We start from the raw sequence: 55,687 nt of genomic DNA, 5'->3' as shown, positions 1-55,687 counted from the left end.
TTTTACTAAATCGTATTTTCCTTGAAATGCATACTGTTTCCCAAATTATGTAAGGCTAGAAGTTACAGGGAATTAATTTTCTACTTGCCTTCCAACCAAATTTAATAAAACAATTTTCTGTTCAGTAACTAAAGTAGAATATCAATTTACCAACAAAAAAAAAAAGTAGAATATCAAACATCACATTTTTTTAATAAATATTTATAGAAAACTGGCATAAATTATCTTATGTAACATTTGACAGAGTTTTGAAAGAAAAGAGAAAGAGGGAAAAAAAGGTTTTATTTTAGATAAATATCCATTAATTTATATTTTAATACCAGAAATTAAATAATAAAACTTCTTATAATTTCTTATTTATTTTTATAACTATTATATAATTCTCTTAACTTTTTTTTAAAAATTATCCTCCCTCCCCTTTCCCTTTGAAATCCTCTATCCAAACATAACCTTCAAATAGACAACAGCATAGCTCCAAAAAGTATTTATCCTCGGTAATGCTACGTGAAGTGCTGTTGTTGTCAAGATAAATAACAGAAAATAATGAGTGTCTCGCTGGATGTGTTACAATACAGACATACAATACTCTTTAGGAAATGATGCAACAGGAATATTTAACATTTAAATATATTCTATATATATATAGTGTTCCTTTCTGCATAATAACATGGGTTATATAAGTATCATGTTACAACAGGAAAATAAAAATTTCAGCAAACACAGCAAAGAAGAGGAGAGAGAAAGTGGACTGATAAAAAAAAAAAAAAAAAAAAAAGTGAACCCTACCTCTTTACTGTGTCTGCGAGAAATTTTTTTTTCCTCCTGTAATATTATACTTATATAACCCTAATAGCATAATGTCATTCATGGAAACTTTTACAAAAACTATATACTGCTCTGCCTTTTCAACACAAACCTATGTTATTCTCCTATTCTTCATGAATGAATTACTAATGCCTGAGAGACTCGCTTTCAGAGATTGGTTCAATTGTGGTAGGTGAGCCCGTTGCAGAAGTAGCTGTAGAAATCGAATTCGTTGGTGTGTGTCCTTGAACTGCTAAAGGAGAAGGCTGCAACAGATTTGCATCAGGGGCCTTATCCTTAGAAGCATTCATGTTTACTTTTATCCTGCATTGGCAAGAGCTAGATCAATTTAATATGCTTCATACTAGTTTACCAAAAATAAAATAAAATAAAATGCTTCATACTACAAACTAACGGTGTTCTTTTACTGCCAAACTACACTAAACCAAATACCAAGAAAAGAGTTTGTCAACTTGCCACTAAGTTATCTAATTAAACTGGTGGCCTTAAGATGACAATTAAGAGGGAACCATTTTAGACTTACTTGTTATGGATATTGACATATTCATCAGTTTCATCTAGGATCTCCTCCTGAAATGCACAAAGATATAATGAAGATGGATCAGCATATACAACTGAATTAAAAGGCAATGATAGCATGAAACCTGTAGTTGCGTTTTCAACAAATCATAATATATGAAGCTAAAAGCTCTAGCAACAAAACAACCCATTCTAGCAATTTGTAACACCTACAAGAAAAAGGAAAGTAATCCTGTAGAAGTCAAATCACGTAGTTCTTTTTTCAATACACTATGAAGTACTACGTAAAAGAGGGCGAGCCTGGAGCAGTGGTAAAGTTGTTCTTTTGCGATTGAAAGGTCACGGATTCGAATCCAGAAAACAATCTCTTTGTAATTATCCAAGGGTAAGACTGCGTACAAGGATTGCCCTCACCCCACCTTTGCTAGTCAGGATTTAATGAAGAGTGATTTTTTTTTTAATAAAGTAGTACATAATCACAGAGGGCGAACCAGAGCAGTGGTAAAGCTGTTTCTTTGTGACTGAAAGGTCACGGGTTTGAATCCGGAAAAAAAGCCTCTTTGCAATTATTTGCAAAGGTAAGGCTCCGTACAAGGATTGCCCTCACCCCACAGTCCCACACTCGCTAGTCGGGTTTAATTGGGGAGTGGTTTTTGGTTTTAAAGTAGTACATAATCATCCATACTGAGCACACATGTGACAGGAATATTGGAGGGGAAGTTATGTGCAACTGCAGTAAAAACAAATGGTGCATAAACGGACAAAAAAACAAAAGGCAGATTTCATCATTGTGTTAGTGACAACCAGAGTCGTATCATCATCGTTAAAAATAAGTATATCAAAACATACATACATACAGGACTAAATAATGTGGAGCCCAAACCACTCATTCTAATTACATCATCAACATTAACAACACCTTAACCCCAAGCTAATTGGGGTCGGTGGTAGATGAACCCAATGATAAACAAGAGGAGATTAAAAAAAAATAAAAAAAAATAAAATATATAAATAAATAAATAAATATATTAACCCTAAACCACTCATTCTAATTAGTGTACATTAAAACATCTAACCTGAAGAAGTTCTTCGATGACATCCTCCATTGTAATAACACCAACAACCATTTCATTGGGTGGAAATATTGGCAGGGGGGCATTATCAATGTCCAGGATGCAATATGAACAACCTCTGTGTCGCTTTTTATAAGCAGTAGTTGCTGGTGGGCTTTTCTTGACCTGTGCACCGCCATCAATCTTAGTAATAGTAGTCAAAGTATCGCGTGACTCCAATTTAGCACCTATATTTGTGGCCACAGTCAGGTGAATAAGATAATCACCAAAAGTTTCACTGAGTAAATCAAACCACAAAGGTTCATGAGACCAAGGAATGCAATTGAGGCATATGTCTTAAAGATACAGAAAGGAAACTACAAACGTGAAGTAAAAACCATGTGGTGCTGAAAATGACCTTCCCAAAAGTAAACACAATTTCTGGGTACAAAAGCTTCATAAATTATCAGCAAGGTCAGCAAACAAGAGAAAAGATGACCCCTTCAAGGGAACTAAAGAACAATTTAGCGTATCCCGCTTTATGAGTTTAACAAAATAACAAATTGCTAACCATACATGATATTTCAAAAGCATGCTTTGTACAAAATGAAGTTTATTCTACTTTTATCTAAATCTTTACCTATATCTAAGGGTGTGGTTTCTCCTTTGTTCTTACAGCTGTCCTTAAACTCAAGTTGTTCCCCATCTTTAACTTTTTTGGGTGCTTCCCTTTTATCATTTAGATCCCTATACACAACTGCAATATGACTGTGACCCTTCTGAAATTCATTCAGTATATCATACAGAGGCATGTTCTCTGAAACACTGCAGGATGAAGAGGAAATCATGAATACCTAGTGATTGTCCGAGCATATCAACAACAATACACAATAGACAAAAATGCTAATACATATACCATCAAGTTCATAGGTAAGGATAATGTATCTCATCTCATGTGTATGAAAAAGAATTTACCGAGGAATTTTTCTAATGATCATTTTTCTTAGAGAAACTGCAGCCCTTGAATCAACCATAAAGAGATTTTTAACCTGTACGTATATAAGAGAACAAACCGTTCAATTACAATGCATAAGTGACATAATAGCAAATAGAAAGTGCAGGATTTCCAAATTTTTTTTTTGTTACTATCTATCACGCAACAAATCCATTTTATTTCAGAGTGCCTTGATGCTGATGTTCTATTACATTATAGGTATACCCTTCACATAATATCAGATCCATAATCTATCATTAGGTATATCATAAACAATAAAAACAATCAGGATACGATAGAAGGTTTCAAGCTTGACATCAATCCTCATAAACTTCTCCCCTCATCTACCCTTAATACTTCTGTGTAAAGATCAGATTTATATATTATTTATGCATTTCCTCTGAGCAACCATTATAACAATGGATCAAAAAACCAATTGTATATCAATAATCCTCATTAACGTTACTCACTACATACAATAAATTCAAATATCATATTCCAAAACTTTATATCTCAAAGTGATAAATTGATGCCAAGAATAATTGAGATAATCTACAGCAAGAGGGAAGGGGCAAGAAAGGCTAAACAATCATATGATAGTTTGAGGCAGCCAAACACACCAATGCACAAAAACTAATAGATAAATTGGAAACTTAACATGATAATTTTCACCACAATATCAAGTCCTATCCAATACGATTACAAGAATTGTAACAGAAGATTCCAAGTTGATTATGAGAATTATAACAGAAGATTATTAAATGGGCATTATTATTGGTACTAGCAATCTACAATCCCATGCATCCACTTACAAAATCTCAAAAGGAAGAAAAATTACCAGAACCAGTCCAATAATATTTGTTGGCTCTCCTGCATAAACTGGAACTCTACTATGACCTTTTGTCATTATTGAATTCAGTGTCTCCCTTCAGCGCAGAAACGGAGGACATTTTTAGAATAAAAGAAGACATAAAAATGGTGGAGAGAATAATAAAGAATTCATAAACCCACAAATTTAGAGTTGCATCCAGATCAAGGGAAAATGCCTTTGATATGGGAGTCATGGCATCTTTTGCAGTCTTCTCAGTCAATTCAAGTGCACCAGTTATGATGGTTGTCTCATCATGTGTTAAATCTCCTCCTTTACCAGCCTAGACAAGAAAGCAAAAGTATAGCCATGCTACGTTAGATCACAAAGCAGAGCCGTATTGAACGAACTGGAACATAAGTAATATAATTTCATAAACCCACATCAAAATATTACATAAACGCATCTTAAAACATTCAAATGAATATAAAGGCAACTGTTTGATTAATTCCTCTCGGGACTTGGAATTTCGAATTATATACCTCATTCCCATGAAAATTGACAAAAGTCTTGAGCTCGGCCCTCTTTAAAAGAGCAGCATGTCCTTTACCCAACATCCAATCAAGAACCTAGAATTATTACAATCTTCATCAAATATGTTTCATACAATATCATACTAATCATACATATATAGACACACTCTAAGCACACCTTGCTGATTGGATAAGAAATGGGCAAGAATACTAGAAGAAGAACACGAACAAGTGGGGCCAGTGTTGCTCCAACAGTCAATCCATATCGAGTACAAACTGCTTGCGGCAATATCTGTAGTATCACATTCAATTGGACAAAATTAGCAATCATGGAAGAAGGAACCTTACAAAAACAAGACAGCACAGGTTTGATTTTTGTTCCTCATCACCTCAATCAATATTTACCTCTCCAAACATGAGGATGAGGGTGACAGAAATCAAGACTGCTGCATAGGGAGGCACAAGCGCATCAAGAAAAATGGGAAGAGTCTGCAATGAAAAATGGAAAAGGAAGAGAGTGTTGTAATTAAGCAAAGGAAAGCATAACCAATTCCCCTCAATGAAAAGAAAAGAAAAAGAAAGTTAAATCAGTTTATTAAAGCAACAAGAGCATAACAGTACCTCCATGGCTAAGGAGTTTCCAATTAAAAGTGTGCAAAGCAGAAGATGCTGATTCTTAACCACCGGAAAAATTTTGGCTACAAAAAAGAGAAGAATAATCTATCTCAAACTAGAGATACACGATACATGAATAGACATATGATCTAAGTTGTTGATGACTTAAATTAACGAATTAAGAAGCAGGGAAAACGGCGTCGTACCAGCATGGATGCGATCCTGAGGACGACCAGACTTGATGAGAACCTCGAGGTCGACGAGACCCAAAGACATGAGACCGAGAGTGAGACCAGCCATTAGCCCCGCAAAGCACACCAACCCTACAATCACAACCAGGTACAACCAAAATTTTGTTTCACAGCACCGCACATCAGCCGCCATCTCTCTCTCTCTCTCTCTCTCTCTCTCTGGACACAACACACAGAACAGAACAGAACAGCTTGTTCTCTTTTATGTAAGGTCTCAAGTTAGGCGATGATGCTTTTCTTTTAACATTTTTTTTTTTTTAAATATGCTTTTGACATTTTTTAATGTTATACAAGATAACGTATCCTTCGTATTTATATATTAAAAATTAGGAAAAAATTACTCTTATATAATATAAGAGTTTTTTTTTTCAATAGATTCAATGAAAACTGTGATATTTTTTTATATATAAATTATGGATCTCATCATACGTCTGTTTAAAATATAAGATAGTTTCTTTCATACAACATGAGATTAAATATACTCTAAAAATTATATCAATATTTATTTTTTATATTTTTTCAAAGAGTAAGTTAGGTATATTTTGTGAGCTTTTTGACCTTTTTTCTTCTTATTAATTAATTAATAATTATTTTGCCTCTTATTTAAAACTATCTACCAATCTGTCCCTCTTTAATCGATTAACTTGAAAATTTAATCGATTAAATGGTCAAAACTGGAAAAAATGGTTGACTTGAAGATTTAATCGATTAAATCTTTAATTTAATCGATTAAATTTCCCTCTTAATTTATTTAATTGATTAAAACTTATATTTAATCGATTAAATATCTCTAATGAGCGTGAAAGCATTGATAAAATGGCAACTCTTAATAATACGCAATCAGCTCTTAATAAAATTTGTATTTAATAGGAGCTGATTGCGTTTTGTATTTAATAGGAGGTGATTGTATTTTGTATTTAATAATAAGAGGTGATTGTGTTTTGTATTTAATAAGAGATGATTGCGTTTTATTAAGAGTTGTCATTTTACGAGTTGGTATCAATACTTTCACGTTCATTTGAGATATTTAATCGATTAAATACAAGTTTTAATCGATTAAATAAATTAAGAAGGAGATTTAATCGATTAACTTGAAGATTTAATCGATTAAATCTTCAAGTCAACTATTTTTTTCAGTTTTGACCATTTAATCGATTAAATCTTCAAGTTAATCGATTAAAGAGGGACAGATTAGTAGATAATTCTGAGTAAGGGATAAAATAATTATTAATTAATTAATAAGAGGCAAAATGGTCAAATAGCCATATTTTGTGTGTATGATGATATGAGATAATAATTCTATCGTGATAATTGTATTCTTTTTTTTATATTACCACGTTATTACCTATCTTACCAACGTGGGAGAAAAAAGAAAGAAAGTAACATATAAGAATCAATTGCTTTTGCCTTTTTTTAACGAGCAGGTTGAACCGGTTTTCCCACTTGCCCAGCTGACTAATCGCTCATCAGTTTTCTCTACTGCCAAGCGTGTGCAACAAAATATTAAATCTTTATTAACGACAGATATTAAAATTGTTTTAATTGAAGAATAATATAATGTAATATGCTGTTCGACGGTGGTCAGAGTTGTGAGCATCAATTATTGGCCTTGCTGGTTAGTGGCAGGTGCTTTTCCGCGTGTAGAACACTTGATTAATTCATTTTTTAATGCATAAAACTGTAAATTGTCAATAAAAATATTTATCATTTTAAATAATATAAATTATATTAATTTATGAGGATTATTTCACTCATGTAATATGAGAGAAATTCTCTTATGTTAAAAGACAAATAAAATAAAACTCGTCAATTTAAAAAAGAAAAGAAAAAAAGAGACATATTTTTCGAAATGAGAGTAACATAAAAGACCTATCTCATACAACATAAGAGTATGATTTCTCTTAGTTTATAGACATAAAATGATATGGGTTTCACTAAAAAAAATAAAGACAAAAAAATAAAAATATAGATTCTATTTGTGTCTATAAAATAATACAATGTGTCATTTAAAATAACACACAATTTTTTCCAACTAATAAATAAGTTACGCTTTTCTTCTACGAAAGAAATGTACAAAATAACAATCATCATATTTTAAAATCATGGGTCATTGACGATTTTTGGGTCACCAAAATGTACTAACACGAGATAGGATGAAAATTTTGTATCAAAAGGAGTGGCAAATGGCGCGTTCTCCATGCGCCATTCTTTTGTTATAGTTTTTTCTTTTAAAAAATAGATTAATCAAATTGTGCTATGTATGATACTTTAATATTATCCTTTTATAAAATATTAAGGTGTTCGTGATTTGAATTGGATAAGTTTTGAAGTAAAAAATATCTAATCGGATCCGGATAAAATATAGGCCCGTCAAAGGCCCAATGACATACAAGGAAGCTCAATCTCATTAAGGATCCAGAGTAAAGCACGATGGTCAACATCGCGCACAAGACGCAATGCCCCCATTGCGCAGGGCAAGACGCGATGCTCCCATCGCGCATGAAACCGCCCTTTGATATAAGATCCAGAAATAAGGAAGCTTACTTAAGAACCAAGGCAAGCCCACCACGTCCCTAAACTAATAGACAAATGACAGCACCAGCTCGCCGCGACTTTATCAAAGATAGCTTGATCATTAGAAGATAAGGCTATCTCAGCGAGCTCCTTAATATTAATGGCTACACGACAAACAAGCTCCTCAACATTAAGCATAGCAACTCTATTACTTTGCCTCCAAGACAAAGCAAACTTGATCACTAAGTAACATCTCCCAAGCTGCTTATCACTTTACTATAAATACATACCTATTAACACAAAGGTACATGTCTTCTTCTACATAATTAAACCTGCTCGAACCAAATCTGACTTGAGCGTCGGAGTGTCTTGCAGGTACACCCCCCATCGCGTTCCATTGAAGACCCATGGGATAAAGCGGCCCAACTGCAAGATGCTCTGACCCAAGACTATTTCAGGCTGTGTAGAGGAAGATCACATGATCGGCCCAGTTGTAAAAACATGTTCCGATCATTGGCGCCGTCGGTGGGAAGCGATAAATTTCTACTCCCACCACCACGTGCAAAACCAACGCTGAAGAATACCAGGGAAGCTCTCATACTCTTACTTTTCTATCTCGCTATTATTTTCATACAACTTTGTACATTAATTCTTCTTGGACATGACATGCGCGATGCATATGAATTTTTACATGTTGAGGAAATGAATTTTTGGTACCCAGCTTCAAAACACGCTGCTATCTTGGTATCTCTCATATGCTTATGCGATTGCCACGAGAGGGCCACTTGGCTTCATGCATGTAACATAAAATAGCCATTTGGTTTCATGCATGTAGTGCGCACTAATTGGCTTCATGCATGTATTGCACATTGGTCAGTGCGCGATGATACACGGAAGCTGCGTGATGTTGAAACTTGCATGTGCGATGTAGAAACTTGAATGTGAGATGATACATATTATTCCCAGGTGTTGCATGTGAGAGCAACAAACTAAACTATTGGCGGTCAAGCTGTAGTGATGGTCCTATTTCCCGTAGTTCCATTATACCCTCCACCTCCTACAGCCCACGAAGGATTATTACGCCACATATGTGTCATATTTCCCATACCTTAAGTATTTTGAAAGAATGTTACTGAAAGACTTGTTATCACAACGATGATAAAAAAAAGGATGCCTAGATGCGAGATGATCCTACGTTCAGAGAGGCATAGACAAATAAAGAGTTTTCTTACAAACTGTGTGGACTCACCATCTGGACTCACCTTAAAGCTTACTAAATTTATCTATTTACCAGTCAAGGAAAATAATGTGCGATGCTACCAATAGGTCAGGATGCTTCAAAAGTTAAACATATTTTCAATCCATACTTATATTTACTATGAGATCTGTCAGTTACACCTCACGGTAATACAGAGCGGTGCTCAAGCCACTTTTAATCCATTACATCAACGTATGTGCTATGGTGTATGTAGATTGGTGTATCATTACATGCTATCCGAGGAGGGTACAACATCGCGCATGTACTAATTTTTAGCGCAATACACGTCAACCCACCCAAGGCTTTATTAGCACAGTGTTATACTCAAGGCTTCGTCAAGTTTGATGCATGAACACGTCCCATATGTGATCATAATTCATGAGAAGTCCTGCAGCCATTGTCTACCTTTATCGGGATAGTGCGCGATATAGATACTACTCGAAACCTGCTAATAAATATATGTATATATGCCTACAGTACAGTGCGCAGTGATATTACTCTTGGAAGTATAGGATTAAGTTGCTGCAAAAAGTTCCAAACGTCCACCGCCTACAGACCGTGTAGGTTTGTCGAGCTGAGTATAGGACCTATTTACTAGGCCTTAAGTTTTTCTTCATATTGTCGCGCCCATAATCGGTTTTTGGCCTTAAGTACTTGGACACCTTGGCCAACCTTTAAAACCTAGCTTTATATAAGGGCTATCGCGCCTTATGTGCCATGTACTGTCCATCTTGTAAAGTTGCGGTAAAGTTATCGCGCAAACTTCTTACACGATATAGTTGTGAAGCTGCAATCGAAAGCCAGACACGATATAGTTGTGAAGCTGCAATCGAAAGCCAGCTCAAATGACTTTGCGCGATATCATTTCGAGTACCCTATATATTACTATTAATATTACAAAGTATTGAGTGCTTAGGCTTGAACTGATCATTACCTAGTGCTTAGCAAAATATAGCATGATGAAGTTATCATATGGAGGATCAACTTGGGTACAGTTATCTATATAACACAAGTGCTTGCGCGGTGGCCATGAGAAAGCCATTGGGATTTACGCATATAAAAGGGAGTAGCTATTTGTCAGTCAGCGCTCCAACTAAAAGTCCAAACATGAAGACATACTCCACTTGATAAGGACATGGTTATACTTAGTGGCCATGATTATATTCGGTAACAATTTTTTCATTATAGTTGCTGAGTGAACTATTTTAAATATGGAAACCGATTTGACTTTTGCACAGAAGGCTATTAGGTTTGGTTTGGTAGAACAAGTGGATAAGACAAACTTTACAAGCCACATGTCACATAGAAGCACTACTCCGAAAATTGTTTGTTGTGGAACCAAAGTTCAGGCTACATTTTCTATCTCACATGCTATGACAAGATATAAAACATACATAGCATAAGGCTGTATGATCCATATACCAGTAGCTTCCACATACAGCCTACTGTATTCCCAAATAAAAAATTCATCCCGCAAGGTGCAGGGATATTACGTGTGTGCATATCTTGACCATACTACTACTGCAAGAAATATGGACCATCTTTACCATATTTGTCCGAAAGAGTGACAGGTATCGAGAGGCCTTATTTTGAGTTGGCCACATCACGTCTGTATAGCCTATTCGATTATTATGACTATTCTGCTAGTATACATCATATATCTTAGCATGATACTTAAAAGCAAGATTTATCTTGCAAATTGCAAACACAGTCCTAACGCGCGTAAGACTCATCTTAGTGCAATGCTCCATGAAAGATGATCATAACAGCTGCGCTGTATTTTGCCTTGTATTTTGTTGTGAAAGTTGCAGGACCTGTGAATATATGGGAAGATATGAGTCTCGCCTACAAGGATTCATGAACAGTGAAGATATTAAATCTCACTAGGAATGCAGATAGACTTAGAGCGCAATGAAGAAAATTAAAGGATCCTTCATAAGGATCCTCCAATTACAAGGATCCCTCATAAGGATCCTCCAACTAACAGGATCCCTCGTAAGGATCCTCCAATCAAAAGGATCCTCCAATCAAAAGGATCCCTCATAAGGATCCTCCAATTAGAAGGATCCCTCACAAGGATCCTCCAAGCAAAAGGATCTCTCATAAGGATCCTCCAATTACAAGGATCCCTCATAAGGATCCTCCAAGCAAAATGATCCCTCATAAAGATCCTCCAATTACAAGGATCTCTCATAAGGATCCTCCAATTACAAAGGATCCCCCTAAAGGATCCTCCAATCAAAAAGAGTGAAGGGAAGGTAACACCTTAATTGGTTAAAACTTCCTCCAAAGCGCGACACTTATCGCTACATATTCAGAAACATCAAGCCCCAAAACATGCACAAGGTATGCCAACTTTATAAACTATGAATTATGAATTGTATCAAAATGCAGGATCCAAATATGAAGCTCTCAAGCACCTATACAAAGTACAGACCATAGTTCCAGATAAAGGAACAAGCGCAATGAATTTTCCAGATTGATAAACAGATACGCCAACTCCCAAATTTATACATCTCACTACTCATGCTCTCAGCATAAGCAGCGAGCTGGGGGGCTACTGATCCAAATAAAATATAGGCCCGTCAGAGGCTAAATGACATACAAGGAAGCCCAATCTCATTAAAGATCCAGAGTAAAGCACGATGGTCAACATCGCGCACAAGACGCGATGCCCCCATTGCGCAGGGCAAGACACGATGCTCCCATCGCGCATGAAACCGCCCTTTGATATAAGATCCAGAAATAAGGAAGCTTACTTAAGAACCAAGGCAAGCCCACCACGTCTCTAAACTAATAGACAAATGACAGCACCAGCTCGCCGCGACTTTATCAAAGATAGCTTGATCATTAGGAGATGAGGTTATCTCAGCGAGCTCCTTAATATTAATGGCTACATGACAAACAAGCTCCTTGACATTAAACATGACAGCTCTATTACTTTGCCTCCAAGACAAAGCAAACTTGATCACCAAGTAACATCTCCCAAGCTACTTATCACTTTACTATAAATACATACCTATTAACACAAAGGTACATATCTTCTTCTACATAATTAAACCTGCTTGAACCAAATCTGACTTGAGCGTCGGAGTGTCTTGCAGGTACACCCCCCATCGCGTTCTATTGAAGACCCATGGGATAAAGTGGCCCAACTGCAAGATGCTCTGACCCAAGACGGTTCCAGGTTGTGTAGAGGAAGATCACATGATCGGCCCAGTTGTAAAAACCTGTTCCGATCATAATCCAATCCATATGATTTGATCATTTAATCATTCATTTGGTTTGGATGTATTTTTTCTTCAAATTCAACCCAATTTTATTATGTTTTGATTGGATCAGTTTTAGGTTTTTCGAAAAACTTAAAATTTCAGTTATACAAATCACTAGCTATATAAAAAATGAAGTTATACAAAGTTACAAACTATTGAAAATTTCAAATCTTCAAACTAAAACAAATTATCACCTACATGGATTCAAAACCAAACGAAAGAGACTACAGCGGAGTCGCGGACTGGAACAAAAGGGACAACAGAAAGTCGATTCTTCGGCAACAGAGGAGGCGAGTTAGTGTTAGCTATCGCATAGAGGAAACGAAAGGGACAACGACAATGGCGCGGTGGAGGGAGCCTTAGATTTTGGAATGAAAATGAGTTCTTAAAGACAGAGGATGTGCGATGCGGGTGGGTGTGAATTTAGAAATAGTCTACTATAGGTACAAAATTAAGGGAGTAACTGAGTAAGGGTTACTTAATTAGGGAAAGGGCATTAGCAAAATTTCAAAAATGATAAATACGTAATACTTTGAATTAGTTTGGATTAGATCGGTTTCCACAAACCAAATTGAAAACATATCTAATCTAATTATTATTATTTTTGGTTGTCAATTTTTCGGTTCGATCACCATAATTTGGATCGATTGATCAACACCCCTAAAAATACTCATATCTTATTTTTTTATGTGCTATCTTTTTTTTAGCATCAAGGTTTGAGCTTATGACCTTATACAAACTATCTCAACTCCTCACTTCTAAATCAATCCTAATGACTTTTTGTTATTGTTTTTGTTTTTCTATAAAATATGGATTACCCGGATTGTGTCATACTCATTTCTTTTCCATTATTCCTTTTGCAAAATATTCACGTTTTTCATTTATTTACTTTAAATATTAAATAATCAAAATTATATATATAGAGAGAGATGTAGGATCCTTTGACAGCAGTGTCAAATTTGAAATTTGACACCTCATCTGAGAGTCATTAGATCAAAAAAGATCAACGACTTTGATTTGTAAGCATGTGACACCATTGGTATTTTTTGATCTAATAGCTCTCAGATTAGGTGTCAAATTTTAAATTTGACACTGGTGTCAAATGATCCTATCTCACACACACACACAGATATATATATATATATATAAGGAAAACTTCAAAGAAAATCCTATAAGTTTTCTCATAATCACTTACCCCTCTTCTCGAAATTTTTAGTCATTTATACCCTTACTTAAAGTTTCTTTATCACTTATCCCATAACTTGATTTTCTATCCAAAATTAAAATTAACAAAGTTGATTTTTTTGAAAATGCCAAAACTACCCTTAAAACAACAAAAAAAACTATTCAAAGAGATTTGCGAGGAAATCCGCAACGAAAAATAGTTGCGAGTATAAAATTAGTGACGAAATTTTCATAGCAATTTTGTCGCTATACAAGTTTTTTTCTAGTATACGTAATCGATTAAGTGTTGAGAGTTTAATTAATCGATTATGTAATCGCTTAACTTACACCATCACCCAACAATGAAGCATAAGGTGTCTTCCTCTAGCTCAGACTCAGAGTACTTATCCTCATAGGAAGTAGATGCTAATACGTACGGAGGTTAATGACTCAAACATTTGCCTTTCTTTAGAGAAAGGGAACATTCTATTCGTGCCAATACCCATCATGTTCTTAAGACTCGAGATAAGGATTATTAATCTTTTTCATTTTTGTGTCGAGGATAATATTTTACACTAACTTAATGGGCAACAAAAGTTTAGATACTTCTATTATTGTTGAAATTGCATGTTTTTGCTTCATTACTTATCCAGTTTGAATAATTAAATAAAATATAGTTTATTTATTTATGTTATATCCCTGATTTTTTTAGCAAAGCTTGATGCATATTAGGGAAATATTTTTAATGTTATGGGAGTACCGAACTTGGTATTTCTTTTTACTAAAAATAATTTTTTTTTCCATCTTTACTCATGTTTTTTTTTATAATTCCTTTTAATTCCAATTTTTTTTTCTCTTTTAATATAGATATACCTATAGCTATTGCACCGAAAATTTTCTCACATATTAAGAACAATACAAAGAAAGCAGTCACATGATAGATTTTTGTGTCCTACTTAACAACCAATGCACAACATTGAAGAATTTGAGATATTTTATGGATAGAATAAAACAAATATTTTTAGAAAAAAATGTTTGTTCTTTTAAATAACACAACTTATGTCATTTCACTCTCACAAAGAGGTGAGACCCCACCTTTCTTTTTTGGTTCACTCTCTCCTCCTCTTTTATATATATCTTTCTCTTACTTAAAATGACATAACTTTATATTTTTTAAAATGACACACATTTTTCCCATATTTTTATGATACTTGTGGGTTATGCATTGTTTTGCATATATAAGCTGGATTAATAAGGGAGGAGCAAGACTTTTTAACTTGGGTTAGTGGTAAAAACTAAAAAAAACTTGAGATTTGTGATATCTTTTGAATTACTTTTTGGTCAGTATTTAAACAATAAAAAATATGTTATTTTTAATATATTGTCTCTTATTTTCTTTCTAGAAAAATCAACTGATTTAAGAGTCTGTTTGACTTAACTTATTTTAACTTAAAAAATACTTAAAAATATGAGCTTAAAAAATAAAGGTAAAATTATTTGGTAATTATATAAACTTTTTTGTTTAATGGCTACTTTAAAGTACAAGGTGAAAATCAATTATCTGGTAAAATAATCTATACAAGCCCTAATCTAATTAAAATTACCATAAAGGGTATATAATTATAAATCTCCATATGTTACTCAAGAAACTTCAGATAACCACAAATTAAATGTTGCTTAAAAATGAAAAAGATAGAGTCTGAAAAATGATAAATATTACTTTTTGATATATTTAAAAATAAAAGTGAATATGTTTATATACTAATAAAACTGACCAACTAGTTGCAAACTAGGAAAAAAAAGTGTGGAAAGCTTGTATTTAGTTATTAACCATTATTAAGAGGGTCGTTCATACTAAAATAAATTAAATTATAAAATACTTTATCTGTCGAGAGAGAAAAATTACAAATAAAAAAAAGTAATGAAATTTTAACATTTTTAGAAAGAGAGGATCGTAATTTATATTAAAAAAATAACACTAGGAAGTAGGAAACTAGGAACGAATATTCCTCTGAGTGAATAAACTTTTCAGCGGTATAATTTATAGGAACATGGGATTATATTATCTCAAAGTGGATCCGTTGAATACGCATTTATTGGCTTTTGCCTGCTCTTCCTTACATTATTAAATATTTGTAATCAGCTGGAAGGGCGGTTCTAGTGTCTGTTTGTCCATTTGTCTTTTAACGGAGTTAATTAAAAATGCCTATTTGTTTTTGTATGGATGGATCAGGCAGTGAATCCATTTGATTTGTGCTTGACGATTGACGATGAAAAATATAAAATTTTGGTTAAATAAGTATGCAGTCCTAGCTCGTTTTCCTATGTTTTTGTTATTTTATTTTTCTGAATTGCACATTTGGATACTACAATTTTTTTTTGAGTTAACTCAATGTTAATTAACTATTTGAAGCGAATTAGTTTCCTCGGTTATCCTCACAAGTTGGCTATAAGACGAAGTGCGGAGATATTTAAACCTCTCTCAAAGTTGAGTTGAGGTGACATCGATTCCGAGACTCGGCCATTTCCTTTTCACTTATTCAACTCCCTTGCTATTAGTTGAACTACTATTATTTGGTACTACAATTTCTTTTAATTACCACTTGACGGCTACGTAGAAGATTTGTTTTAATTCCGGAGAGTCGAGACAACCAAAGTAGGTTAGATGAGTGAATAGACGCAACAAGCGTTATAAGCCACACTCAACTGGGATAAATGCCATTGTTTCAACTTTCAAGAGCTTCGTGATGATTAGAATGCTTCCCTCTCTTTAGAGCGATTCCGCATGCGTTGCCATTTCAAGAGTACAAATTTTAAGTTACCAAAAAAGAATTCACATTCAGTTTATACCGAGTTTAAAGGGGAACAGTGGAAGAAATCTCAATTAATACATTATTGTTGACATCTTAGGATGGGCTGATGCAGAGATGTTTGCTTGAGGGGTAAGGTAATGGAGTGTGTACAGAGATGACCTTATTGAATGGTAAACATTAGGAGGTCGTTTGTATTGAATTTCGAAGAAAGTCTTTTTTATCACTTCTTTATTTTAAAAGTATTTTTTATAAAAGTTATAGCCATTTAGATTTTTAAAAAAATATTTATTTTTTGAAAAAAAATATTTGACTTTTGACTTATGCTTTTTTTAAAAGTTAAAATTTTTAGCTTTTGAAAAAAAAAATTTTTTTGACTTTTTTTATGACTTTTGCTTTTTTTAAAAGCAGTCATCCAAACAGACTTTTTTTCGAGAAGTGCTCTTTTTTTAAAAAAAAGCAGTTTCTGAAGAAAAAAAAAGTTCATCCAAACAGGCTCTAAAGCTTTTATTCGTATCCTGATCATAAATACAAATTAAAAAGGTAAATGCATTATATATTCCTCCCATTCTTAACAGACCAAAAAAAAAAAAAAAAACTCACAGCTAATGTGCATAAATTTTTTTTTGAGGTAAATTTGTTGCATATCAGATATATTTATTTTTAAAATTTAATAAATTAAGATTAAAATATATTTCAAATAAAGTAATGATCAATACAACTTAATTCATATTTAAAATACAAAATCAGCCTACCAAAAAAAAAAAAAATTACAAAATCATTTCGAATGATTTTTTTTCTTTCTTTTGTATCTATGATCACGTGACCTTGCAGGTTATCATATAGCAATTTACAATTTTGATGCCCAAAAAATATTTCAAGGGCCCTAAATCTTTGATTTTCGTTATAACGTCATGGGTTTTAGCATCCCACCAATTGTTTTCCCTTCTTCGTTGCTCGTCAATCATTCCTCTCAATTCCTTTCGTCTATCTTCTTCCTCTCAATTTCATATGATAGAAATTCCTTCCTTCGTTTGAATCTCCTTTGAATAACTTGGCGAATGGAGCAGGCAAGCTTCAGCTTTCACTTTATTGGACTAACATGTGAGGTATTTGTTGTCTGATTTTTGTGTGTGGTAGAGTTGAAAAGTTCTCATGATTTTTTATAAATATTCTCTACATTTTAGGAGTTAATGTTGAAAATGTATTATGCTTCTCAGCTCTTGCTTGGAGATACTGTGCATCTATCTAGGGAAAAAATTTGGGATTTTTGGTTTTCTTCCTGGTTTTGGAACAGAGTCTCTGGTGTGGGTGTGCCCTGTATCTGGCAATACTAAAATGAATTAGTGTTATGAAATATGCTAACACCAGTACACGATTGAAGTCACTACAATGGAAAGAGGAATAAGGGAAATGCTTACAAAGCATGTTGCACTGACTAGATTACATGCAAATGGACAGAAAGGAAATTAAAGAAAGAAAAATTGACACCTAAGTAATGGCTACTCAGAAGTATTCAAGAGCTTTTGGCTTCTCTCCCAAATGCCCAAGTCCAGTCCCAAAATGTCCAAGATCCCTCCAAAATGATGCCTCAGATGACTTAAAATCAAGATTTCAAGTAAGATCAGAAAGGGATTAAAAAATAAAATTAGTGTTTTAATACATTCTCACTGAACAGTTTTATAAAAATATTTAAATAAAAATATAGTTAATTTACAATTTGATTAGATAAATCAGCCAATTTAACTTTTAAAACATTTTGGGAATACATCTTCTTCTTTTTTTGGACTCTTTGGGAGTACACCTTTTAATCTCACGTCGTATTACCCAACTCTCAAGGGGAATCCAACATTGAAGAGATCTCTATCTACTAAGTGACCACGCGCAATAAAAGAATTTTTTGTTCAGTTTCAAACAGTATTATTAAATTCGGTATCGATTTAGTCGGGGTATTAAATTATTGATTGGATCGATAGATCATTAGTCACGTCAGTTTTGACCCGAATATATAAAAACATATATAAATATGAATATTTAAATTTAATTATATTCTTTATATCTAAAATAAGTTAAACAAAATTCTTTAAATAAACTCAAAAATTACTCGATCACATTTGTACAAGTTCATAAAACACAATTAAATAAAAATGCATGTTATTACTATATCAATTTAAATTGTAACTCAGCATCCCACAACATACCTCTCAATGACATTCAAAAGGTCATATGTTGTAAATTCATATTTTTTAAATTCATCTACATTGAAATGACATATGTCATATTCTCTTAATTTATTGTTCCGCAAATTGCTTCAGTATTGGAAGCTAAAATTTGATGTCATTGTAAAAGAGTATATTGCTAGAAAATAAAATTACAAATTTTTTTAAAATGCGTTCTATATTTTTTTTCTGATAAGATGAAACAATTTTAGTTTTTGGTTTTTTTTTTTCAAATGCATGACCCGACCGGTCATCGGGTTTGATCGGGTCCGATGCATGGCCAATCCGATGCTTAACTCGAACCGATCCGATAATCGATTCACCGAGTTTCGGGTCGATCCGGCCAGATCGGATCGGGTTTCACAACATTGGTTTCAAACCAAAACCTTAAACATTAAATTTATAGATCCTCACTCATATGATTTATGTTTAGTTCATTTTTTTTTTCCATATAAAACTGGGTTGAGTGTTTCTCATATTCCAGTAGATAAATTTAGTGTATATAAAAATGTGTGAAACCCATGCAAAGAAAAAAGAGAGAAAGAAAAAATATGAGGCTGATGCACTTATTCCTAACCATTTGTCTATAGACAATCTCACATAAAATTGTGTCATGAAAAGATTTATTCCCAATAAAACGCAAACCCAACCATGAGAGTATTTGCGTCGTAGCTTATACTGATGTGATTTTTTTTATTTTTTATTTTTTCTGAAAAACTTATACTCATTTGATTTACTTGATTGTTGTTGTTATGTTACCCAAATTGAGCCACCCACGTGACAACCAATGGTCACTTCCAGTGGGAACCCCAGAACGTCACTGTTGCTCTTGAAAAAAGACAGCCAAGACAGCGAAAGGCTCAGGAATTAGGATATGTAATTGTGGGAGTCGTGGACTGCATTGTTACCTAGCCTTTCATTAAGGTCAAGAAGCTGGATACGATTTAGGCATCCCTGAAGCGTTGGTTGTGTGTGGTTCTCTTTTACTTATCCCTACCCCAACAACTCTTTAAACTCCTCTATATATATAAATAACATCTCATTATCTTTTCCAGAAACCTCTTAATCCCCTATTTTGTGTTACACACAATCATGTCAGATCAAGTGAATGCCTTGCCTGAGGACCAAGCTGGGGCGGAGCTAAAGCTTCCAGAGCTGTTGCACAGTGACGCTGTTCGACAAGTTCATGCAACTATTGAAAAAGAATGGGAATTCCTTCAAAGATCAGCTTGCCAAACGGCTGCTATAAGGGCTCTGTGGAAGCATGTGATCCATGATCCACTCGCTGACTTATTAGCAGGGGAGACTTACTTGAGAAACCTCCATGAAAAGATAAAGAAAGACCATCTCAACAATGCGCGTGAAATTTCTGGAGTGATGATTGCGGTTCGAACCCTTTGGTTTGATTCTAAACTAGAACATGCTCTCTCTTCCCCCAATGGCAGAGAAGCACAGGTTGTTCTCCTTGGTGCAGGTTTGTGACACTCTGCTACACATGTTTTTAGTTTTGTCCAATATTTGCTAATTGATCAGCTAGCTGAGCTAAAAAAAATCAAGGACGTTTAGGTGAATTACGCTTTCACCATCATATTACAAGATATTTAATGCACAAATTCTTCATGATTTTGACAAATAATTGCTCATATCATCACTAGCCAGGACCATTCAGACACTTTTGGACCAAAGCCTTACAATTGACAAATTATATATACTGATACGTGCAACCTTTAATGTAGGAATGGACACGAGAGCATATCGTTTGAGTTGCTTAAAGGACAGCGATGTATTTGAGGTTGACTTTCCAGAAGTCTTGGAGGTGAAAAGCACCATTTTACAAGCGGCAAGGGAATCCACATACGAATCCCAACATTTTATGTCCAAAGCCAAATCCTTAACCACAGTGGCAGCTGACATAAGAGAAAATGACTGGATGGAAAAGCTTCAAATTGCAGGGTTTTTGCCACAGAAGAGCACGGTTTGGATTCTAGAAGGTCTCCTCTACTACTTGACCCAATCTCATGCCATGCAAGTGCTGAGGATTTTAGCCAACAAATGCGCTCTAACACACACAGTCCTCTTAGCAGACTTCATGAATAAGCCATCAACCACACTATTCAATTCAGCTTTTCAATTTTACAGCGATTGGCCAGATCATCTCTTGCCATCCATTGGCTTCACTAATGTAAAACTGTCACAAATTGGGGACCCAGATGCCCATTTTGGTCTCTTGAATGATCCGTTAAATCTCTTCAACAAGCTGCGCAGCTTGCCTAGGTCACTACAAACCAATCCAGACGATGGAACACCATGCTGTCGCTTGTACTTGGTGGAAGCTTCTGGTTCACCCGATCAAAGTGTTGCGCATTAAGGGCCAATTGTCCCCTTTCACGTCCACTCATAGCCTTGTCTAGATGCAACCCTGTTGATTGTATTGTAGAATAGCACAAGGAGAGTACATATCACATTTTGGAAAATTATTCCAATAGTTGTTGGCCAATCCATTGTTGTCAAAAACTAATATAAAACTATAAAAAAAAATGATACATGTTAGAACGCAGATAAAAATTTTGCTCATAAAAAATGCCACGTACTTTTCTTAATTCAACCCAAAACCTTAAGACAGGATCTGCTTTGTACTTTTCTTAATTTCACCTAAAAGTAAGACGGTGAGGTGACCTCGTGTCCTATACCAGATAAAAAATCACTTCAATCCAAAACCTTAAGACTATGGGTGAAGTTAAATTAATTATTTTATATTTCTCTAACATTTACTTAAACAAAAAACTAAACCAGGTTTTATACAAAAACAAAATTGAATCAGATTAACTTTTAACCCATTAACTTTTAAAAAAAAAAAACCTCGCAGGTGGTTGTTGTTGTAGAGAAAGAACAAGGTGAAGCCACTAATAAAAAGTTTGAATATCAAGCCGAAGTGGGTTTTGAATCAATCTATTATATTTTATTGCAAATGAACTTGTTATAGAAGTAAGAGAATAAGACATTGAGGACATATAACTGGTGCAAGATGATGTGTTTGATTTAAATTAATTGATATAATTTAGGAGTTATTAAATTTTATTCTTTTGATGTTTTGGAATTTGATTGTATAAGTTGTTAACTTTTTTTTTAAACTTATATCTTATATAATTATGTGATTTATATATTTTAAATATGAAGTTGTTCATTGAATTATGAGTAGTGACTTTTATATATATATATATATATATAAATTTGTATCTTAACCTTAAATAATAGAAACTTTACGTTGTTTCCTGTCATTTTTATGATTTACGTTCTACCATTTCCTTCTTTTTCTAAATAAAAACTTGATTTTGGCATCATTGACCCGTGTGATGTCGCTCGTACAATTGCTACAGCATTGGCGAAATGTTAGAGGGGACAAATATCTATAAAAAGTCTTTGAAGTAAAGCATGACACAATTTTTTTAAGTTAAATTTTTTTTTTATGTTATAATTAATTATAACTTAAAAAATAAAGTTAAAAATTATTTAATAATTATATAAAGGATTTATTATTTCTAAAAATAAATATATTTTTTATTTTCTGTACACTCGTAAAAGTGTATGATATACATTTTTTTTCTCTCTTTCCTCACATGGACCCACATATTTTTGTGTGCGTAAAAATTAAATTTTATTCTATAAAATAAGAAACATTAATCCCTTATATAAAAGTGTTATGAGAGTTTTGAAGAGGAAAAAAATTAAATAATTTATATTAGAATGAATTATTATGATAAAAAGTAAAATTATTAAATAACAGTAAAATTAAAAAAAATAAGAGAACTCTAATAAACTAATATATATATATAGAGTTTGATGTTTGTTATTTTAAATGACACAAATTATATCATTTTAAGAGAGAGATAGACACAAGGAACGAAAATCATGAAAGAGAAAGATGGTTGATTTTTTTTAAATTTAAATTTTAAATAAAAAAATATTATGTCTATCTTTCTCTTAAAATGACATAACTCATTTAAAATGACAAATATTTTTTTCAAATATATATATATATATATATATATATATATATATATATATCTTAAAAAAATACTCTTGAAAGCTTTTAACTTTTGCTGTTTTTATTTGTTAATAAGCTGATCAAACATCCGATTTATTGAACTGATAAAACTAAATCAACGAAGATCCAGCCGAACTGGTTGGAGCAATTTAAGAGAAAAAAAAGACATACATAGGCATCATTTCGAATTTTCTTTTTACGAAGCAGATGAAGTCATTTTAAATATTATATCACCTTACAACTCATTCTTTTAATGTAATTCTTAATACTACGAATTTATAAATTTGTGTATCCAGAAAAAAAAAATAATTTATAAATTTGATGTTTATTATTGAACTTAAAAATGTTATCACATTACTTAATTATAAATATGAATTACTTTATTACTGTTTTAATTCAATATTTATTATACATTTAAAACTAAAAAATATATAATTAATTTTTACCTATTAGACCAAGATTTAACCACAGATCAATAATTCGATGTCCTCATCAGATCAACCACAAGTCCAGTTTTGAAAACAGCAGTTTCTTGGTAATTCATAAGCAAATACCAGTTTTTTTTTACACACAAAAGCAAATACTAGGCAAATGTGTTCTCTAGCAAAAAATTTTAAAACATGATACCAAACATGGACATCCAAAAATACCACTTTCATTTGCCTATCTATCCTTAACAAAATCTTTTACCAAACACACTCTTAAAAAATTATTGGAGAGTTTATCATGTAGAGTATTTGCAAATCATGAATATACTCTTAAATATAAGAGTATAAAAGTCCAAAAGTGTCAAAATGGATTGAAGCTCACGGATCAGCCTGCAATATCCTATATTTAACATCCTATATTTAACCCTAACTCATTAGGTTTTTTTGTGATTTTGTAACTCTAACCCCCAAAATGCTTGTATTAGAATTTATTGGCAAAAATTTTTTCTTCATCAAAATTTAGATTATTTTAAATATATATATATATATATATATATATATATATATATATATATATATTTATAAATATAAAATTAATTAAAAACATAATATGATAACAAAAATATACTTTTACATATATAATTTTATAGAGTATATACAATAAATATATTTAATGAAGTTTGAAGACTTTTAAGTTATTTTAGTAATTTTACTTTTTTGTGGATCATGTATTTTATTAAAATACCTTACAATAAATATAACTTTATCTCTTGTTTTAATAGAAACATTAATCTTATAATAATAATAGTTAAAGAAAAAAACTAATTTAACTTTTAAATATATAGCATACTTATAATAGTTGTTCAATACTAATATTAAGATTGTTTTTTCACTATTTCTTTCGGTTTTCCACTAGACTCCTAGAGAGAAAAACTTTCATTCAATGACATCCTTTAACAACAAAATTTGGCAAAGATAGTAAAATCATTTTTCACTTATATTAAAATTTTACTTACATTTTCACCTGTAAATTTATGTGCAAATAATTTTTCATAAAAAATTTATATTGAATATAGAATATTTCATGAAAATATTAAATATTTATTTGTTAAAATCATTTTGAATGCGTTGAATTTGATAAAACAATAATTTTTTTGAAATTATGATTTTGGATTTTGGCTCACGAGGGCCTTTATTATTGTGCACCATTTGGCCCTACGGGCTTTTTGGACTTAATCCACTCGAGCTAGGATCTAACGGGATGGACTGACCCGTTTTGAGTTTTTGACAGCTATATATAAAACTATCAAGAGCATGAGCGTTTTCTCTACGAAACGATTCAGAGGATTAAATGCATTGAAAAACTTAGCAGATATGTAATGACAGAGTGCTTACGTATTTTAGATTGAGATTTGAGAGAACTAGTAAGCAGTAACTTGAGTAGGGCAAAAGCATATTTTGATATTCGAAGCAGTCAGTACATTGATGAGAGCAGAAAATTGCTGCTTACACGAATAGATTCCCTGTGGGACAAATGAAAGTATTAGCAAACAAATAATGCCCAAACCCAAGTTCAGATAGTGAGGTGGCTAAAAGTTTAGAGTAAGAAAGAGATTCAGATATTTTCGGTAATGAAATTGGGTAAAGTGTGTGTCATTTTAAAGGATATAAAGTTGTGTCATTTTAAGAAAGAGAAAGAGATAAATAAAGGAGGAGAAATAGTTGACCAAAAAAAAATAAAAGTGTGAGTCCCACCTCTTTATGAGAGTGAAATGATATAAATTGTGTCATTGAAAAAGATAAACACTTTTCCCAGTGAAATTATATACTAACGATAAAACTATCAAAAGCATGCGCGTTTTCTCTTCGAAACGATTCAGAGGATTAAATGCATTGAAAAACGTAGCCGATATGTATTGACAGAGTGCTTACATATTTTAGATTGAGATTTGAGAGAAGTAGTAAGTAGTAACTTGAGTAGGGCAAAAGCATATTTTGATATTCGAAGCAGTCAGTACATTGATGACAGCGGAAAATTGCTGCTTACACGAATAGATTCCCTGGGGGACAAATGAAAGTATTAGCAAACAAATAATGCCCAAACCCAAGTTCAGATAGTGAGGTGGCTAACAGTTTAGAGTAAGAACGAGATTCAGATATTTTTGTTAATAAAATTATATACTAACGATATTTGACAGCAAAATTTGTCATTGAAGTTTAAGATTATAGATATTGCCAACCTTTCACGTAATGGAAGTACTGCCAGTGATTTTTTTTATCTATGTTTTTTTTTACAAAAAAAAAGGTAAAGAAATCAAAGGAAAGTAGACATAACAAAACGCTAAATTCGAAAAATAAAGACAGAAGCACATACTAGCACAATTGTTTAAGGATCAACTTCCACTTCAAAAAGTAGGATAGGCTATCCTTTACAGTCAGATTTCAAGGCAATCCCTGATTCCCTGCTCAAATTTGTCGAGAGAAGATATTGTATCTGATAAAGCGTCAGCTATCTTTCTTCTGGGAAAAAAAAATGAGTGATTCAAGAGGCAAGCCATCGATTTGATAATCTAGCTAGGTAATAGGCACCAGAATAACACATATGAGCATTCCGAACTATAACAAGCAGCAATAACTTAGAATATAAAACTTCGGCTTCTAACAATTTAAAAAGGGAGAAACAAAAAGGACACCAAGACAGGCAATTAAATCAAGAGGAAAAACAAATATATAAATCCATATTTGTGTTTAGACTTAAGTTGGGACTTGGGGAAAAAACAAAAGTGGTTCTATAGTTAAAGAAGGGTAAGATATTGTTATATTTTAATCCATATCTTTATATCTTTCTAAACATTTATAAACAAGCAGTTCAAGGAGAGGCGGTCAAAGACATATCAGAAAGAACATAAAGCAACACATCATTATGCAAATCAAGACACTCAAAACTTCAGATAAAGCCCTTCCAATCCAAATACAAGAACATGTTATACGATTAGAAACAGACCAATAAATCTTGAGAAGGATCCGCTTATAAATCCAACCTACAACCATTCCAGCAACTTGACTGCTGCTTTTCAGAAATTTAGCATTTTTCAAAAGCTGTTTACCGGTTCCCCTCATTTTTGAACATTAAGACATAAAAAAACTAGAAGTCCATCATTAGTTGTTGCAGAACCTCAGGTCCCTCTCGTTCATCAAGAAATTAATTTCAAAAGGAGTTCAAACTAAGTTAGGCGTAACATGAAATACAATAGTAACAAAGTAATATGACAGTAGTGGATACTAACAATTTTTTGTTCGGTTGGGGGGCGGGGGTTGTTGTGAGCTAGGTTCAGTTTTTTTTTTTTTTTTCAAACAATCACATAAAGAATTTTCTTTAAAAAAGAATCAAGTCTTCCCCCATATTCCCGTATGCTACTATCAAAGAGATACCTATCTGATGCCAGTTGAATGTTGGTTTCGCTAGCCAGCCCACTGATAGAGGTAAAAGATCTGCATGATATGGAAGCAAATGAGAAGCAAGCATTTAACATCAGATGTTGCCAAATTATGTAATAAACATGCATTTTGGGGTCAAAGGGGTATTAAAAGGGAGGATAAAAAGGAAAAGAGAATGCAGATAATGCTTTAGGTATTATAATGCATGAAGATAGCATGTAAGAAATTTACAGGAAACAAAAAAAAGGTATTGTTTTAGCAAACAATCTAAAATCTACAAGATAGAATAGAAACTCAGCAATTCACTGTCAACTGTTAAGGAATAACTCTCCTAAAAGCTTAAGGAGATAGGTAAAAGCTCATGAATAGCTTTATTATATTTTTATCACACCCTTCCATGCAATAGCCACTTGGGCTTGAAGCGTGGACAATACAAGACCTTTTTACCATGCGCTATAATAGTATACGAGTTGCTCACTTGGTATTAAAAGCCGGAATACCATGGCAAGGAAAGCTTGAGCAATAAGTAAAGCCTCATGAATGATTTTATTACATATCTATCAGTTACCATGACACAAGGAAAACTCTTGAATATTATTCATAACTGAAAATAGGGATTTCATCTCCATTTACACATGGCAAGCCCTTTTATATGCATGATAAAACTAGACTGGCAAGTAAAAAATCTTCTACAACTTTTGAAATCTAAATATTATCCTCAAAGGAACATAATTATACCAGAATTACCGTAAATTTATCTAAAATAACTAAATCATATCTCTGAAACTAATTACTGCCAAAAATTTAACTCAATCATCAAAACCAAAATATAATTACATTTGACCTACCTTTGTCCAGCATCAAATTGGAAAAAAGAATGACGTTAGGAAAAGAATAAGTAGTCATTAAAAGTTTCTAATGTAGAATGAAGCAAAAGCTAAAATGCTGGGAATAAGATCCTGTCCACAAAAAGAATTAGATGCTGGAAACAAGATATACCAGATAAACATGCAAAAGAAAGGAGTCATTTTGCAACTACATTGCACTTCAATCTGTTTATTTTATTACAAAGAAATACCAACAGTGCAGCATGGCCATGGAGAACTACACTTAACTGGAAATACAACAATTTTGCACAACGTAACCAAAAACAATTCTTTCTGAAATCAGCTAGTTTCTTTAGATCTAAACAGAAAATTAAACCATTCAATTTCAAATCAATCATTAGCTTGTACATGTGAAGTAGACATTCAATATTCTCAAATAGTGTGGAGGCTTCCTATATTTATTTTAGTGCTTGGAACCATTGGGACTTAAAAAAATTAAACAATCAAAGTAAAGAAAGGATTTGAGGGACATTAGTCACTGCAGTAAGATACAGAACATAGATGCTGGGAAGTGGATACCTCACGAGATTATCTAGCAAAGCTTCAGCTTTCAACTTTACAGGATCCTTATTTCCAAGCAAGGAGGCAGCGTTCTTCACAATCAACCGAAACGTGCACACCTGTGCATTAAAAAGACAGTGGAGGCGAATTACGTCTCTGTCAGAACGTTTCTTTGCACTCGAGCTACCATGCTTTTCGGGAAAAGGAAGATAGAGAGGAATAAAGCATCCACCTTAACACATAACGATGATGTTAAAAGAAATTCGCGTGTTTAACACTATACCTATGGCTATCAGTCATCATTTGATGCCCCAAAGATAATAAAAACAATAATAATTGATGATTCATTGGAATCGTGAACTTGCAAGCATTTGATAATTGATACTCAATAACCATCGTCGTTTTATATTTTCCTATTATGTCTTCCATAACCTAATTAGTGAAACAAGCGAGACAATCAAACCTCTACGCCGGTGTTGGATTGGAAAGTGACAAAAGAATTCCTGTCCTGTGGGACGCAATCCCTTGCAGCTGATTTGAAGAGCTGCTGGAATTTCTGCAAATCTTCATCCGCATAAGCAGCGTCGGTTTCCGCTGCCGAATTAAACAGTAATAAGAAAAGAAGCAATTAATGTGCGCATGAATGTGGAGAGAAAAAGGAAAAGACGTACTGAGAAAGAGATAGGCAGATCGAAGGGTTTCGCGGGAGGCATCGACGGGGGCCAATAGGAACTTGGAGGCCTTCTTTTTTTGCTCTTTGAGCCAATCCTTTGGTCCTGCTGCGCATCAATTTCAGGAATTAGGGTTTTTCCAGAAATAATACTAAGTAACCAAGAAAGTGGAACAAGAGTGGCGGCGTGCGTACAGAAGCCAATGTCAATGGCGGAGGCAGGTGAAGGTGAAAAGAGAGAGAGGAACGAAAGCAAAGCAATATCTCTGCGAGAGAAACTCGGAAAGGGGGAATGGGAAGAGACGTTGCGTTTTGGAGGGAACAAAGCGCGCGCGGTGAATGTGGATAAAGAGGGAAAGGGAGAAAGGATAGCTGGGAATGGCATTGTTATTGCTTTGCTTCTGCAGTTAGAGCACACTTGTTCGAGGGTTGTTCTTACGGATCAGATTGTTTCCTATCCTAGTTAATTGGTCCTCTCCGCGTACATTTTCATTTTTCATACCGACATTTTTTGAGGGATGTGTTATCACACGCAGAAATTAAACCTTACATGTAACGTAACCAAAAAAGAAAAGAAAAATATAAAGAAATTAAACCTTACATAGACCCATTAAATGTGACATTTGTTCAGATTCTGAGTTCAAACCATAATTACCCTTTGTAGAAATCTATCTTATGTTTCAATTTCATTTAGTATAAATATTTTATTAAACTACAGTTAAATTATGATTTATAGTAAACTTTAATTATCCCCTTGATAATCCTTAATATCCAACCTAGTCCGATAACTTATGTTAACTTTAAACTAATATGATCAATGGAAATGAATCCTTCCATGTGAAAAATATATATGACATTATCATGTTGTGAGGAGATCACAACTATACAAAAGTAAATCAGTGATTATAATTTTGTAATTATCTATTTTACTAATTTATTTCTCTCTTCTTTTATTACCATTGATTCATCTTTTATATGATTATGATTTTTTACATAACTATGTCATTCTTTTTTCATAGAAGAGGATCCAAATCCTTGATCAAGTTTGTATATTTTGAAAATTCGAGTTTGAATTAGACCATTTTTTTTTTAGATACAGACCAACTTCAAATTGTCTCTGCTCTGTCTAAGTTATATAATATTTTAGTACTTGTATTATTTAAAAAAAATTAAAGATAAAAGACAATAATTTTTCACTTAAAATTATTATCTTATGTTAGGGAAAGGATATTATAACAACCAATTAATGTTATTACCAATCAATTTCACCATTAGATCGTTATGTTGATCCAACAATTATATTTATTTCCATCTTTGTATGGTTATGATTCCCCATATTTAATATTTATTTCTACCTTTGTATAGTTATGATTTTTCATATTTCACATTAAATACGGAGAATTATAACTATACAAATATAGAAATAAATATAACCGTTAGATCAAAATAATCGATCTAACGGTGAAATTGATTGGTAGTAACACTAATTGATTATTACAATATCCTATCCCCTATGTTATGTATAATATGATAACATTTTTTATATTGATGTAATCTATTTATTTTAAAGCATCCATTGGTTTTTATCTGGTTGATTAATATAATTCAAGTCAATGAAATTACCTCCTCATCCTAATTAATTACATATATTTGATTGGGATTTGTGGGTTATTGTCAAAGTTTACATTGTACACCATCATCTATCAGACATACACTATCACAATACCAAGAAACAGGCCGGACGTAGAGTTTGTAAGTGTCATCCCATGAAGTGTGATCACAAGACAAGTTCTGAATTAGCCCAATGGAATGTGTATTCATCCAAAACAAATACATTATTGCATAAACATTAACTTCAACGTTTTCAATTTTGTGTTTTTAAAATTTCATAACTTAGCTACATGATCTTAAATTTATATATTTTGCGTAAATCTCCTTCGGTTGAATTCTGATATAATAATCTGTTTAAGTCTAGGGTTTAGCCGTGATCATAAAAATAACTTGATCAAAATACAAAATTGAGTTCAGACATGTTTTGACTGGTGTCAATTGTCATGAGAATGGAGCATAACATGTTGTGCTGCATAGCATATTACGTGTAAGTAACCTAGTAGTCTAACATTTTTTTGTCTCAGTTCTAAAGTAATTTAAATTAATAAAAGTAAATTAATTAACAGACATAAATTAAATTTAATTGATTAATATTTTAAAATTAAATCAAATTACTTAACAGTTCAAAACAATTTTAACTTAACATAAACTAATTAAATAAAATTAATTAACACTCCTAAAAATAATTAATTACTAGTTCTAAAATAATTTAAATTAATATAAATTAAATTAATTAACAGACATAAATTAAATTTAATTCATTAACACTCGTAAATTAAATTACTTAACAATACAATTTTTTTTAACTTAACATAAACTAAATTAAATAAAATTAATTAACAGTTCTAAAATAATTTAAATTAATATAGACAAAATTAAATTGAATTAATTGACAAACATAAGTTAAATTTAATTCATTAATACTCCTAAATTAAATTAAATTACTTAACATATCAAATTTTTTTAGCTTAACATAAAGTAAATTAAATGAAATTAATTAATACTCCTAAAAATAATTAATTAACAGTTCTAAAATAATTTAAATTAATATAGAAAAATTAAACTGAATTAATTAACAAACACAAATTTAATTTAATTCATTAATACTCCTAAATTAAATTAAATTAATTAACACTCCTTCATTAAATTAAATTAATTAACAAACATAAAATAAATTAAATTTTCAGTCCTAAATTAAATTATTTTAACATAAGTTATTTAAAACTAAAATATTCAAACCAATATTAATTTTTCTTAAATCATTTTATTTCAAGATACAAAATTTAAATTATCCTATAGTTTATTAGACCACAACAATGCAAATCAACATTGGGCTACTTATTGTACTAAAAAAAAATTGGATTACTTACCCATAATATACTATGCAGCACAACATGTATGGTCACGTGTTATATTTGCTAGGCAGCATAGTTTAACACATGTCAAACACATAATATGTCAAGCTACCTAACGTTTTATGCTGCGTGCGTTGCACCCTGTAGCGATTTAGGAGACCATGAACATACTATCACATATTCACAACTAATTTATCAAGTGTTGTAACGAGTTAGGTGATGTATAATTTGAAAAAAAAAATTCGATCCGTGATATTGAAATAATTTCTTGTGAATAATGTGTCATTTTGTTGGGTGTCCCAACTTTTCTATACATATACGAAAAAATATGATCACGCACGTGAAGTAGATATTATCTCCCGAGAAACAATAAACCCAGTAACTAATAATGATAGTTCAGCCTACCTCACTCACATTCACCCGGGATAAAGACAAAGCTCGTGTTGATCGAGACAGAGAGAGAGAAAAAAAAAAAAAAAGGACGAGAAAAAAAGGAATGGCATCACCTGATTCCGATTCTGATCTGAGTACTGTGTATAAGGAACACAAAAATTGTGGTTGGGCGCTACTTATCCACGCCAGAATCAGAAAATCAGCAGAAAAAATGCAAAAAAGCGAGCACCAGTACGGCTCCTTCCTTTTCCTCCACGTGGCAGAGCATGCTCATCTCAACTCACGAACTCCCCTCTCTACCTTTCCATCGACGTCTCGCATTGCAAATCTAATCCATTCCCAAGTGCTAAGTGCTAACCCCTTCCGGTTTCCGTTCGTTTCCGCGATGCCTTATATTTGTTAGTATTTTTTTGTCAAAGGAAAAGGAATAATAGACAACTAGTTGGGAAATGCTAAGAACAAATAGGTGGTTGGCTCTATTGATAAATTAAGGATAGGGGAATTAATTCCTTCCCCAACATGTATTGATTATTATATCCAATTCGAGGATAGGAATAATCCTATTCCAAGGAATGCTACCTTCCAATTCCAATTAGGCAAAAAGTGGTAAATGCAGGTGAAGCTGCATTTCCAAGCTGTAATTGCATTTGCTAACTTTGCAATGCCAGCATCTGATTCCTTCCCATTCGCACTGATTCCAACCATCACCATGCCTATGCCTATGCCTATTTAATCACTGCACGATGCGAATTCGCAAGTGGCCTCTCTCATCCTCTCTCTCTAACTTCTCTCCTCAACTCACACCTCTTTTATCTTCTCGCCTTCGCTTTGCTTCTGGAATCTGCACCAAACCTCCTCGCTCCATCGCTAACACCACATCGCCAGGTTCGTTTTCCCTCTTTTTAACCGGATTTCTTGTGCTCTAAGCTTTTTTAAATTCTCTTATGATGTTAGCCCTGTACACGTGGACATGGTTAAGCAATTCGTTTTGTTCGGTCTTGATTTGTTCGAGATTGTAGAGGTAGCTAGCTATATAGCGTGAGATTTGAGATATGGATTGGTGGGAAAAATTAGATACTAGAAACCTAGAGGATTGCTCTTCTTAATTCATAAGTTGAATTTTTAGGTGTTTCTTGGAGCCTAGCTCGGGGAATTCCAAGACTAGGAACGTAGCCCCGTGCATTGTGCGCCATAATCCCTTCACAACCAAGGTAAGATGTCAAAAATCGTTTTCAAGGGAGGGGTTATCATTACTCTCTCTCTTTTTCTTCTTGTTTTCAAGTTCTTAGGATCTATGGATAAAATGATGCGAGTAATTAAGGTTTTTGGGTTGGTTACTTCACCAAATCTGTGTTGAATCATCAAATGTCTCTCCATTTTATTGGTCAGAAAGATTCAGCTAGCCTCAATTATCTGTATGAATGAATTTGTGCGCGTGATTCACATGTATCAGTTTTATTGCAATGAAACTCCTAGTTGTTTCCTTTTTGGTCTGAATACATATAGTTCAATGGGTTACTCTCGTTAAGCATGTCCAATGTCGAGAAAGCCAGGAGGTGGATGCATTTGCTTTTTGTAGATTTTGGACAAATGTCTTATTATCCTGCTTTTGTGGGATAGCATTTGGAAGGTTATGAAACTCAATCTAGTTTGACTGAAAATAGGTAGCGCATTAGGTTCATTGTTACTTTGTGTGGTCGTTATGTGTACCTAAGTGATTCCTATTTCAAACCATTACATGATTCTTTCTCCTGGGTTGAATCTATCAGGAGCTAAGCAGTTGCATGCTCAATATTCAATGGATGAGAACCATGGAATTGGCATACACGACCCAAGATCAGTGGATTTTCCTGGCAGTGATAATGGCAAAAGGCCACGTGTGTGGTCATCATCTCTTGAGCATGGATGGAAAACTGATATAGGCAAGCAGATATTTTGTAACCGGTCACTGAATATGAAGAACATTGTTGCTGTGGGATTTGACATGGATTATACTCTGGCACAATACAAGCCCGAAACTTTTGAATCTCTTGCTTATCAAGGCACAATTAAAAAGCTGGTTTATGATTTGGGATACCCGCAGGAGGTTTGTCCAATTAGTCTTATGGCACTTTTATCATGTTTGATTAATTTGTCATCTTTTTCTTGCAGTAATTATGATGGAAGTGCTGGTGTAATATGTGTTTTTTTCATAGATTTACTAACTTCCTATTGGTTCACTGTATTAAAGGATTTTATTTATTTGCATATTTTTTGCTGGTATAATCAATCTACATTCTTTTGTATTTTGGCTAAAACCCTTTTTCTCTTCCGCAGCTACTAAATTGGTCTTTTAACTGGAAGTACATGGTCAGGGGCTTGGTTCTTGACAAAAAAAGAGGCAACATCTTGAAGGTTAAGACTGGATAAATGTTCTCTTCACCACTTTAACCAGGGAAAAAATACATTAGCAGATTGCATGGAAAACTTTTTTTTTTTACTTTCTCTGTTTGATTGATGCTGGTTCTATGTATTTAGATGGACCGCCACAAGTATGTAAAAATAGCCTATCATGGATTTAAAGAGTTGTCGAAAGAAGAAAAAGTTGGGACCTATGGAAGTACTTTAGTACGTGATTCGTTTGATGAGCCAGACTATGCTCTAATTGATACACTCTTTTCGCTCGCGGAAGCCTACTTGTTTGCTCAACTGGTTGATTTTAAGGATAGCAATCCTGGAAAGACTCGAGAGGGTGTTGAGTAAGTCTTATTTGTCTTCATGATTTTTTTTTTGAGAATTTTATATGCTTTTATTTTCAAGGTCAGTCAACTACATTCTAGGACTTAGGCAATATTTGTTTTTATTTTTTTAACGGGAGGTAATCTTGGTTAGTTTTTTTTAAAGAATTGATTGTGTAATAATTTATCATTGATATATTACCTTCCAGGTAGATTTGGCTTCTTTATGGGTAAGGACATACCTAGAATATCATTAATGTTGACTTCGGCACCCTGCTGGGGCTTTAAAAGGCTAAGGCAGCTTGCTATTAACCCTGTTTGTACAAAGTACAGAACAATAGTTTTAGCTACTATTGCGACAAGAACAGTAGGCAGGTGAAATAAATGCATAGTTCTATAATTAATATTTTTAATATAAAAAGTCATATAATTAATTTTATTTTCCAAATATTTGGAAAATAATAGTTGGGTGTAAAAGAGAAATGAATGAGCATTCTATATATTTGTATAGAAACCATCGAACAGTCAATAAATAGATGAAAGCTTCATGATTGTATATTCTTTATCAATTGTCCTGCTCCTTCCAGTTATGCTCGCATGTACAAAGATGTTCGAGCTGCAGTTGATTTGTGCCACCGTGATGGAACGTTGAAGCAAATGGTTGCTAAGGATCCCAAAAGGTATGAATATAAAATCACTAACCTATCAAGTGAGAAATGGACAAACAATTTTTATGCTAGCAATAAGATCTCAAACATTAATTGTTTCTTTGTGAAAATTGTGTTCTTAAATTTCACATATCGTCTATGAATTCTTGATGAAATTATTCTGACTTGTTCTTTTTTTCTTTTTCTTTTTTAATTTTTTTTTTCACTTATCAGGTATATTAATGAAGACACCTCAATAGTACCCATGCTTGAAATGCTCAGAGAATCTGGACGCGCAACATTTTTAGTGACAAATAGGTAGTTATGAATTTTCTATGTATGCATATTGCATAGGAAAAATGTCATCAAGAAATAGTCCAATGTCCAACCATCTTGTGGTTATTGATAATTGATGGAACAATCATGTATAAACTTGTTTATAAGGCATTTTAAAACTTTTTAAAAACAAACACATAGTGCCTAGCGGGGATTTCTAACATGTTATATGATCCTTAATGTTCAAAAATAGTAGAGTTCAGTGAGTTACGGTATGTTGCAAGATTATAAGATAAGAATTGAAAAGTACTTTAAAATTTAAAATCAATTGATCTAACCGAAAATATTTCAATGAATAATTTCAAAAAACAGTGGCTCATTTCCTTCTCTACAGACATTTTAACTAATATTTTTCATACTTTCATATGTCATTTGCAGTTTATGGGACTATACCAACATTGTCATGAATTTCCTCTGTGGATCCAGTATTATAGGTGGCAGTTACAATTTTGGCTGGCTTCGATATTTTGATGTTGTTATCACTGGCAGGTCATGTTCTTATCTTAGCATATCTGCCTAGTTATATTTGTTTGGCTTCATTATTCTGCCTAATGTGAATATTCCCCTATATTGTCAAATTATGACCCTTGGATTTCTGTAATGCACAATTTCTGGTGCATGGAATTAAGAGACTTTCCAACTGTTTACTTTGGTCCTTCCTTGTGTTGTTTACTGAATTGCATTCGCAATTTGTTTTAGCCATACTAATACATGCCATCCTACCTTTGATGACACATCATGTATCATTCATTTTATGAACCTGATAATTTATAAGAAACATCCAATTCCAAACATATTTAGGATGCACTTTTGCAGTGTGTTTTTAATCTGTAAAGTTAACTTTTGGGACATCAACATCAACAAAACCTTTAACCCAAGATAATTGGGGTCAGTGGTAGATGAACCCAATGATAAATAAGAGGAGATTAAAAATAAAATAAATAAATAAATAAATATAATGTAAATAAATAAATAAAAATAAAAATAAAAATAAAAAATTGGGGAAGGGGGAAATAAGATAAAAGACAAGAAGGGGAAAAGAAAGAGAGGGGGGATTGACGAGGAAAAGGACTAAAAAAAGATTATCTGGAACATAGGAATAACAACGGGGTTAACATTCCACCCTGCTTATAGCTTTTCTCCATTCCGTTCTAAGACACACCGTCCGCCAATCTATATCCCACTCCATTAAGCCTTGTTTAACTACTTTTCTCCAGGTAAGTTTCGGTCTACCTCTACCTCTCTTTGTGTTGAGCTCTTGGTAACAAACTTTTGTTCTTATAGGAGCATCCAGGGGCCGTCTCGTTACGTGCTCAAACCACCTCAATCTATGTTCCCTCATCTTTTCAGTTACCGGTACTACTCCTACCTTTTGTCGAATATCTTCATTTCTTATCTTATCCATCCTCGTATAACCACACATCCACCTTAACATCCTCATTTCTGCTACTCCCATTTTATGCTTGTGTTGCCTATGTGCTGGCCAACATTCACCTCTATATAACATTGCAGGCTTTACTATAGAATTTTCCTTTAAGCTTAAGGGGAATTTTTCCGTCACACAAAAATCCAGATGCACTCCGCCATTTCATCCATTCTGCTCTAATTCTATGATTTACATCCTCATCAATCTCACCACCTTTTTGCAAAATTGATCCCAGGTATCTAAAAGCATCTTTCTTGGGTACCTCTTGGCCAAGTAGATGCACGGGATCTTGATCTCCATCTCTTACCAGAGAAAACTCACACTTCATATACTCAGTCTTGCTCCGGCTTAGCGTAAAACCTTTAGACTCCAAAGTGCTTATCCACAATTGAAGTTTCCTATTAACACCGTCTTTAGTCTCATCAATAAGCACAATATCATCTGCAAAAAACATACACCACAACACTTTCTCTTGAATGTCTTTTGTTAGTTCATCCATCACTAAGGCAAAGAGATAAGGACTCAGAGCCGAACCTTGGTGTACACTTACTGTAATAGGAAAATAACTTGATGTTCCATTACAAACTTTCACACATGTAGTAGCCCCATCATACATATCCTTAATTGCATTTACATACTTTGATGATACTTTTTTCTTCTCAAGAACCCATCTTAAAACTTTTCTTGGGACCTTGTCATATGCTTTCTCAAGATCTATGAACACCATATGTAAATCCTTCTTTTTTTCTTGATATCTTTCTATCAATTAACGTATCAAGAAGATAGCTTCTGTGGTACATCTTCTTGGCATAAATTCAAATTGATTTACAGAAACCTTGGCTCTCTCCTCAAACGATGTTCAATAACTCTCTCCCACAACTTCATAGTATGGCCGTAAGCTTAATGCCTCTATAGTTAGAATTCGGGTTTCTGAGAACACACAATAATATTGTAACATATAGAATTCCTTGCTAACCCGATCAAGTCTACTATTCTACAGTGCAAAGCCAGGATTTTTTCACGAGGAAACTCGTGCCAACCTATTTGAGGTTGTGCCTGAGACTGGAATGCTACTTAATACTGATAATGGCTCTCCTATGCCTGAGGTTAGCAATAGCACATCATTTTATTCACTTATTTAATGATCTTGTATAAAACTAGTGTCATCTCTCTCTCTCTTTATTATTATTTTTTAATTGAAAGGTGGGTAATATCTCAGCAAGGTTATTCTTAGAAGGGAAGAATCATGCTTGTCAAGTTTTCCAGGTAAAATCATCATCTTACATAAAATGAAAATCATTTTGTTTAGGTTTACGCAAAACAATTTGAAGTTAGTGTTATTTTAATACATAGTCGGTATACAATAAATGTTTGATAGCTCAGCATTTATGTAGTTATTATGAACATCTATTGTAGGGAGGCAACGTAGCTCATCTGCATAAACTACTTTCTATTGAATCAAGCTCACAGGTAATATTTTTCTCTTATGACTATATGTGTTGGTAACTTAAATAAATGTAAAATGGTAGTAAGTTACATCGTGGTGTTTCTGGTTTGAAGAGCTGATTATTTTGAATTATGGTTATTGATTGTAGGAATTCTAATACTTGAGGGTTGTTGGTATACTGAAGCTTCCTGTAAAAATCTGAATCTATATGTGTAGGTTCTGTATGTTGGGGATCACATTTATGGAGATATACTACGCAGCAAAAAGGTTCTTGGTATATCATATTAATCCTTACAACTATTCTATCAAATAGATTTGCATTATAATTCTAGCTTCCAGTAAATTTTGGTGTTACCTGTGGTTATGATAGGAGGAGTGCGGATAACTGATAATGTAATGTAGAAAATAAGACATTGATGGAATTTTTAATGAATCCACTTGATTCTTGTTTATGTGTGAAACCCAAATATTAACTCCTTTTGAAAATTTTGTATTTTTGTGGATTCTCCTTTAAGTGACTTAAATTTGATTGTGATGTAATGTGTTTGACGAGCAGGATGGAGAACAATGCTTGTAGTCCCAGAGCTTGAAAATGAGGTTAAACTCCAGTGGGAATCAAGGGGTACCCGCAAGGTGCTTATTGATTTTATTACCATTAGTATTATTTTTTATGATAAGGCTTAGCTTTATAAAAAATAAAAAAGGAAAAAAGAAATGTTTAATTCATGGATAAAGGACTTTATGTGGGCTTCTGACATTGTTTTAATGAGGTGTGCTTTTGCGTTCTTCTTATTCTCCTTCTGAATAGACACCTAACAAGCTAATACACATTGAGGAAGATATTTACATGAATATTCTTGTGCAGGAACTTCAATTCCTGAGGAGTGAGCGGGATCGCATTGAGGATGAAATACATCATTTGAAGTGGTTTCTCAAGTTAGTATAACTCTGGTCCTCTCATAAGTCCTTCCTTATTATATGATCACATTCTTAAAGAGTAGTGCACTATTTTTCAGATTCAAGAATCCAGATGCTGATGTCAAGCAGAATTTGTCTTCAGAACTTGATAAATTGGAGGTTTGGCCTTTGGGTCCATTCCCATGTCATGCATTGAAGTCCAATTTCAGACATTTGATAAGCTGCTATTTTTTTTGGCAGCTTGAAAGAGAGAGAGTGCGATTAAGTCATCAAGAAGCTCAAAGAAAATTACACCAAAGGGTAGAAAGTTCACCTGTCGACTTTTTCCATTATCTTTAGTTCTCTTTCTACTAGTCTCTTACGGTTATAATATATCCAATTCACATTGTAATTTGTATGAGAGATGTTGATTGTTTGTAAACTAAATCATTGCAGTTTCACGAGCCATGGGGACAGCTTATGAAAACTGGTTTTCAGAACTCTCGCTTTGCTCATCAGGTAAGACGCGACTCTCTTTGGTGGTTTAGGTGTACATGCTCCATTCTAAAACCTGTATACAACAGGAAATTGTACTTACAGTATCTTTCTAATTAGATTGGCTGCTAGGGAGGTTTACTAGTTGCAAATAGCATACCAACCCTTGCAAAACTATGCCTTAAAATATCAGATCAACTAAAGAACATGGTAAACCTATGCATCTTAATATAGCAATTTCAAGAAGAAACCTGTAAAAATGATTGATGTTTTTCTTCCTAAATAATAATATCAAATTGATCTCTTCGAATGGTAATTCTTTAAATGAACTTGCGTGATATGCCTGGTGCAGGTTGAGAGATTTGCCTGCCTTTATACTAGCCAAGTGTCTAACCTGGGCTTGTACTCTCCAGACAAGTATTACCGACCCAGTGAAGATTTTATGCAGCATGAATTTGGCATTCTGACTTCTCAGCCTGGGGAAATGTAAGTTTAGGAGTTTGGGGCAGCATTCCTTTGGGTTTAGAAAGCTAATTCTGAGCTGCCCCATGCTCCTGTTCCCCGTCTTCGTTCCCTGTTCTTTTTTCTTTTTCTTGAAATTGCTCGGTGTAGTAATTCAAAGCGCCGTATGATCTTTTAAACGTCTGCTACATGGGGGGAAAGGATACTGGGTTATAACGTTGTATAGGTTCGTCGGGTACTTTTACAGAAGTAAGTGGTGTTACGCTGTAGCAATTGCAAAATGAGTTTCTTCATTTATTATACTTGCAGATGGTAAGTAAGTGTTTGTTTAAAGAGTATATATAGTAGTATGGATTGGAGTATAAATGAGTTTTATACTTGCTAATATTTTAACTTATTATTATTTATTATCATATCATTCTATCCTAAATTAGAATAAAAATAATAAATAATATGTATCAAAATATTATTACTTAGTAGATGTTAATATAAAGTTTCTTTATACGGACAATGCATATTGATTAATTTTTAAATCAGGCCCTAGTATGTCGGAGCGTTCACTGTTTAATTTGGTTTTGTTCTGAAAAGAAAAGTCAATTCAACCAAATCGATTGACTTTTGTATAGAAAATTGATAGATTTGCTTATAATTAATCAGGTTGGTAAGATTTGGTCTAATCAGTTTTTGATCGAACATTCTATTTCTTAAATAAATTCATTGAACTTTACTTTTTCCTTTTCATATGACCTAATTAATAATATATTTGCCTAATTTTTTTAATAAAGTATCATAAATGAAAATATAATTATCGATAAGATGAAATTTAAATTATTTATAAGTATGTCAGTTTTATATATATATTCCGTTTGGTTTTACAAATAAAAAAGGATGAAGAAGCCAAACTAATCAATTTTTACAAAAAGAAAACGAAAAACTAAAATTAATTTTGTTTGATTATGTTTGTTGGCAAATTTTTTAGTTTAGGTTTTCTGACCGACTTAATATATGTCTACATCTCTTACCAGCCCATGCTAATGTATAAATAGGCGTAAAACGAGTTGCCCTATGTTCAGGATATGAAGTGTTATTTTTTTGGTGAAGCGTAATGCTTTCATAAATCATAATACTTAAAATTTCTCCTAAGCGTTAGGGAGAGAGATTCGAATCTCATCAGTAGTTGCCCTATGTTTCTGTTTTGGTAGATAATTGCTTAAATTTTGTTAAAAATTCTTTCTTCTTCCAACATTTGGATCTTTCTATTCATTTTCTTTGTCTGTGAATCCTATTCCCTAAATTCTTTCCATTCCACCCAGAATCAATAATTTTTTTTTTTTTTTTATTCCAGATAGGCTAATTATTCTCAAAATAGCACTTCCTCCTCAAGAAAATTTTCGGTATCAATTTATATCTGAACCTTGGTAGTAAAAAAACGTAAGATGCAGTATTGTAGTATTTTATTTCATTCGAATGAACCTCGCCGTCCTCGCAAATCATAAGAATGTGGGTTTTTAAGACTACGCCTAGGAAACAAACTCTTTTGATAGGATCCAATCTAATAAGATCTCCATCTCCCCCTTTCATAATCAGACATGAAAGTTCCCTCTCATCCAGCTAAAATAGTTATCTTGCTTCTCTTAGTGCTCATCTTGCCTCTCCATCTCTTGCATTTCCAATGGTTCAGGGAAAATTTCATTGGATGATATTTTTTGAGAAAATGAGTGATCATTTCCACCACTACCTTGTGAACTTACTCTTCCTGATTGTCTAAAGCCACTCGCACCCTCTGTGTTTGTATGTACTGTGGCAGTAGCACTCTCTGATGAGCTCTGTCTCCAGCTACCCAAGAATGCAAAGCTCCAAGATCTCCTAGATGAAGTTGTTCTCAACCTGGCTGAGCTATAATTTTCTTCTCTGACAAGCTTCACTGGATTTTCCAATGCTTTGAGAACATACCTCATAGGAGGGCGTTTAGAAGGCTTGGGATTCAAGCATGACCTGGCTACAATTGCCATTGCCCATACCTCTTCCAATAAGTCATCATCTACTATCAAAGATGGGTCAACAATCCTAGTCACCTGTTCTTTGTCATATATACTGATGTAAGACAGGGTTTGTTCTAACCACTCTTTAGTGGCCGCATCATCTGATTTGCTGACACCAAGATTTCCTGTAATGAGCTCGAGTAAAACCTTCCCGAAACAGTAGACATCATAGGGACATGAATCAAGTGATGAACCTGTTTTGTTGCCACAGCAAGAAAAGAAACAATAATGTAATGAGTTCTGTTTTAACTTTTAACAATTTCTAACAATAGAAAGGTTTTATGCATGTCCTTTTTCCACACCAGTATATATAGCAGGGCCACTAACATAGTTCCACGGAACAAACAGTGTACTGCTGCACCTTAAATCTCTTCCATAAACTGGTTCATTATTCTCTGTCTAGAAATTTCTCGCCATTAATTGAATGGATACTTGGACCAAAAATTATATTAAAAAAAATGTAAAGATGCAGGTCATGTTCATATCAATCAACTGGTGAAATCCACTCAGAATATGAGAAACTTGATAGAAAAAATTAAAGACTACCTAGAAAGATGCAAACCAATTTACTCACCAGAATTGCCTTGATCCAAAGATCTGTACATCACCAAAAAAAAAAATAAAAAAAAAATAGTCACAACTTTAAATATAATTTGGAGAATAAGTTTAAATACATCAATCACTAAATTAAAAGCAGGCAGTGACAACTCGTTTGTTTGCACTTCATGGCACTTGATTATAAGAAGCATTCTATCAATAAGAATGCAATCTTATCTACATCAATCAATTAACTACAAGTAAGCCAATTTTCAGTAACTTAGGACTGAAATATATCATTAGTTCAATTAACATGCGCCAGCAAGTAACTGCTACATTGATTTGGACCAGTTGTTTGGCCAGTGTTTAAAACCATTTAAAGCTTCAATGTGTTTAATTTTTTTGGTAAACACTTCAATATGTTTATAAATCATCATAGCATATCTTCGCCTTTAATATTCATTATAAAATAGCTACGCAAAGAATGCAACACTCACGATGATTTGCGGAAAATCCTTGTGATGACACTCTGATGAAGATCTCCTTGGGCAGTAACCTCGCTCAAACTTCCAAGTCGCACTTCAAATTTATCATCAAGAAGTATGCTGCTTGCTTGGACATCTCTACAAAAATCAAAAGAAAAATTTCATTAACTTGCAGTAGTGCAAAAGTTCTTAAAGGCCTCCACAATGTCTCACTTTACACATTGTTGACAAAGAACTTATATTTGAGACAGCCTTAAATTCAATTCCATGACATAATCTTATTTTTCCAATCATCATGAGACAGCCTTAAAAATCTAAATTACGATTGGTAGTACCTGTGAACTAGGGGAGGGCTGCACTCATGTAGGTAAGATAGGCCTTCAGCAGCTCCTATTGCAATTTTCAATCTCGTGATCCAATCCATAGACTTAAATTTATCATCGGAACAGGTGACTCTGTGCAAGGAAGTAGCAAAATCTCCATTTGGCATATACTTATAAATTAAAAATTTCTCATGCTCATTCTCCAAGCAGTGCCCCAAGAGGGGGACCAATCTTGCATGTGAAACCTTGCTTAATAGTAGTCCTAATTCCACCATGTATGATTCTTTCTTAAATAAATTTAAATCTACCTTTTTTACAACCGCTGTTACACCACCTTCCAAGGTTCCCCAGAAGAGGTCTCCAGAATGACCGTGTTTGATTAAATTTTCTTCAGCAAAGTTAGCAGTCAAATGAAGCATTTGCTCATATGAAAATGATTCTCCCGTGCCAGCTACAAACACAGGGTCCTTTGGAGGTGTAGGATTTTCCACTTCTGGAACAGGTCCCACATTTGCTGTCCCCCTTTGAATTCCGATGCTATTATGACCACTACATTGTTTTAGAAGCAGCATGAGCATGAGGACCAATACCAGAAGCACAATAAAGCCAAGCCCACCAAATATACCTGCCAGTATGAATATCTCTCGTTTGTTGTTCCCGGACTCAGAATCTAGCAAGGGCGATTGCGTTGGTTCTTTGACACCGGGACTAAAGGGTAATGCTCTCTCAACATAAAACACTCTACAATCCTCTAAATCCCTCTGGTTTGGAATCATCCGTAGGCAATTTCTATCAAGAGTAAAACTAGTACTAAATTTAAAACGACCAACATGCACCTCGCCTTGGAAATAATTACCGGACAAATCAATTGTTTTAAATTTGCTAGGCATTGTAATCAGAGGTCCATAGAACAAATTGTTTGAGAGATTGAATGTGGCACCAGCATAATTAACATTGCTTGAACTAGTGAGTTTAGGCAAGGGTCCAGTGAGGGTGTTGTTGGATACATCGAGAAAGTGCAAGTTGGGCCCGGAAAACAACGTAGCAGGAAGAGCACCATCAAAGGCATTCTCACTGAGAATGAGCATTTGAATCTTGGAAAACAAAAGATCTGGCAATGACCCAGATAGAGAATTCTTGCTAAGATCAAGTTTAACCAAGTTGTAAAGGTTACCCAGTTGAGGAGGAACCGAAGCAGTGAGGCCATTATCTGAAAGATTCAAAATTTGGAGATTAGAAAGGGCACCCAGATGAGGTGGAATGGACCCAGATAAAAAATTGGAAGAAAGATCAAGCCTTGTGAGATTAACAAGAAAAGAGAAAGAGTTAGGCACTGGTCCTGTCAACGAATTGTTAGAGAGATCAAGAACCGATAGCCCAGACAACCTTCCAAGTTCCGAAGGCATTCTACCAGTGAGACTATTGTCTGAGAGAATCAGAGTTTTCAACCCATTCAAACCCCCAAGCGACCCAGGAATCGGACCGGTGAGCCAGCAAGACCGGAGATCAAGCTTTTCGAGTTTCCTAAGGCTCTGTCCCAACCACTCGTGAATAGACCCATTCAGAGAAAAACCGGAAGCGCAGAACGAACCCAATAGGGTCAGATTCGCAAGAGAATCCACTGCAAACCGTGTTTGGAGACGACCGGCTCGGGTTCGGCTTAAACCGGTCAAATTGATGCCCACAACTCGACCGTTCTCGCACTGAACTCCGGTCCAGTGAAAGCACGGTTCGGCTTTTTTGACCCAATCCTTCCCACTAATCCCCAACGATGAACGTAGTTCCAGCAAAGTCCGCCATTCGGTTCTTGAGCTCAAACCCAAACCCATTCTTCTGCCTAAACCAAACTGAACAAACAACAAGATTATAACGGCCTTGAGCAGTCCACGATTCAGTTCCATGAAGAAACTCGAGTTTATGTTTATGTTTATGTTTATGTTTATGTTCGTCTTCATGTTGCTCTTGTTTTGTGATGTTTCATCGTCCTTCCCCTGCCGAACAAAATGATAACGTTTGTTTGTGTATGCAGCATGCAACAGTTTCTAACTCTATTAATCGAATTGAGCATATTTGGCATAAACCTAGAAAAAATTAAATAAAATTAAATAATACAAAACATACTAATTTCTGTGCTTGCTATTGGTAAGTAAACTCAGAATTCTTACCTCCAATTAGAAGCTCTGGTTTTGAATTTGATGCTGCTCTTCACTGCTCCCTCTTCTAAATTCTAACCCAAATCAATAAAAAAATAAAATAAAAAAATGTATGTGACTGTTGTATACTATTTTTTACTTATAATATAAGAAAGACAACAATTGTCTTTGGAATAAAACCAAACATTAAATTGCCATCTGTACCTATAAAGAGAATTGGTAGGATTTTAAAGATGGGAGGAAGTACATTAATGAAAGAAGCGGGTTGTTTCACTGTTGCCCAACCGCCAGAGAGACTCTGCTAGTGCTACCTTGGTCTTGGTCACTTTCAAATTCACCGTAATTATTAATGAGCCTTTGAAGCATGCAGTGTGTGCGTTGGGTTTTGAGTTTTTTTATGAAAGTGGTGGGTGGAGCTAGTGGTGTTCAAAATGTTCAAAAAAATCAAATCCATCCATAACCAAATCGCTCCACATTCTAAAAACTGGTTATTTTTAAAAATCGGTTTCATATGAAACTGCATTTTATTTTATAAACTAGTTATTTACCAAACCATACAATAATTGGTTATCCATAACCAAACTATTTTACAATTAAAGAACAAATAAGTATTATCTTTTATACTTAACATTAAAATGTGAAAATTACATAAATATGAATCATTTTTAAATGTGACATTATTAGAGAAGTTTCAAATACTAACAGAATTTATCGAAGAAAAATATTTCGTCGAAAATTTTGACAAAAATCATATTACGTAAAAAATAGAGACGAAATTTTTTTTCGTCGAAACTAGAGACGGAACAAGATTTGTCATAATCATTGGCATAAATTTTTTAGAGACACAATATTTCAGTCAAAATTCTTGATAGAATCTAAATTCCGTCGAAACTTTCGACATAAACAATTCTGTCAAACTTTTCAACGAAAAATAATTCTGTAAAAAAATTTGAAGAAACACATTTCCATAAAAAAAATTGATAGGAAATATTTTCGTCCAAATTTTCAACGAAAAACATTTCCAGACAAATTTTCAACAAAACACATTTAGAACGAAAATTTTGACCAAAAATATTTACGTAAATAATTTTGACGAAAAATATTTCTGTAAAAAATTTCGACGAAATTTTTTTTTATCAAAATTCTTTACGGAATCTAAATTCCCTCCAATCATTTCCCTCAAATTTTTTGACGAAAAATAATTTTATAAAACATTTTGACGAAAAACATTTTTGTCAAAATTTTTATCGAAATATTGTTCGTCAAAATTTTTTACAAATTTTTTTCATAGAAATGTGTTCAGTTAAAAATTTTGATGGAAATATTTTTTATCAAAAAACTTGACGAAAATATTTTTTGTCGAAAATTTTCGATGGAAATGTATTTCGTTAAAAATTTCGATGGAATTTTTTTTGTCAAAAAGATTAACGAAAATGTTTCCGTAGAAAACTTTCGTCGAAATTTGAATTCTGTAAAGTATTTTGATGAAATGATTTTCCGTCAAAAGTTTTCGAAGGAAATGTGTTTCGTGGAAAATTTTGTTAGAAATATTTTTCGTCAAAATTTTTGATGAATATGTTTTTTTGTGAAATATTTTGAGGGAAATTTTTTGACGAAATTTATATTCCGTAAAAAAATTCGACAAAATTTTTTTTGAGGGAAATGTTTTCCGTAAAAATAACGTGAAACAATTTCTATAAGAATCATTTCGTCCTGGGAGTTCCAAAACAATGAAGATTCTTGCAAGAAATAGTTGGTCAACTACCTATAACTGGGAGAAACAAACGACTACTTATAAAAATAGCACAATCCATCAAAAATTGATTTTGAATTTGTTAAAAAACCGGTTTTGAACTTGATAACCGGTTTTTGGTTCATAACCGGTATTGATTTAAAACCGGTTTTGATTGATTTTAAATCAAAACCGGTTATGAACCATAAACCGGTTTTGAAATCGATTTCAAACCGGTTTGGATAATAAAAACTGGTTTTAAAAAAAAAATGGTTTGGTTTGAAAATCAAACCATTTCAAACCGGTTCGGTTTGGATTTTTCCAAAACCGGTTATGAACCGCTCCATGCACACCCCTAGGTGGAGTTATTTATGATAGTTTCGGCATTTGAGGTTCTTCTCTGAGTAATTGGGTTGTGTCTAACGCAAATGCCAATTCACCCTCTGGATTTGTAAAGGGTTTCAGTTCCACTCAGTTGAATGACTCAGTGAGGCAAAGGCTCTTAAAAACAAAAAATAAAAAATTCCAGTGAGACTTTAATGATCAATCAACTGTTTGCAAACAAAATAATTGTGTGGAAATATCATAGGATCAGACAATCTGGTTTTTTGACCCTTTTACCCTTCATTAATTAATTAATAACTATTTTGCCCCTCATTCAAAACTATCTACCAATCTGCCCCTCTTTAATTGATTAACTTGAAGATTTAATCAATTAAATGGTCAAAACTGACAAAAATGGTTGACTTGAAGATTTAATCGATTAAATTTTCAACTTAATCGATTAAATCTCCAAAATATATCTCCAAAAATGGTTCCCTTCATTCAACGCCACCGCCACTTAAATCAAAAGGGTTCGACCCCACCATCGTTGTTGCCAACTCTTACCTCATATCGCGATTCTGTTTGTTGCCATAGATTGTCTTACTTACATGGTTATTCAGATTTTCCCAACGCCAGAGCCTCTCACTCTCTCAACTTTGTCTTTGGCTGTCTCGTCTTGTTTGGTGGTGGCTGTGAAGGAGGTTAGTTTCTCTTTTCATCTTCTTTTCTTTGTTTCACATGGCTTTTGGTTTCCAACATGCAGTTATTATTAATATTAAATATCATCTTATGTGTTTTTGTTTGTCCCTTAATTTTGATGGAATGGTGGATGATTTTCTTCAGTCTGCGGAACCTTTTGGACTCAAGTTTGATGGGGAGCTCTTTCTTGTGGAGCTTGTGCTTCAGCTCTAAAGGACTAAGGAGTAGTGGTGTTAACGGGCCGAGCCGAGCTTTGATCTTAACGGGCCAAGCCTGTATTTAAACGTGTCAGACTGGCCTTAGCCTGTTACCTGTTACGAATATAATATTAGTCTGTGGCCTGGTTCGTTTACAAAAAATAAAAGTTTGTCTCAAGCCTGTGGCCTGTTTATTTATTAAAAATAAAAACCTTACCTTCCAATTTGTAGCAGTATTTAGCCCATTAATCATGCACTAGTATATATTTTTTTGTAAGAAAATAATAACAACAACACTTTTACTTTATTTTACGTTGCTTTTCCTTAATTTTCTTCCACATTCTAAATTTTTTACATTAAATTTTCTTCCACATTCCTTATTATTCTAGATTTTTTACACTAGATTTGAACCCCTCCAATAAATTTTCTTCCACATTTTACATTAAATTTTCAAGTCAGTCATTTTTGTCAGTTTTGACCATTTAATCGATTAAATCTTCAAGTTAATCGATTAAAGAGGGACAGATTGGTAGATAGTTTTGAATGAGAGACAAAATGGTTATTAATTAATTAATAAAGGATAAAATGGTCAAAAACTCCAGACAATCTGCTCAACTTTGCCTTTTTTCTTTTGTACGCTTCAGAGTAGAAAGTTATGAATCAGCTCACCACAAAACTTTGTGCCCGTTTATTTCTTTCAAAGTTAACTACCATCCTTTCATAAAAAAACAAAAATATAAAAAGGCAACCTGAGGACTGGTCCTACTTCTATATTTCCATGTCTGTCTTTCATTTATTTTTTGGTACATATTTATATCTTTCATTTATTTTTTGGTACATATTTATATCTTTCATTTCAAGTTTCATTTCCACACTTCCTATTGAAATGTTATTTATTATTGTTATTATTTTTCGAATGTTTCACTTATTCACTCAATGACATCGTTTACAAATTTAATTATATTTATCAATATTTTGTTTTATTATAAGTAAAGAACATGGATCCAGATATAAGTAAAGAACATGGATCCAAAAGCAATGAACACCTTAAGGATCCATATTAGACTCTCATGACTAGCAATCAGGATCACAAGAACAAAAGAATTTCTAGTGTAGCTAAAAATACCAAGATATAAATAACAAAAACTATACATAGCTAACATAATTACGGTTCAAGCCAAACCTATATCTCTGAACTTTTTATGTTCTTCCTACAACTAGCCACATCACAAAACTCTCTCAAGTTTGCAGGAGAGAAACAGAAGGACTAGGATAAGCAGAAGCCTTTCTGGGAGCATCTGCACTACCTTTGTCAGCTATAGGGCGGCCAATGGGATGGCCGAGTACAGAACTGCTTTCACGATGCTCTTTCTGAACACCATTTTTTGTCTGCACGTCCTTTGATTCCTGAAGCAGCTCCAATGTTCTTACCACTTCATCCATATTTGGCCTCCTTTTAGGTTCTGCAGCAACACATTGCAAAGCAAGTGTGGCTGCTGCTTGAGCTCGAGTATGGGAATATTGTCCCTCAAGACGCAGATCCATTACTCGAAAAACTCAGCATTTGTTAGATAGGTAAGGTTTGGCCCATTCAACTAGGTTATGTTCTCCACGTGGTTGGTTCTTGTCTATAGCTCGTCTTCCTGATATTATTTCGAGAAGAACTACTCCGAAACTATATACATCACTCTTTGCAGTGAGATGACCTAGTGAAACAAAAAAAATTCCAGTTATGAAAATATAACAGACATCACTTCCTTGTTTGCATATTAATATGTAAAACTAAAAGCTGCTGAAACCCAGTAAATTCACAAATCATGAGAGACGTAAACAATCTCTATCAATGATAATTGAAACAGAATATTTTAAGATATAAGGATTGTCGGATTGTGCAAATGTATCCAAAGAAAAGTGATAATGTGGCGAAGCTTGGTATTGTACATGAAAGGATGATTAAAACCCTACTGATGGAATAATGTGTAAACACCATTTCAGAAAATTTGAGTACTAGACAAAGAAAATGACCATAAAAAATTATGTCATAATATAGTCTATCAACCAAAACAGCATACTTAATGAGAGGTAAAAACGGTGCAAGAAACCCCAAAAACTAATTAGGAATACAATTTGACATACACCAGAGATAATACCTGTTGCAAGATACTCCGGTGCCACATATCCACGGGTTCCGATGACCCTAGTAGAGACATGGCTTTTATCACCAGTTGGCCCATCTCTGGCCAACCCAAAATCAGAGAGTTTGGCCTTATAGTTCTGCAAAGCACCATGTGATGAAGCATTTTAGTAATCAAGTAATAAATCCATCATATTCAACCATAACAGGACATGCTCAAGTTGCAATTATGTACATACAGTATCAAGTAGGATATTTGAAGTTTTAAAGTCACGGTATATGACTTTAGGTTCTATACTATGGAGAAAAGCAAGACACCTTGCAGCCTCAAGGGCTATTTTCAATCGTAAACTCCAAGAGAATGGCTGATAATAAGAACCTCCTGTACTAATGATGATTTCAGGCAACATTAGTATTAGAACTTACAATTGAACTTTAAATTATTAAAAAAAAAACAAAAAAAAAAAAACTCTTTTAATGGGAACAAAAAGGAACAAAGAATTATTCGACTAAAATAGAAGGTACCAACTTCTGAACAGATGATTCTCCATGCTGCCCTTAGGCATATATTCATAAACCAGAAGCCGATGCTCATCCTTGAAGCAGTATCCTATTAACTTGACAAGATTAGAATGTTGCAGTTGCCCAAGATAGTTGAATTCAGCCTGTGAGTCAAACAATACAAAACAAGAAGAACATCAATCGGTTTTAGAAATTGATTGAACTTCAGTATCATAGTCAAGTCCTTCCAAAGTGAGCTATTAAAGTTACAGGAATTGGCCAACAATGCCAATAAGATCAAATGAGAACAAACATACAGTTCCACAGAGAATCCCCCAAACGGGATCATACCGGGAAAATGAAAGAGTATCCAAAAAAGCTAGTAGTTGCCTAGAATTTTGTTAATATACAATGAAATAAAGTTTGAAGCCAGAATAATATGCATCAGAGAGGAAACTGAAGGAGTATCCAGAGAAGAATTGATACTGACCAACCATTCTTTGTGACCCTGGAAGCCCTCTTGGTTAAGCCTCTTTACAGCAACAATCATGCTGATTCCTGGTTTGGTAGCGGCAAGTGAATGCTCATCAATCCAGCCCTTAAAAACAGAACCAAATCCACCCTCCCCTAAGACACTATCTAGGCATAAATTTCCTGTGGCTGCTCTTAGTTCACTGTAGCTGAAGCTTTTCAAATTGGAAGATTGCAAGATCTCACCCTCACTTCTAAAAGTGACAGATATGGAGGCTGATGAGTTACTGCTATTTGAGCTGATGTCATGGCCACTCCTGCTTACACTTCTAGAAGTGAACCCTACATCAATGCCAAGAAAATCAACTTAAGAAGGACTCACTCACCATCATTGGCCTTATAATAAACAAAGTCATCACTCATAATACCAAATTTACATGGACTTCCACAAAACCCCAGAATTATCCTTATGTTGTCTTAACAAGAATTTCCCTCAGACTCAGATTACAGTTTGGAGGAATTATATTACAGAAAACATTACCTCTGATCAGTTCGGAATGAGGTTAAAAACGAAGGTGAAAAATTCAATGATTTGTTTTATTACTAAAATTGTATTGAAAACTCATCCAAAGACTTTTCACCCCCATTTTTACTCCCATACCAAACTGACCCTGAGTGGGAATTTCAAGGGGATAGAAAAACTACAATTCACATTAAGGACCAAATCTAGAGTCTAACAATCCAATGGGTCTCCCAAATCAAACTCTTTTTTTATGAAGCACGAATCAACATATCAAAAAAGCCATAGCAGCCTTAAATTGCAAGGATCCCAAGCATGTTCCATAGAGTAGGATACATGGACATGACAACACAACTATCCATAAAGTTAACAACTTTAACTCTGACAATCAATCCCATATTGACAGAACCAAAATCTGGAGAATAATTAGCTCATTCACATATTGACAAAAAAAAAATGAAGATGCAAGTCAAAAAGAAGAAGGTGACCTGTAATGGAAGGGCTCACAATCGTAATCCGATAGCTAAAGCAAGCACCCATCAACAAAATCACCCCTATAAACGAAGATTTCAAAGGTTAAGAAACATGAAACACTTCACACCATGTGTTTCCAGAAATTATATTGCATTTGTCAATCCAACATATTTTGTCACAACAAATCATACAAGAATTCTTTATTATATTTGTATGATGAATTACAAATAATGTCACACCATTTCTGTGATCCAAAGACTCTCAATATAGAATTGAAATAATTAAGGGTGTTAAGGCTAATCCCTAATTAAATGAAATTATATGGATCACTTGACATTAATTTCCAAACCCGAATTATTGCTTCAAACCATAAGCAATAATACCAAAATACTCAAATTATTCATCTCAATATTGTATGTATAATGAAACTTTAATTAATACATACAATCAAATCATTATAATATATGACATAAAAACATGCCTAATTTAATTCACATGGTGCATAAATATTAACCTTCAGTCATGGGTTCAGAATTCGTTATACCCATTTAATTTCCTTTTGCCACATGCAATTAATGCCAAATTATACAGTAGTTTTACTCCCTTTTATTCAATAAAATGATCCAATGACACCACCAAAATAGAGTAAATATTAATTTTTATATGTTAAGCTACAATCAAAAATCTCAATGCAAAATATGCTTAATTGCATTTATTCTATTGTCAATCACAAGTCACAATGCAATACACTGCAATCAATGAGACTAAAAATATGGCAACAATGTTTTTGCACTGCAAAAAACCAATGACGGTGAACAAGTCATAAATGTCCCAATTTAAATAAAACATTGAAGAACCATGTAGCCAAATGAAATATGAAACCAATCTCACTATATCCAAAATGTGAAATGTGAAAACCCACTAAAATATCCCAAAAAGGACCAAGTTTATTAATTATGAGACATACTCACGTGAACTTATTTCACAAAACTATGCAAAAGTCCAAACGATTTTCACTAAAATAAAAATCAAATGTTCAATAATTTACAGGGCCAAATTTATAGTCCAATAAACAAAACTAATGTCAACACCAAATCTGAATCAAAATTCAGTTTACACAATTCCAAATAAGAGAAATTAAAACATAGACCAGTAATATTCCACCAAAGTGAAATAATTCAAAAGTCAAAAATTTCATAGTTCCCATAAAAACCAAAAGGATGAATTCATGTTAACTAATTAAATATTGGAACAACAATCGTATCAGTTTTAGGAATTTCAAAACTTATACAGAACATGAATAGTATTAAGTTAAATTCTAAAATGTAGGGGCCCAATCAAAAGTTTCAACCTATATGGATATGCAAATGTGAGACCCGATCTAATAAAAATAATAATTCATTTATTTCACAACACCAAGTGTTTCACCAAGTCTGAATGAATTTCAAGAATCACTATATATTAATATGCAAATCTGAATATAATTCACGCTAACAATCCAAAATATTTATTTTCAGAAATAGAAATCAGTCAAAACAAACTTATAAATCGTGCCAGTAACACCACTGGTTTTCGAAAATAATAACAACTAACTTTGTGCATCAGAAAAGCATATGTATATATTGCATGTCACTTAAGCCTTCTGTATTTTTTTTTAATTGCCAGGAAAAAATTCAAATAAGATACTAGCTTTTACAAAGCTTAAACTTCAGTTGAAACGCATAGTAAAGATGTTGAAGGTGCACTATATGAAAACTAACTAATAAGGCCAATAATTTAAAGGCCCAATCATAAGTTTAATAAAAATCAGCAATATCAATAATTTCATAAATAATTCAATAACATAATATTATGATAATTCCAAATGTGAATTTATTTATCAGCAAAGCACCTTTCACGTTAACTGAGATGTCTCGTATGACACACTAATTTCAAAAGTGAACTCAATTAACTAGTTTCACACAGGAAAACAAATATTTCACTAATAGCCAAATGCAAAACAGTAATCCAAAATCTTATTGGATTTCAAATTTGAATGCTAACAAAATTAGTATCTAAGTTATCGGTGAAAATAAAACAAATGCCAATAGCTAACAGTGTCACGCAAATGTAAATTCCAATTACTATAACTAATAGTAAATGGCCATTAAACATGAAAAACTTGATGTGACATTGAAGGCACGTTTCACGAAATAATATAGCCACTAAATTTTTTTTCAAGTAAACTAATCACAATAATCTAAACTGTCAGAACAATCTAAACCCATGGAACAATAAATGATAAGGCCACAAATCATTTCACGAAAAACACGATAAAATGACATTAAGTAAAAATGAAACAATTCACTAGTTTCATGAACAGTACCCTCAAAACCAAAATTCATGTAAGTTTCATTTAAACCAAAATTTCACGAATCACGAAAAGTTCAACAATGCAAAGTTTCATTAAAACCAAAGATGTGAAATACTGAAATTGATTTTGTAATAATGTAAAAAATTGCAAACC

The 55,687-nt window shown here is 33.4% G+C and overlaps 5 protein-coding genes and 1 pseudogene across 9 annotated transcripts; 2 read left to right on the top strand and 4 right to left on the bottom strand.

Moving 5' to 3' along the window:
• Positions 1–542: 542 nt before the first annotated feature.
• On the bottom strand, positions 543–5,803 carry LOC133313352 (DUF21 domain-containing protein At1g47330). 2 transcript variants are annotated; one of them, XM_061514717.1, is made up of 12 exons: positions 5,553–5,803; positions 5,353–5,429; positions 5,137–5,220; positions 4,910–5,023; positions 4,741–4,827; positions 4,402–4,541; positions 4,229–4,316; positions 3,372–3,445; positions 3,037–3,221; positions 2,421–2,644; positions 1,349–1,395; positions 543–1,128 (listed from the first exon to the last, which is right to left on the bottom strand). In XM_061514717.1, the coding sequence occupies exons 1-12, from the start codon at positions 5,728–5,730 to the stop codon at positions 951–953; spliced, it is 1,476 nt and encodes a 491-aa protein (XP_061370701.1). In that variant the 5' UTR covers positions 5,731–5,803; the 3' UTR covers positions 543–950. The 2 variants fall into 2 exon arrangements, with proteins under 2 accessions (XP_061370701.1, XP_061370702.1); XM_061514718.1 differs by having other exon boundaries at positions 2,421–2,694; positions 3,087–3,221.
• A 13,955-nt stretch (positions 5,804–19,758) lies between these two features.
• LOC133313315 (uncharacterized) lies at positions 19,759–21,202 on the top strand. Its single transcript, XM_061514666.1, has 2 exons — positions 19,759–20,308; positions 20,571–21,202. Exons 1-2 carry the CDS (start codon positions 19,927–19,929, stop codon positions 21,200–21,202), a joined length of 1,014 nt encoding a protein of 337 aa, XP_061370650.1. The 5' UTR covers positions 19,759–19,926.
• Positions 21,125–29,314, bottom strand: LOC133313316 (uncharacterized). Of its 2 annotated transcripts, none has more exons than XM_061514668.1 (9): positions 28,999–29,314; positions 28,805–28,912; positions 28,597–28,727; positions 28,152–28,252; positions 26,740–26,799; positions 25,682–25,827; positions 25,240–25,367; positions 24,703–24,830; positions 21,125–21,253 (listed from the first exon to the last, which is right to left on the bottom strand). In XM_061514668.1, the coding sequence occupies exons 1-6, from the start codon at positions 29,186–29,188 to the stop codon at positions 25,743–25,745; spliced, it is 675 nt and encodes a 224-aa protein (XP_061370652.1). In that variant the 5' UTR covers positions 29,189–29,314; the 3' UTR covers positions 21,125–21,253; positions 24,703–24,830; positions 25,240–25,367; positions 25,682–25,742. The 2 variants fall into 2 exon arrangements, with proteins under 2 accessions (XP_061370652.1, XP_061370653.1); XM_061514669.1 differs by having other exon boundaries at positions 25,682–25,824.
• Positions 29,315–32,641: 3,327 nt separating this feature from the next.
• LOC133313312 (uncharacterized) lies at positions 32,642–40,936 on the top strand. Of its 3 annotated transcripts, XM_061514662.1 has the most exons (18): positions 32,957–33,047; positions 33,289–33,373; positions 33,932–34,248; positions 34,479–34,556; positions 34,680–34,900; positions 35,467–35,559; positions 35,761–35,844; positions 36,241–36,351; positions 38,289–38,394; positions 38,492–38,554; positions 38,705–38,758; positions 38,952–39,009; positions 39,292–39,368; positions 39,601–39,671; positions 39,752–39,812; positions 39,894–39,953; positions 40,089–40,151; positions 40,480–40,936. In XM_061514662.1, the coding sequence occupies exons 3-18, from the start codon at positions 33,961–33,963 to the stop codon at positions 40,615–40,617; spliced, it is 1,626 nt and encodes a 541-aa protein (XP_061370646.1). In that variant the 5' UTR covers positions 32,957–33,047; positions 33,289–33,373; positions 33,932–33,960; the 3' UTR covers positions 40,618–40,936. The 3 variants fall into 3 exon arrangements, with proteins under 3 accessions (XP_061370645.1, XP_061370646.1, XP_061370647.1); XM_061514661.1 differs by lacking the exon at positions 33,289–33,373 and having other exon boundaries at positions 32,642–33,047; XM_061514663.1 differs by lacking the exons at positions 32,957–33,047; positions 33,289–33,373 and adding an exon at positions 33,660–33,826.
• Positions 40,937–42,076: 1,140 nt separating this feature from the next.
• Positions 42,077–45,877, bottom strand: LOC133313332 (probable LRR receptor-like serine/threonine-protein kinase At2g16250). Its single transcript, XM_061514699.1, has 4 exons — positions 43,989–45,877; positions 43,666–43,791; positions 43,206–43,228; positions 42,077–42,825 (listed from the first exon to the last, which is right to left on the bottom strand). The coding sequence occupies exons 1-4, from the start codon at positions 45,875–45,877 to the stop codon at positions 42,224–42,226; spliced, it is 2,640 nt and encodes an 879-aa protein (XP_061370683.1). The 3' UTR covers positions 42,077–42,223.
• A 4,443-nt stretch (positions 45,878–50,320) lies between these two features.
• Positions 50,321–53,247, bottom strand: LOC133313314 (probable serine/threonine-protein kinase PBL11; annotated as a pseudogene).
• Positions 53,248–55,687: the final 2,440 nt, after the last annotated feature.

This window comes from Gastrolobium bilobum, unplaced genomic scaffold (genome assembly GCF_033153095.1).
Source record: "Gastrolobium bilobum isolate Gb01-03AN ecotype WA unplaced genomic scaffold, APGP_CSIRO_Gbil_v1 utg14062, whole genome shotgun sequence".
Taxonomy (NCBI): domain Eukaryota; kingdom Viridiplantae; phylum Streptophyta; class Magnoliopsida; order Fabales; family Fabaceae; genus Gastrolobium; species Gastrolobium bilobum.
The sequence above is the reverse complement of the archived record's forward strand: the minus strand, read 5'-3'. Positions and strand labels throughout refer to the sequence as shown.

What these genes read in the sequence shown, in the direction of transcription:
- LOC133313315 (XM_061514666.1), top strand. Translation starts at nt 19,927, where the DNA reads ATGTCAGATCAAGTGAATGCCTTGCCTGAGGACCAAGCTGGGGCGGAG. An exon ending in GGTTGTTCTCCTTGGTGCAG is followed by an intron (nt 20,309 to 20,570) that starts GTTTGTGACACT and finishes CCTTTAATGTAG; the next exon opens with GAATGGACACGAGAGCATAT.
- LOC133313352 (XM_061514717.1), bottom strand. Translation starts at nt 5,730, where the DNA reads ATGGCGGCTGATGTGCGGTGCTGTGAAACAAAATTTTGGTTGTACCTG. An exon ending in ATATTATTGGACTGGTTCTG is followed by an intron (nt 3,446 to 4,228) that starts GTAATTTTTCTT and finishes ATATACGTACAG; the next exon opens with GTTAAAAATCTCTTTATGGT. An exon ending in AACCACACCCTTAGATATAG is followed by an intron (nt 2,645 to 3,036) that starts GTAAAGATTTAG and finishes CCACAAATATAG; the next exon opens with GTGCTAAATTGGAGTCACGC.
- LOC133313316 (XM_061514668.1), bottom strand. Translation starts at nt 29,188, where the DNA reads ATGCCATTCCCAGCTATCCTTTCTCCCTTTCCCTCTTTATCCACATTC. An exon ending in ATCTGCCTATCTCTTTCTCA is followed by an intron (nt 28,728 to 28,804) that starts GTACGTCTTTTC and finishes TTAATTCGGCAG; the next exon opens with CGGAAACCGACGCTGCTTAT. An exon ending in TTGCTAGATAATCTCGTGAG is followed by an intron (nt 26,800 to 28,151) that starts GTATCCACTTCC and finishes CATATCATGCAG; the next exon opens with ATCTTTTACCTCTATCAGTG.
- LOC133313332 (XM_061514699.1), bottom strand. Translation starts at nt 45,877, where the DNA reads ATGGAACTGAATCGTGGACTGCTCAAGGCCGTTATAATCTTGTTGTTT. An exon ending in AGGATTTTCCGCAAATCATC is followed by an intron (nt 43,229 to 43,665) that starts GTGAGTGTTGCA and finishes GGTGATGTACAG; the next exon opens with ATCTTTGGATCAAGGCAATT. An exon ending in TTTGGATCAAGGCAATTCTG is followed by an intron (nt 42,826 to 43,205) that starts GTGAGTAAATTG and finishes GCAACAAAACAG; the next exon opens with GTTCATCACTTGATTCATGT.
- LOC133313312 (XM_061514661.1), top strand. Translation starts at nt 32,906, where the DNA reads ATGCGAATTCGCAAGTGGCCTCTCTCATCCTCTCTCTCTAACTTCTCT. An exon ending in CGCTAACACCACATCGCCAG is followed by an intron (nt 33,048 to 33,931) that starts GTTCGTTTTCCC and finishes TGAATCTATCAG; the next exon opens with GAGCTAAGCAGTTGCATGCT. An exon ending in CTATTGAATCAAGCTCACAG is followed by an intron (nt 38,759 to 38,951) that starts GTAATATTTTTC and finishes CTATATGTGTAG; the next exon opens with GTTCTGTATGTTGGGGATCA.